The following is a 60,948-nucleotide window of genomic DNA, read 5'->3' as shown; positions in this document are numbered from 1 at the left end:
AACTGGTGCAAAAGTCATAGCCTGTTTCAGGGTTTCAAAAGCCTGAGTAGCAGACGGGCTCCATACAAAAGAATCCTTCTTTAACAAGTCAGTTAATGGAGCTGCAATTGTGGCATAAGACTTAATAAAACGTCTGTAATACCCTGTAAGTCCCAAAAACCCTCTCATCTGTTTTAAATTGGTTGGAATAGGCCACCTTTGAATAGCCTCCAACTTCATTTCATCCATAGCTATGCCCGAGCCCGACAATGTGTGTCCCAAGTAATCAATTTGTTGAAGACCGAAGCAACATTTAGAGAATCGTGCAAATAACTGGTGTTGTTTCAAGATATTCAAAACCACTTCCAGGTGCTGTAAATGATCCTTCCATGTTACACTATAAACCAGTATGTCGTCAAAGAAGACTAATATAAATTTTCGCAACAACCCAGCAAAAATATCATTCATTAAGGACTGAAAAGTTGCAGGGGCATTGGTTAAGCCAAATGGCATAACCAACCACTCATAGTGACCGTGATGTGTACGAAAAGCTGTTTTATGCCTGTCATCTGGATTCAACAATATCTGATGATAACCGGCTCTGAGGTCCAACTTAGAGAAAAATTTAGCTCCAAATAATTCATCAATTAGCTCATCTACTGTCGGAATAGGAAAAGAATCCTTAATGGTGATGGCATTAAGGGCCCTGTAATCAGTGCAAACTCTCCAAGACCCATCCTTTTTCTTGACCAAAATAATTGGAGAAGAAAAGGGACTTTTGCTAGGTTGGATTATTCCTTCAGCAAGCATGTCATTCACTAATTTTTCGATTTCCTCCTTTTGACTATGCGGATACCTGTAAGGCTTGACTTTAACAGGTTGAGATCCTTCCAACAAGGGAATTGCGTGATCATGAGATCTCTGAGGAGGTAAACTGGTGGGTGTATCAAAGACAACACTATAAGTGTGCAACAACAAAGCTAGTTCAGGCTCCATCTGTGTAGGTAAGTCTAACATGGACTTAGGTAAAGGAGTTTCATCCCTTACTTGGATGCTATAAACCTCAGCAATTGAATTTGTTGTCATCATTCTTCTAATATGATGAAGTTGAGCTTGTTGAGGAACCAAGCTAGAATCCCCCTGTAATGTGTGAAATTTTCCAGCCACTAAAAACTTCAATTGTAATGCATCATAATCTGCAATGTGTGGACCAATTGTCTTCAACCAGCTTGCTCCCAAAATAAGGTCTGCGCCTGATATGGGTAAGAGAAACACAGGTAGCTGAAATAGATTTCCTTGGGCTTGAACTCTCAATTGCTTAACCAATCCCTCGGCCTCCATGTAGTTACCATTACCCACCATAACTTTAAACATGGGAGCTGGTTCAATGGGCAACTTCAGAAATTTAGCCACTCTAGGCTGCAGAAAATTGTCTGAGCTGCCACCATCAATTAAAACTGTCACAGCCAATTTATCTATGTATGCTAAAAAACGTATCGTACCAATTCCAATACCTCCCTTGAGAGCATTCAAGGATAAATGATGATCTATATTTTGTTCAGAATCTGAAACAGTCTGCAACTGCACTTGGGACTTAGTAGAATCCTCACTTTCATCTTCTAATTGTAAGAACAATAATTGTCTATTTGGGCATTTGTGATTGAATGAAAATTTTTCGTCACAGAAATAACACAACCCTTTCTCTCTACGAAGCTGCATTTCTGCGGGACTAATGCGTTTCACATTTGTATGCTTCAATGGTGGTGCAACAGGGGTTGGTAACAGACCCGATAAGGAAGGTTTACTGGCTATCTTGGAAATAACAGCATTGGGTGTAGCTGTATTTGCAGTGACAGCAGAATAGCGATGAGTATAATTTGTATTAACAGATCTCGATGTAGGGTAATATCGGTCCTCATATAATCTAGCCAAAGCCACTGCTCTGAGCAATGTAGGAGGCACCATAGCTACCACGTCACGCTTAATTTCAGTTTTCAATCCCCCAACAAAACAGTTCAACAAAGCTTCATCTGTTAATCCAATAGATCTATTGGCGAGAGCCATAAATTGCAGATAATACTCCGAAATAGAACCTGTTTGCGTCAATTTGAACAGGTCAGCCATAGGACAATCATAAGGAGATGGGCCAAATTGAGACTCCATTGCTCTAGTCAAATCTGACCAACTATTAATCGCTGCAATCCTGTGCAACATTTGAAACCATGGAACAACCTCTTTGTCGAAGTGCATAGCAGCGATATCCACCCTAGCAGCGTCGGGAGTATTGTGATACATGAAAAATTTTTCTGCCTTGAAGATCCACTCCAAGACTGGTGTAGTTCCATCAAAGTGGGGGAAACCCAATGAAATCTCCTTAACTGACGCTACTCCACTGGAAGTTGTGATCCCCGATATTCCCGATACCCCGGAGCTCGACGGACTTCCATGCGTCTTCGCCGTATTTTGTAAGATCTGATTCAACAGTACCTGTATCTGATTCATACGTTCATTATGTTCTGAGAATTTAACATCCATCGTATTAGCGATACGACCTATCTCCTCGGAATGGGTTTTAACCGCCGCTTGAAGCTCTTTTAGGCGAGTGTTGTCTGCCATGGAAGCTCAATGAAAGCACCAATGAAACATAGGCTGATTATTTTATTGAAAAGGAAAGCACAAAGTGCAGTGGTTCAATAAAACAGTGAAATAGAATATCAACACTCAGTCTATTCTATCAGCCGTTTGCCTTCTTCCACTAATGCTCTGCAATTCACCTGTACCAATGGATATTACAGCCAGTATTAGAATGGGTAAAAGAAGAATGATCAGGGTTTCAGGAAAGGAAAAGAATAGCAGAGAGACAAAGCAGAGGGGAGCAACACCTGGACTGTCTTTCCCACGTAATCCTTTAGCCGTATATTCTCTTTTCTTGGCCTAGTGCCTTTCCTGATTTTCCTCTCACCTGGATCAGCAGCCACGTGTCCACCCTTTCTAACAGCATTTGACACTAATTTCCCTTCTTTCTTGACACCTGTTACAATGGTATAGATATACTCCTCGCGCTTTTGTATAAAAATGAATCTCACTGAATATGATATCTTCTCTCTATATCTATCTATCTCTCTCTTAATATATATATATATATATATATATATATATATATATATATATATATATATATATATAAATAATTTATGCCTATAACGTTCTCCATAATCTTTTATAATTATTGTTTTTTATTTAAGATACTTTTCACAAATAATTTTTGGAATGGGATTTGACAATGTATATATATCATAATTAGCAATAGCTAATGATGAGGATTAACGAGTTTAGATTGAACTAAGTAATTTCTATTAAGGTGATAAGTTGTGGTTTGAGTTTTTTTCTACGAGAGTTATCTACATACGTACTTATATACTAACTAAAACCATGTTAATTGGAAAATAAAACGGAAGGAAAACGAATGTCTGGATTAATAACGTGTAGTGTATTTGGATTAACCACAGCTATTATGAAAAAAAATTGTAGTCTTATTAGACAAAAATAAATAGGCAAATATAGCTCATTTCTAAAGAATGTCATATAAGAAGAGAAAGTCACTACTAGGAGAAAAAGTCGTACATTTATTATTTTTAAATTCTGGATTAAAAATGGTATCAAAGTATTTTATATGAATTTATTATTTTATTGGTAGTCTTTTTATACGAGTTTATTAACTTATTATAATGGTTAAATATGTTTTTAATCCTTCAATTTTTAGTTAAAATTAAAATTATTTTTTTTTAAAAATCGTGAACCAATTTAGTCTTTTATTTTTATAAATACGTGAATTCAGTCCTTTAAATTAAATTTCTTTTAAATTTATTTAACCGTGTAAACAAACTAAAATACTATAATAAAATGTGTTTGAAATATCAAATACATTTAATAAAATTTGGTTAGTAAGACTAAATCCATGCATTTACAGGATTGAGAAATTAGATTGGTTCAAGATTTTTAAGAGAGATTAATTCTAATTTTCACTAAAATTTGAAAAACCAAAAATATATATTAATGACATTTTATATGAATTTTTTCCTATTTTGTTAACATTGAGTCTTTATTTGAATTACATAAAATAAGAACTGTTATGGTTTATTGACACACAGGACTAGCCCACCATTTTGTCCTACAATTTCTGATTAAAGTAATTGCAAAACTCAAAACCAGAAAGAAGCATTGTTTGATCTCTGACTAGGTTGGAGTCTCCCCGGTGTCGCTAGCAGAAATGATCGCTTTCATCACTCCATCCATCTAGCATCTTTGGTACAGACAAGTCGACAATGTTTTAATTAACTTTAATTTGTTCTAAATTTCAAAAAGAAAAAAAAGATTTGATGTTAACAAAACACGACTCCATTAAAGACAAGTTTCAGTGCTCATCTGTTAACATTTGCTTAAATTAATTAGCTTTATTTATTTTTTTATCAGTTTTAACATAAAAAAAGTAAGGTCATTCTATAAAGATAGTAGTAATCTTTTGGTTGGGATCCCAAAAATACTTACATATAAGTGAAAGTTCTTGTTCTCTGTGATGATGATGATGATGATTAGAAGAGGATAACAGAGCTATAAGAACAATATCTGTGATTAGAGTGAAAAAAGTATTGGAACAAAAGCATGTGACAGGGCTAACTGAAAGGGAGATAGAAAAAAAAGCATTCTTAAAGTGAAGAACATGGTAAGAGCTTACGATGTATGGTGTCGTTGGTGTTGGTCCCCATCAAGGGTTTTATATCGGAGAAGGTTTCACACAAACGGAACAAAGAAATCAGAAAATTAAAATGATAAAGGTGTTTAGTTTATTTTTGAATATATATATAAATTTATAATATGGAAGTCATTGATGAAGATTTTAAAGAAGGTCCACATACGCAAAGTCTCCACCCGTGTAAATAATTAAAAGTCGTCCTTAGCAACGCCTTAAATTCTGAGTAACGTGTCTCTAAAAGAAAAGGGGGTGTGGCAATAATAACTCAGTAGCTCGAAGCTGTCAATAGGTTTAAAATTCTACCCCATACACTATGAAAAGACAACGGAACCACTCAATTTTCATTACTCTCTCCATAAAGACTCACAAATGATGCATCCTACAGCATTCAATTGTAGGTGATGTGAAGGGTATTCTCGTCGTCATCGTAATATACATACATGCACACTCCTCATCATCATCATCAACTTAGTTTCTTATCTCATATATATTTATGCCGCTGACCTTTCTTCTTTCTTCATTATCTCCAATTCCAATTCCTTATCTTTCTCTCTCTCTCTCTCTCTCTCTCTCTCTCTTTCACTCTTTTTCCACTGTTTCTTCTGTATAAACCACTGTTCTCACTTCTTCCAAAAATGGGACGATCACCATGCTGTGACAAGGTGGGGCTGAAGAAAGGGCCATGGACGCCGGAGGAAGATCAGAAGCTCTTGGCGTATATTGAAGAACACGGCCATGGAAGCTGGCGTGCTTTGCCAGCAAAAGCTGGTAATCTTGTGTATATGTTGATGTGTGTGTGTGTATGAATTAGAAATTACAATAAAGTTTGTGGTTCACTGTACTGGGGTGATGATACTGTGTTCAGGACTTGAGAGGTGTGGCAAGAGCTGCAGATTGAGATGGACTAATTATCTAAGGCCTGATATTAAGAGGGGAAAGTTCAGTATGCAAGAAGAACAAACCATCATTCAACTCCATGCACTCTTAGGGAACAGGTTTTGTTTTCTATCTCTATCAAACTTATTTAAATCTCTCTCAGAGTTCCTAAAACTTTTTTGAGTCAATGAGTTTGAGGAAATCAAGCAAGAGATTCTTAACACCAGTATCTCATAACCCCTAAATTTTCTTTCTCTGTCTTCAACATGTGACGAGTTTCAGGTGTTTGTGCTGGCGTTTTCATTGATGATTTTCACTATTTTAGTCGTATGATTCTTCTATGAGTACTGGATTTATGAAAACCCAAGAGGATTTTTTTTTTTTGCGAGAAACAGTGATGTATGTGCCCACACCATACAGTATTTTAATTTTTTAGTGAGAATTCTTATATCCTCCATATATGCTATTAGATAATAACTTGGTAGGAGCTATAATTTCTTTGCTTTTCCAACTTCCTTGTTGTTCAGAGTGTCTTAAATGCGAGGGTATCTCAATCTCCATAACCACATATACTATCCCACATTTGCAACACAAGTAATAACTTTAATTGTGCCCTCTGCCATCTTCATAAATTTACTCCCTGACACCCAATAGTTTATTCAATATGGTCCTTAAACGCAACAAACGGATTTTCTTCCTCACCAAGCTAAATCAATGATCCATGAATGTCATTTCTAAATTCAACGTCTCACACACCTTTTCTTTTCTTAGTCTCACAGTACATATACAACTATATAATATTAATTAAACACAAAAAATATACAACTAATGAAATATTAAAATAATTTCAGTATAGTTTATATATATAAAATTTAATATTCACAGAAACTATTCATGGAAATCTGGTGCTAATTTAAACCTAAAATCCTATAGAGCACACAATATTCTCCAATCTCACTATAGCCTCTCCATCTAATCTAATTTCTATTTCTCTCTTTATCATTTGGCTTGCTCTTTATCATAGAATATTTGAGGTATAGACAGAGAGAAAAAGATACCAGTAGAATGTTTCCACTGTCCAACATGTTGATATATTATGTAAGTTTATGGAGTATTCTAGGGCTTTCATTTATTTGTATGACATGCTAATATGTTAGTACTATGAACATGTCTCAGGTGGTCGGCAATAGCAACACATTTGCCAAAGAGAACAGATAATGAGATAAAGAACTACTGGAACACGCATCTGAAGAAAAGGTTAGACAAAATGGGTATTGATCCGGTGACTCACAAGCCCAAGAACGATGCCATTCTCTCCACCACCGAAGGCCATTCCAAGAGTGCATCCAACCTAAGCCACATGGCTCAGTGGGAGAGTGCCAGACTCGAAGCAGAAGCAAGATTGGTCAGAGAATCAAAACTACGTACCTCACATTCATCATCACCCTCATTGCAGCATTCTCTAATTGGCACTTCTGCATCATCATCGTCTTCTTCGGCTCCACTGTTACCCTCCTCAACACCTTCTCTCGATCATGCTTGGAACAATGGTTGTAGTACTAGTACGGTTGCCACCAGGGTCAGTGACCTTGAGTCCCCCACTTCTACCTTATCTGAGAACAACGCGCCACCGATTATGACTAGTGTGATTGAGTTTGTTGGTTCTTCTGAGAGAGGGACGGTGAAGGAAGAAGGAGAGCGAGAATGGAACAAAGGTTTTCATGAATACAAAGATGGTGGTATGGAAAATTCCATGCCCTTCACGTCTAGTCTGCATGAGTTGACAGTGACCATGGCAACCACGTGGGGTTCCAGCACTACCAGTGCACATGCACATGCACATGGACATGTTTCTGAGGAGGGATTCACCAACCTTTTGCTCAATTCTAACTCCGATCACCGGAGCTTGTCGCCGGAGGGTGGTGCAGAGTCTAATAATAATTGTCATGGTAATGGTAGTGATGGTCATAACAACGGTAACCATAACGAGTTATACGAAGATAACAAGATCTATTGGAACAACATTCTTAATTTGATGAACTGTTCTTCCCCTTCGGATTCACCCATGTTCTGATTGAGTTGCATTGGAACAGGAAGGTAAATAAATCCTCGGTTTACTTTGACCAAACATGTGTGTTAAACTTTTGTACCTTCTCTCTTCTCTCTTCTCTCTGTTAAATGTTATGAATATGTGGGGTCTGGTTTGAAATTTACATAGAGAGAAATTAATACAAAATTTCAACACCAATAGAGACCAAAAGGAGGGTCCATTCTAGTGTTGGAAGTGCTTCAATTGCTGCGTCCATCAAACCAAACCAAGGGCCATTGATTTTCTTCTGTGTTGGCATTAGAAGGGAACATATAAACACAAGAAGTGTTGGTTTCCAACAGTATGGTTGTATTTTTTTGTCAATGCTTTCACATAGAAAATTGTGTGGCGCTTCCCTACATCATTAAATGTTCATATTATTAAATTGTTTTGAAATATTTGACTTGTTTTTTTACGTTTTGTTTAATTCCTGGTTGAGGATACATATGTTTGATGATAATGGAAGCTAGATTAGTGTGGTTGAATTAATGACTTTTACTCTCCTTGGTTTGCTTGAAATTGTATACGAGAAATATCCAATAATAGAAGTATTTAGTATAGACTTTATCGGTGTTGGTTTTATGTCGCAATCTAACTATTCAAAAATTTTGATTCATTGTATTTACTAGGGTTCCTCTCTACTCATTTGCTTTGCTGTCATGTGCTATATCAAGGCAAAAACCACAATACTAGCTTCAATTATTTTGGTTGATTTAAATTTTGAGAACTTATTTTTATCTGAACTGTGCTCCAGAAGAAAACAAATTTTAAATTGGGTCCTGCACTTTTGTCTTAGTTATAATCGTCTACATCATCTCACAACTAACGTGAGTAATTTTTTCACTACTTTTAACAATTTTTTTTTGAGAAATCACATAAATAAATATATACTTCAAGTGGATGGTTTTAAGAGCACACTTCTGAACATGAGAAACAAATTATTATTTTACTATTGACAAGAAGTAAAAAGTTAATGCAAAATAAATAATAGAACGAAAATTAAGAGAATAGTATAAAAATAACAATAGGTATTTTCGTTCCTTTCTTTATCAAGTTGAATTAGGTTATAATTTTTTTACTTATTATTTTTCATGTGTTTTACTTGTTTTTTTCAGTCAAATCTTCAACGTATGTGTCGAAGATGGATAGATAAGATATTCATCAAAGTAAAATATAGAAATTCCATCGAAAAAAAGTATAAAAAAAATTACAATTTTTTTTTATGATATCACCTAATCCTAATTGAAAGAATGATTAAGCAAACTTCAAAAAATAGCAACATTGATAAGATTTAACTCATCTAGTGTATATAATGTGTGGGGAACAAATATTTACAATTAACTTAAAAGTTGAAATTATGAAATGTCTTAATTGAAATCCTTAACAAGTAGTCAGTTGATAAAATGGTAATGTCGGAAAGAAAAGCCAAAGTTATTGAAAAGTGTGATGGTAATAGAATTTTATTTCTAAGTTACTTTTGTGAATAATATTTTCACTATCGAGCTGTTAGAAATTAAAAAATAAAATAAAATACGTTTTCAATCTTGTAAAATGAATAAATTTTACTTTTTTAGTGTAAGTAGAAAAAACCTTTGCTCCAGATATTTTAAAATTAGAAATAACTGTTACTAATTTCTATATTATTTCACAATCAATTTTTCAACGACAGGTATAATAATAATTTAAGTGATTGAATAATTTTAATTTCTTTTAAAACAATATCTATATCATTATGAAAAGTTAGGGTTATCCAGTTGTTTCGGTTATCCACTATACCGGTTCGATAGTGTGATTTGGGCTTTTCCCTACGTTATAAGAAGGTCTTCTACTCTAAATGAATGAGGCTATTGCTTGATATACCCCATCAAATTTCTCATCCACCCCATCAAGAAGCTTTCAGGAAATTTTTTTCAAATAGAAGAGAAAGATTGTTTTCCAATAGGATTAAGCATCCAACAACCTACAAGGGAATACAGATTTAATCAAACCAAACTACACAGGATTAAGCATTTCTTGGATGTAAGGTTCCTAGAAGCAGTAAAAAACATGAAGAGGTCATAATGAAATAAACAAAATTCAGACCTGTTAAACCAAACACCAAGTTGGATTGACAAAGTTATGCTGTTATGGACAGATAACATAGCAGATGCTTAAGGAAACTTGTGGCAATGAAAAAACACATCATCATTCACACTGCCAAAACATAATCTCAAAATTCCAAATACTTTTCAAGCACTTTCAGATTGGGATTCCATAGATAAATGGCAATGGGACATCGCAAGAGTGCAAAATTGACATAAAACACATCCTATACCACCCATCTTGCGGATTTCCATGTCCATTCAACTGAAAAAAACCCTTTGAGTAAGAACCCAGACAAACACAAACATAAGCTAGAGATCAATTTTGTATTAACCTTTAAAACAGAACACATTGTTTCCCATTAATGAGTAAGAAAAAATACACTCAATTAACAAACAATAAGGCTCAACAAGCACCACATTAATTCAATTGAGACCCCCTTTAGAACTAGCATGCAACACAGGCACTGAACAAGCCACATTAATGAACAGATGAAATATTAAAAGCAGTACAGAACATATTTGGTCTAACTTCAATAAACCTATAACACCTTTGAGAATTAAAATCCAAACATGGTGCTTATGTACGGGTGATACAGGCAGCACAAACATTTGAAGTCAGTTCTGCAAAGCGGTGCCCGAAATTCTTTGTTGCACATCAATTAGGCAACTGGTGATATTAAGCCATCACAGAGCCTTAGTACCAGTGCAGTGAAGATCATAGAAAACAGAACCACAAAATTTCACAAATTCGCTAACACTGAAATCACATAAAAATAAACAAAAAACATACAAAATCAACGAAAAGAAAAGGAGAAAAAAAGTCCCAATACAACATATGCATACAGTATAATAGATTGTTGAAAACAGACATTATCGCCAACAATAAGAAATAGTATCAAATCAAAAGCTGAAACTGCATGATTTTAGTACTTCAGAAGTGAAGCACCAAGAAGTAGGTTTTTACCGCAACTAGGAGCGGCTATGAACCAAATAAACAAGTTCGTGCGGCATAACGACATGGAGTCAAGAAAGAGGGTTTCAATTTATAGGAGCGAGGGAAATTAAATTAGGGCATCGCATGGAGCCCGCCCAGGATGCATTTGGGTCCGCGAAGAAGATCAACGGTTAATAAGGTTGTGATGATGGGAGTTCACTTATCATATAATGACGACGCGACACCTGGTTTTCTTATTTTGGTGTAGAAATCAGCGGCTCAGATTGGATGTAGGGAAAATTGCACTAGAAGTTGTTTTCGTATTTGTTAATCTATCAGTTTTTATATGGTATATATTAAGAAAAATAATTTGATTATTTTTTGTATTAAAAATAATTTATTAATATGGTATTTTATAAAAAATACATAAAATAAAAATAGAGTAAAGTTTGTGTTTTAAAAATATTAAATAATTTATTCAATTATAATATTAAGATTTTTACTATATGATTCAATCACAAACTATTATTAATGTGAAGTTTTGAAGTTTATAAAAATCATGCCAATAAGAAATTATAATTGTTAGATAATTACTTTAAATACATGTCTATTAAACTCTTAAAACAGTAATAACAATTTTCAAATGATACTCTTAAAAACAAGTTTTATATAATTACTGATGACCTGTTCAATTATATATCTTGCTATTTTTGTTTTGAAAATAACAATCCGAAAAAGTGACTTCAAATATAATTATTCATTCAACTTTTTTAATTCATTAGCGTCAGTTTAGTGGAAAATTAAAATACTACGCATCAAGTTATAAATTTTAGCTTAGTACCATTGCTATACATAAAAAAAAATAAAAACACTATTTAGTCCTGAAAATTAAAGTGATTGCAAATTTTTTTAAAAAAAGGAAGAATTTGATGTGTTCCTTTTTTTTCAACAAAAAATAATAAATAAAAAAGTCCTATGGTTAGAAAACACGATTTCACATATCCACAACCAAAAATCAAATGATTACGATAAAAAGATAAAAACAAGAATAAAGAGAACATACAAAACTAATATTGATTTTATATTTCACCTTAACACACAAATATTATAACTTTTACTGTACGTATAATTAAAAAATATAGAAAAAAAAAGTATTAATAAAAACTCTTACCTACAAAAGTTTTTTCAAATTATTAATCCTAAATAAGGTTACGTATAAAAAAATACATTCATTATCATTACATTCACACTAATGTTGTATGGATATTAGAGATATGTTTATGTGTTTATTTAAACTTTTATAGTTTTTATATCTTTATGGATATTTGAGATGTACATGGGATTTCTTCAACATTTATTTATGCACGTATTATATATATATATATATATATATATATATATATATATATATATATATATATATATTATTTGTATTTGATTTTTACATGTTTGTAAAAACTAACGATAAATATATGATTTCTAAATCTTTATAGAGACTACGTGTATGTATTTATTTAGACATTTGTGGAGACTATGATACATGTGATTTTCAAATATTTGATAAGCATAAACTATGTTTTATAATTTGATTAAGTTAACTTATTTCATTTTGTGATTTTTATATTATGGTGTTTATTGTGAAAATATTTACTAAGGAAACACATTATGCTTCATATTAAAAATATTATTGTATTATATGAGTCAGTCAGTTGGATTGATCGACCGATCACGTAAGACTATTTCAAAGAAGATTTTTAAAGATATTATCAAGTGCTCAACAATATTTTACTCACTTCAACTGTCCAGCACCACTCAGACATGTTGAGTGGCCTTTCCCAATGCTTTTAATTGGACTGTCCACAATATTTCATCATGGTCCTTTATATAGATTATGTGTTAAGCCACTTAATCTATAATATGACTGAATAAGCTAATTAAGAAGTCAATATTAAAGATTAAAAATGATTGGACTGTAATTAGACATATCATAAATCTATGAAAAAAATTATAAACATATGTTAAAAGTATAATTATTAAAACTTTTTTCACATATTAGTTAAATATTTATTATTTTAATCGATATTTTATATTGAAACATCTTTTAACATGTCGATCGATTTACGAAGTGGGCACATCAAACAGAGACATAAAGAGCTTGAATTTCTTGAAATAAACATTTTACCCTTGCTACGGGAAACAATCACTTAAAAAAAGCTTACAAAATCATGAAGATCTTTTATTTTAGAATAAAACAGTTAACATGTATATGTTATGTTTTTCTCTCATGAATGCCTCACGTGTTTTTAGAAAATAATATAACGTGTAGGGTAACATCAAAATCTTTGGAGATTTAATTTTAAATAAAACATATAAATTACTCTTCAGTGGCATTCAACGCATGTTTATCACACACAATTTGAACATAAACAATCAAAACCAAATGTATATAAAATAAAACATCGAACAAGTTTACGGGTTCCTCGAACTCTGGTTCTAAAGAATCATTTACTCTCATGTCAGAGTACGATAACAAATAGCAAAAGAATATAAGGGTGAGTTAAGTATTTCAAAATAAGTTTATATTAGGTATCATTATATACGAAATTAATTATTTAATTAAACATATAATAATTAAAATCAATATATAATAACTAAGAGAATAACCTTATCAGTTTATTGATTTTATGAAATCTTATGATACTCACATTTATAATAAAAAAGAAAATGCAAACAATATTTATAATAAAAAGACTTGAAAATCTTAGATATAACAAGATAATGAAATTTTAAAAACAAATAACTAAATATTCAAAAATATTATTTGTTTGGGTTTTCAATATCTTTGAGTTAATTTAATATATATCCATAAGTATTTAGTTAACATCTTTTGAACTTTAATATTTAACATATCCACTATTCTCTTATTAGTTAAAAATCCTTACTTAATGAATTTAAAAGTAAAATGGAACTTGTTCTTGTCATGCACATTAAATCGGGTCAGCGACTAGGGGCTTGACTTCACTTAAGATATTTTTCTTCCCCCAAGAATGTATAAGAAAAAAAATTTGTATAAATTAAAATTATTTCATATATAAACTAATTTATTAAAGTTGTCTGCGTAACTTTTTCAAGATTTTACCTTTTAATTTAAATATATTAATTTTAATTTATAAAAAACTATTTTATATTTTGATGTTCTACACTTTCTGGTAAATAAATTGATTTAAAGGTTAAATAAGTTTTTGGTCCCTCAAGTTTCAGTAAATTTTGGAATTAGTCCCTCATCAAAATTTTATACCAATTTAGTCATTCATCTTTCAAAATGCGTGAATTTAGTTCTTTTAACCAAATTTTGTTAAGTTTATTTGACGTTTCAAGCGCATTTCATGATAATATTTAAGTTAACATTGAAGCAAAAATGTGTCAAACAGTGTAAATAATTTAAATACTATCATAAAGTGTGTTTGAGACGATGAAGGACTAAATTGGTCAAAATTTTTGATAAGTAACTAATTCTAAATTTTGCTGAAACTTGAGAGACCAAAAATATATTTAATCCTTGATTTAATATAATATAACTTACTTCGGAAGCACCATTGATATCCATCTCCATAATTAATCAACAGTCAACAGTCAATAGTCAAACCCCAAACCGTACTCTATAAGAATCTGAACCCAATTAGTCCAATCAAATGTTTTCACCGATGCATGGTTTTCTTTTTTTCCTTTATTACCAATTCATGGATTTTTATTTACTTTAACCAATGGGTTCAAATTATACTACACATGTAGATCCTCTTAACTTCAGAAGACAAATCCACGTTTTACCAATCTCTTCATTCTTATTCTAATTTGTATTTAAAATAACTATACTCTAATTTAAAAAGAAAAAAAAAACATGATTTATATTAAATTGATTTTGACTATACAACACCTTTCTATTGAAAACATGCATTCCTTTTCACACCAATAATTTCATTTGTATTTCTAAATATATATATAGAAACACTTAAAGCTTTTTTGTTATTTGTTTGGTCAAAACGTTTAGTTTGATAACGCGACATAAGAAAACACGATTTATTTATTTTTTTTTGAAAATAAAATAATCTCAAACAAACACATGTCATAAATTATTTATTTAAAATGAAAGTACAGGCAAAAACTTTGTATTGACAATTTTTTTATATAGTCTCACATGGTTTTGTGTTTCTTCTTCTTCTTATTTTCTAGTGAACTAAAACATTGCAAAATGTTTTTTTTTATGATTTTCTTATGTTACAACTTCTGGCTCTAAAAATTCTTTTTGTGGACGATAAAATGCATCACACCACTAAGAGATGTTTGATGCATAAAAATAGATTAATTTAGAAAAAAAAATTGATAATATATTTTTTAATCATTTGGTTTGGTGATTAGTCATTATTTCAATCTTAGTTTAATCTTATTTTGTGACGGGGCATTAGTCGACATGAATTTGGTAATTGTTTATTGACACTCCTTTAAGGGTAAGTGAATGTATTTAAAGTTTTATGTTCACTTTCAATGAGAGAAATATTAATAAGGTAACAAAAATATGTGTTGGATGATGAGTCATGACATGATTGATTTTTTGCCTATGGTCCCCTTATGTGTTATTGCTTAATAGTGAATGATGAATGTGACATGGCCAAATTCACTGGTCCCTAAAAGTTAGCGCTGCAGCCACATACATGCACATACCCTCCTTTTATACTCTGTCTTTACATGCTGTGTCCATACTCCATGTATGTTATGGTGGTCCTCGTCATCCATCATTAACACTCATTAGTTTCTACACTCTTTACCTTACTATGGTTCTTACCACTCATTTTAAATTGGTTTAATTGATCGAATGATATTCATTCTTAAATATGTCAGTTTGGTATCATTTTAAGAAAGTATCGATTAAGTTTTAACATTTGAAAAAATGTCTCAGTTAGATTATTTTTAATAAAAAATTACTAACACAGTTAATGATATTACGACAATAATATTTAACATAACTTACAAAATTAAGTATTAATATTTATATCAGATTTAGTGGTAGGAGTCATGAATTAAGTTAACGACTTTAGTAATTTTTGTCTGAAAAAAATATGATTAAGACACTTTTTTAAACATTGGGACTAGATTGGCATATTTTTAAAAGTAGATACCAAACTAACACATCTAAACAAAAGTGGGTGTCATCCAACTAATTAAAACCGTTTTAAATCTTGAGATTTTAAAACTCTAAAAAGATTCTTAAAACTAATGGAAAAAATCTGCATCCACAACCTTATTATGTTTGCAAGAAGTTTTCTTTAACAAAAACACAAATATTTAAAAGTAAAAATAGTTTTTTTAATTACTTTTGTATATGTTATTAATGGTTATGATAAGGCAACTCAACAAGAGATACTTAAATAAATTTTTTAATTGAAATTAATAGTAAAATTAATAAATATTTCGTAGCGATCTCATTCTAAAAAGAATGCTGTTAACTTATATAAGGATATGATTTCACCAAATTATTTAAAACATTACACGGCTAAACATATTTATACACTAAATAAGGTACAATTTCACTTCTTTTATGAACCAATCACTGTTTTCTAAATATTTGCTAAAAAATTACTATTTTCACACTTCAACGTGAGATTCAGAGTGAGGGTAAACTAAATACCCGCTTATACCGCAGCATCACCGGGACTTCTCCGTCAGAATCTAGGTTATGTTTCATATTTTTAGGGCAACAATATTTAGCCAGTAATGTACACAATAATTATTCTAGTTTTATTAATTACTTTCCCTATGATTTGTAAGATAATTATTATGAAAATAAGAAATTTCATTATACTGTGAAGTTTTTATATCAGCCAAATATATACAAAGAAATATTAACAAACGTGATAATTGTTTAATAATTATTTTCCTATGAAATATATATTAACAGTGCAAGGTGGTTTTACAGAAATATTCAAATATTAACAAACGTGTGATGATTGTTTAATTTGGACGGTTAAATGTTTTTGTTTCAAAAATAAAATAAAACTTGTATAATAAAAATAGAAGATCAAACCTGCGTTTAGCTAAAATATTTGTGCTGAAAAACAAACGAATTAAAATCTTTGTACTATGGGGCATATTATTTATTCTTTTGTCCCTTTTGGTTAAATTTTTTATGATTTAAAAGACCGACATTAACGTAGTAAGAGACAGATCCTCTAGTTAAATTCAACACGATTAGATCAATTTATTAGCTAATAGTGATAATAATGACGTGTTTACCTATTTACGTGTTGGTATTGAAAACTTAAAAAGTTAACATCTCAAAACAAGGAAATAACGCTCCACAACGAGCCAGGCTTGAGTGTAAGTCGAAACGGCGCATCAACCCTGATGAGTCGTATGATGAAAATCGAACGGCTGAGATCTGTAGTTCGGTGGCTGTAGGATATGCGAAATCCCTTCAGTAGTACCAATGATAAAAGGAAAAAGAAGAGGACATATGAGTGACGCGTATATAGTGTGTTATGTTTAAATGTTGAGTATTATATAAGGGCGTGAGGGGATCCATTTGCGAACGGAGAATTGAGAGATTCGTTTTGGTAGGTATAATAGATAGAGGAGAGAAAGAGGGGAGTTGGTGAAGGAGAGAACAGAAACCTATCTCAGGAACAAAACCCTTGAAACGACGACAAACATGGCCGTTTCGAGTTCACACATGCGTTTCACCTTTGAGTGCCGCTCCGATCCCGATTTCTCGCCACCGCCGTCATTCGACAACCTCCGCCGCAGGAACATTCGCTCATCCGCCGGATCCGGCGCTGCGTTACACGGCGTCTCCTCCCTCATCCTTCGCTTCCCTCCCAACTTCCAGCGCCAGCTCAGCACCAAGGCGCGACGCAACTGTAGCAACATCGGCGTCGCGCAAATCGTGGCCGCTTCGTGGTCCAATAACAACGCTAGCAATCCCGCCGCCGGGGCTCCGGCGCCGCCCGCGGTTTCGGCTGCGGACGCCGCCACGGTGCCTCTCCCTGTCGACATCGCCGCTGACGAGGACGTCGTCGTTTCCGCAAACGACGCCGTCGCCGCCGCGGCCGATGAGAACGGGGCTGTACAGTTAAATAATAGTTCTTATTCTTCGTTTTTGAAATCGGATGCAAGCAAAACGATTCATGCCGGTACGTGAAAATTGAAAATTTGTCGTTTTCTTTTTATGTCATAAATTTTTATTGTATTTACTTTCCTAGATTCGTTTACTTTTTAATTATATAATTAAATTTATGCGTGGTTTGCTCGGATAAGTATTGTTTAATTCTTTCTTTTCTATTTTTTTTTGCACTTTTTTAGATTTTTCTTCACATCGGATGTGATTTGATTCAGAAAGAGGCCTTCTCTGTTTTTTTTTGCTCGTATCGTACATACTTGATTCGTTGTTTACTGTATGCTTTCTGAGATTTGGAATTTTTATTAGTTTACGTGACGTTTGATTTGGGATTTAACTTATAAGTTTTTGTGGTTAGTTTATATGGTTTAGGATTAGACTAGTTTTAATTTCCTTGGATGTTATTATTGTTGATTATTGGCTATGGTGTTGACGAAGCTGATTGGTTTTGTATTTGAGCAATGCAGCTGAAAGACTGGGTAGAGGTATTGTGACTGATGGAATTACCACTCCTGTGGTGAACACTTCTGCTTACTTCTTTAAGAAAACCGCTGATCTCATTGATTTCAAGGTACTATTCTTTAGAGTGTTAAATTGTTTTTTTCCGCCTCATTAAATAATGAACAAATAAACGTCCGTTATTGGTGTGGCTGAGCCTTCAATAATTTCGCAGGAGAATCGCCAGGTTAGTTATGAGTACGGGCGCTATGGAAATCCAACGACTGTGGTTTTAGAGGAGAAGATAAGGTTTGTGTGTTTGGAGTTTTTGATGATCTTGTGTTTTGGGGTCATTTAATGAGGCTTGTTGTCATTATGAACCAGTGCACTGGAGGGGGCCGAATCAACTGTGATAATGGCATCTGGGATGTGTGCTAGCGTAGTCCTATTTATGTCACTGATTCCAGCTGGTGGACATCTCGTGACCACTACAGATTGTTATAGGAAGACTAGGATATTCATAGAGACATTTCTTCCAAAGATGGGGATCACGGTATATGTTCTGCTCATTTGGTGGTTTAATTGTATTTAGTTGTGTGGGCTGCTAACAGCTTATGTTTTCATGTTTATTTGCTTAAATATAAATGTTTGGATTGAAATAATGGTCATTTTCATTCCATATATATATATATATATATATATATATTATGTATGTATGTATGTATGTATACATTTTACTCAAACTATTAGTAGAAAAATAATTGGGAATTATACTTCTCTGTGAGCTTTTGTTTTCGTGAGTTTAATGGAGATGTGTGTGATCTACAGGTTAACTTGTCTATTGGAATAAAGCTTTTGATGTTTTTGCTGTGTTTCCTATTTTTGTTTTCCAAGAGTAACAAAAACTTAGCCTTTTGAAATTTAATGACGAATTGATGCACCTGATATAAGATGTCTCACTAAAAGTTTGTTAGGTTTTCAACTGGAAAATTTAAATAGATATCTTACTGTGAATCTTGTTGTCTCTTAATTAGTAAGGTGGACATTTGATGTTTGCGATGGGTTATTTTTGGTAGATTCTTACCTTTTGTCCTGGTCATGCATAACCATGTTCATAATAGATTTGTTTTAGATATGTAACAAAGTTTCTGTTTTGCTGAGCAGACCACTGTAATTGATCCAGCAGATGTTGGAGCTTTAGAAACTGCACTGGAGCAGCACAATGTTAGTGTTGGAGAGAGTTGTTGGTTTCACTTTATGGATTTCTGATATTTTTGGCGTTAATGGATTGCCTAGAGTTAATATGGTATTATATAATTGTGCAGGTTTCTCTGTTCTTTACCGAGTCTCCTACCAATCCATTCCTCAGATGTGTTGACATTAAGCTGGTTTCAGAGCTTTGCCACAAGAAGGGGACTTTACTCTGCATTGATGGTACATTTGCAACACCTTTGAACCAGAAGGCCCTTGCCCTTGGTGCTGATCTGATTCTGCACTCCTTAACAAAATACATGGGTGGACATCATGATGTAAGTCAGTCTGTTCTTCAAAACTTAGTTTAGTGGAAACACTTCAAATATTGACATTTCAGTTATTCATAATTAATCATCAAGGAGCCTTTTCCTCCCTTCAGGTCCTTGGTGGTTGCATAAGTGGTTCAACTAAGGTGATTTCGCAAATTCGGACTTTTCATCATGTTTTGGGTGGTACACTTAACCCGGTAAGTAAATTCTACTACATAGATGACCCTCCGTGAAAGGATATCCTAATTGGTTTTTGCATCTAAAATAATACCTTTTTCACAGAATGCTGCATACCTGTTAATCAGAGGCATGAAAACGCTGCATCTTCGTGTACAGCAGCAGAATTCAACTGGAATGGGGATGGCCAAAATTTTAGAGGCACATCCCAAGGTACGATGGCAATGACATGCACGCTGCCTTGCTTTCTCTTCATGTCATTGTTATATTCTGATCATTTTGTTAGTTTAAATTTTTTATATTGTCGAATGAGCTTGTGTACAATTATTGTTCAATTCCCTCCTATTATATATAAAAAATAAAATTTATGGTTAAATATGTTTTTTACTAGACTTTTTCATCAACACCATATTTATTCTGATGATGTGTATTTTTAAACCTTGCATTTCCTCCCTGTTGACATTCGTTTAGAAGTATGGTTGAATTGTGTTTGATGTAAAAAGTATTTCCTTAGGGGATGAATGAGTACTTAACTGTGCCATGTAAGAAGATGCTACTTTCTTTTGAATTTTGTATGGTTGAATTGTGTTTTATGTAAAAAGTATTTCCTTAAGGTTAAAGTATTTCCTTAGGGGATGAATGAGTACTATACTGTGACATGTGAGAAGATGCTACTTTCTTTTGAATTTTTTATGTCGTGATGCACAGAAATTCAAGTCCTCGTTCTGCTGTTATCTTGTCTATTGATGATAAGTAATTTAGTATTATTATTATTTTGATAGTAGGCTTTGTGATGGATGCTAAAGATATTTTAGGGTATAATATCTTGTAAATGAAACTGTAATTACATATGTTTTTTTTTTTTTTTCCTTTTTGAATCGTGAAGTCAGTTGTGTGCATGTATACCTGTATGTTTGTTGCATTGTCAAATACACAGTTTATTTTCTACCATTACTGTTTTACAATTCCACTATATCAATATTTTCATGATTTTCTTGTGAATCTGATGTGAACTGGCTTTAATGACATATTTCTATTGGCAGGTGAAGCGGGTCTATTATCCAGGCTTGCCGAGTCATCCCGAACATGAGCTTGCCAAGAGGCAGATGACTGGTTTCGGTGGTGTTGTCAGTTTTGAGGTGGGAATTTGCTGAGTCGCTATTCAATTATGTGGTTTGCTAATAAAATCCATTATGTGTTTGCTTTTATGAAGAATGATACTTTTGATGCCACCATATGAAAATGATTTTTTATAATTAAATTGCCAATAATGCAGATTGATGGAGACCTGCATACCACAATAAAATTTGTTGATTCCTTGAAAATCCCATATATTGCGGCCTCGTTTGGTGGCTGTGAGAGCATTGTGGATCAACCTGCTATTTTGTCTTACTGGTACGCCTTTTGAATCCTTGTTTAAGTTGTGTTGTTAATGATTTGATGCTCACGGGCACCCTGTAGTGAAAGCATGTTTGGCTGGTCCTTTTTGTACTTTATAGTATAAGGAATTATATTCTTTTGTTTATTTATTTAGAGATTGTGATTGGTTGGTGATGGTTTTTGTATATTAATTTTGATGTATTGGGCAACAGGGATCTTCCTCAGTCAGAAAGGGCTAAGTATAAGATTCATGACAACTTGGTTCGCTTCAGCTTTGGAGTTGAAGATTTTGAGGATTTGAAGGCTGATGTCCTGCAAGCTCTGGAAGCAATATAGTTCAGTTTTCCTGATTCACCTCTGTCCAAGCTTTTTATAATCGTGTTATTCTGTTCCTTTTTGTCATCACTTCTGGCGATTCAATTCAATTTTGATCGTCTAGTGTTTTGTTGGTCTTGTGTTAGATGAATTGTCTCTGATTTGGATGTTATGAACCTTATGAATTGTTGAAATTAAAACTCTATTTGATGTTAGCTTCCGCTTTTCCTGCAACGTTTGAGAAAAATAAACGCTGATTTTGATATAAAATAGTCTAGAAATGAGAAGTAGAAGTGAATTGTTATTTATAATCAATTGAAGTACTTTTTCAAAAAAAAGTTTGTTTTTGACGCCGATTATACATAATATGACATAATACAAGCAGAATGAATTCCTTGGAGGCAGAATAAGTGAATTGTATGGATCAAAAATGTGTAACGAATATTCGTAGCCGTGCGGCTTGGCCTGTTTATTTGTTGTATAATTCTGTTTTAGTAATAGCAACTTGAGTTTTATTAATATGGCTTGCCTTCATTATTAGACGGAGATTCTCATTGCTATTTCATTTTATTCAATTTGATCAAATCATTTTAAATTTAAGCACCAATTCAGCTAACAAATCAAAATAACCTACCACTATACATGTTTCCAAATACCAACATCTAAAATTCATAATTTTAAGTTAACCAAACAGGATAAGCACTATTCTGAATATTGACTGATCCAATTGCAATATGACCTTATAATTTTAAAAAGCTTAAATATGTTTTCAAAATCAGTTTTCATTTCGATTATTAGGCTTTTTCTCTCTAAAATTAAATATGATCAACTTTTATCCCAATAGTATTTCACTAGTTAACTATTCTACGATGAATAAAATTTTAAATAACATTTATAAAGAGTTACCTGCCGGTAGTTTTTTAACAATAAAATTGCAAGTAGTTAATGGGAAATTATTGATTAAGAATGATTTCCCAAATACTTTAAATACATATTTCAAGACTTTGAATTCCGGTAAACTGAATTTCATCATTTTGAAATACCACCACGAACTCTACTAGCTCCCGACCTTAGTGGTTTGAAACACCACCACGAGCTCCACCACTACTTACTGCAATAATTCCAGTTCAAGTTTCAGCCACCACCACAACACAATGTCTTCCATGGAGGACAGTCTAAAATAAAAATTAGAGGGGCAAACTGAAATTTCAAATCTTGTTGGGTGCAGGTAGAAATTGAAGGAGTGCAGGCAGTAACTGCCCACCACAATTTAAAGAGAGAAAGCAATAAACACTACTTACTGTGAAAATTTTAGTGTATATACTCTTGTTGTTGCAAGACTAATCGTGCAAAATACTTATATGTTGGTGATGTACTTAAAAGGTTCAGACTTTGCTGATGCATATGACGGAGTGCCCAAGCTCGTTCTTCTGTTGGTTGTGTCGTCTTTGCTGTGGGTAGCGGTTCTCCCTATAGTGTGCCTCCTCACCATTCTCCCTCTCCGGTGCCACTCTCCTCCTGCAGTCTTCTTTCCGTGGTTCTTCATTCCTTCGTATTTGCACCACCTTTGTTAGCGATTTGAATTCTAGGTCAGATATTTTAATTTTGTGTATTCTTTTAAATTTAACTAGTCTCTAACCCGTGCATACGCACGGGTCTTTTGTTTTTGTTTTTTTTTTTTAAAATAATATAATTAATATTATATTTATTATTTATAGAAAAATGTGTAATTAATTTTTAAATAAAATTTTTAAGAGAAAAGTAATAAAAGATATACATTTTGTTAATAGTAAACTATGCATATTTTTTTTATTTAAATATAATATAAAATTATCTCATAAAAATATGATATTATATTTTTATAAATTTAATAATAATATTTATAGTTTATGGTCATTATAATTGAAATATTTAAATAAAATAAAAAAATATCAATTTTGATTAAATAAATATTTTTAAAATCCATGTTTAAAATATTTATGATTAAAAAATATTTATTTTGCCATGTATTAAAATATTGTTGATATTATAATATTGGTAAGAAATATAATTTATAGAAATATTTTAAAAGAATATAAATTTTTTGTTAGCTAAAACTTTGAATGAAATAAAATTAAATAATAAATAATTTTCTAATAATTTTTGCATGAAAATCATATGAAAAAATTAAAATGAAAATCAGCAGAAAATTTAGTAGTTTCCTGTCGAATTTTAAGATTTATTTAACATTTTTTACTAATTTAAATTTGTAAAAACATTTGCAACAAATATAAAATTTTTATGTGAAATTTTCTAAATTACATTTTTTGACCTTTGTCAAAGTTTGTTATTTTTTTTTTGTCAATAATAATAATGAATTTATGTTAAAAAGAATATTAATATGAATATTAATACTAATTAGTGTTAAATACAATAATCTATAATTATATAAAGAGATACATCAACAACAAAACAAATAAAAAATTCAAATAATTAAATATGATCCTAGAGTAAATAAAAGTAAATTGTATGTCTAATTATAATAATAATAATAATAATAATACTCCAGATTATTATCCGGTAATGATACAAATAATAATAATAATAATAATAATAGGACAACTACATATATGAAAAGATACACATCTTTGGTGTCTTTTTTTGTTTTTACAATTTTATCATTTTAATTATTATTTTTTAAATTTATATGATTATTCATAATAAAAAAATTATTTTTTCAGTTTTATTATTTTACTAATTTTAGTAACTATTTTTTTATTTAATTACTCTGATGTAATGATAAATCAACAACAAAACGAATAAAAAAATACAAGTAAAGGATAAAATTGTAATGAATAATTATTTAAATTTAATAAATAATAATTAAGAGGATAAAATTGTAAAAACAAAAAAAATACATAAAAAATGTATATCTCTTTACATATTTAGTTAGAATATTATTATTATTATCACTACGGAATATTATTATAAAGTTATTATTATTATTATTATTATTAATATCACTATGGGATATTATTATTATAATCGTATTATTATTATTTATATTATTATTATTATTATTATTATTATTATTATTATTATTATAGTTAGACACGCATCCTAATTTTATTTACTACAAGATCATATTTCAATTAGTTGTCGTCCTTCTTAATTGTTTTGTTGCTGATGTATATATATCTTTATATATAATTATAGATTATTAGTATGTCAATATTAGCCTTGGTATTTGCATTGACATTAATAATTATAACATAAACATTATTATTATTATCATTTGTTTGTTATTATTAATATCATTATTATTTTTATTTAATGGTTAAATAAATATAATAACAATTATATTATAATTCTAAACATATTTGAAATAAATAAAAAAACGGACGCACACGCACGGGTCATATACTATTATGATTATTTTGTAAAATCAATTAACTACACTATATTGTGATATTAATTTTATTTATTATATTTAAAACTGATTTTACAACTTCATTTCATTGATAATAACATTTACAACAAAATAATCTATAATTTTCATGATATTTATTATTTTATTTTTATATTATTGTTATTATTATCAATTATAACTCTAATTATCGTTGTTATTATTATTATTATTATTATCAGCTCTAATTATAATAATAATAATTATTATGATCAGTATTATTATCAACTATAAGTATTACTATTATTATTATTATTATTATTATTATTAACTACAATTATTTTTATTATTATATTACTATTATTATTATTATTATTATTATTATTATTAATTAGAATTATAATTATTATAATATTTATTATTACTATTATTATTATTATTGTTGTTGTTATTGTTATTGTTGTTTTTATTATTATAGTTACATACACATTTTACTTTTACTTACTATTTATGAATCATGTTTCAGTTACTTGACCCTTTTATTTATTTTGTTGTTTATTTATTTTTACATTTGAATAATTATTTCAATTCAAAAAATAGTTACTAAAATTAGTAAAATAATAAAACTGAAAAATAATTTTTTTATTTTAAATAATTATTTAAGTTTAAAATATAACAATTGAAAAAACAAAAAAGGACACCAAAGATGTTTATCTTTATATATGTAGTTGTATTATTATTATTATTATTATTATTATTATTATTATTATTATTATTATTATTATTATTATTATTATTATTATTATTATTATCACTACGTGATATTATTTTAGTGTTATTATTATTATCTATTATTATTATTTTTATTATTATTATTATAGTTAAACACACAATTTAATTTATTTAATACGAGATCATATCTCAAATTACTTGCACTTTTTATTTGTTTTGTTGTTCTTTATTTTTATATTTGTGGAATTATTTGAATTTCAAAAATAGTTACTAAAATTATTAAAATGATAAAATGGACAAATAATTTTTATTCTGAATAATTATTTTAATTTAACAAATAATAATTAAGAGGATGAAATTGTATAAAAAAAAAGGACACAACAAATGTATATATCTTTATATATGTAGTTATTGTATTTTTTTTTTATCACTACAAAATATTATTATAATGGTATTATTATTATTATTATTATTATTATTATTATTATTATTATTATTATTATTATCCTACATAGTAAGTAAAAGTAAATTTTGTATCTAACAATAATAATAAAAACAACAACAACAATAATAATAGTAATATAATAATAGAAATAATTATAATTATTAATAATGATAATAATATTTATAGTTGATAGTAATAATGATTATTAATTATAGTTGATAATAATAACCCGTGACAGATCTTGACCAATAATTTTGGATGAGCCAAAATAATTTATAGTAAAAAATTTTGAACTCATCAATAATTTATTTGGAATAAAAATCTCCAATTATTCCTTTTTGAAGTTAAATAACCATATTGTATTTAACAAATTCATCTTTCATATTATTCCGAATTTTGTTTTGATAATATTCGTTATAGAAAATGAAACATTAAAAGTTAAATAAAATGAATTAGACAATCAATCAAGTAAAATATCTTTAATTTGTTTGTTTTTGTCAAAGATTGACATAATTCAATAATGGTCGACAAATCTTTCAAATTTGAATGGGCATGAACATCAACAATAAAATATGGGAGTGAAATTATAAACTAATCATATATTTATCAATATACATTTTTTTAAGTTTAAGACAAAAAAATAATTTATCATAATCTAATAAAAATTGAGATGTAATTACTAACAAAAATATATAATAGTAATAATATTATATATTACAAATAACAGTAATAACTTTACTACTAATAATGTTAATAATACTAATAGTAATAATATATAATAATAACAATTATTATTATTATAATACTAATATTTGTTACAATTTTACTATTATCACTATAAATAATATTTATAATAATAATATTATTAATAATTAGAAATACTAATACTTATAAAAATACTACAAATAGTAATATTATTTATAATTAATATTATAGTTGAAATCATAAGTAAATGAAAAAATAAAAACAAATTGACTTTTGTAGGATTTGAACCCGGATCCTTTTGTACCAGAGTTTTAAAATGATGAAAAAACTAATTTTTATGACACGTGTTAATAAAAGAAAACGGGTATTGTAGTAATTTTGATAGTATCTTCTTTTCTTGGTATTATTATTACAATAGGATCATATTTCCATTACTTGTCATTTTTATTTGTTTTGTTGTTAATGTATATCTTTATATATACTTATAAATTATTATAGTTGACATTAGTCTTAGTGTTAGCATTAATTATTATTACAACAGGATCATATTTCCATTACTTGTCATTTTTATTTGTTTTGTTGTTAATGTATATCTTTATATATAATTATAAATTATTATAGTTGATATTAGTCTTAGTGTTAGCATTAATATTAATATTTATATCATAAATATTATTATTATTATTGGTATTATTATTATTATTATTATTATTATTATTATTATTATTATTATTATTATTATTATTATTCATAATGGTGTTATTATTATAAGTGTGTTTTTTAATTATAGAAAATTTGTTATACTAAATATTTTTGCAAAAGAGAGTTTTAATCTTTTAAATTTTTATAATTTATAATTTATATTAATATTATTATTAGTATTTTTAATGGTTAAATAAATATAATAACAATTATATTATTATACTAACAAAATTTAAAATAAAAAAAACAAAAAAAAAATGTTCACATGGATCATAGACTATTATAATCATTTTGTAAATTCAATTAAATGTATTATATTATGATATCAATTCTATTTATTATATTTAAAACTGAAATTATTATTGCATCACTTAGATTTACTATTTCATTACTTTATTAACAACATTTAAAACAATATAACTTAATTTTTATAATATTTTATTACATAATACTTTCACTATTTTATTATTTTAATAATAATAAATTTTTGTAGTTTTTTGTTTTCATAATATATAAAAAGATTAATATATTATATATTGATATTATAAGTAATACTATACTAATATTTTTACTACTACTAATATTGTCAATAAATTTGATAATAGCAACAATCATTTATTAATATATAAATATGATTAATAATACTTATAATATTAATAAGAATAATAATAACAGTAATATTTTATTATTACTAATAATGTTAATAATTTTCATAATACAAAATATGATAGTAATAATACTATTAATTTTACTATTAATTTTCGTATATTATAGTTAATAATTTTTCTAATTACTTCTTTACTAATAATAATAATAATAATAATATATAATAATAATGTTAATAATACCAATAATAATAATATATAATAGTAACATATAACAATGATAATAATAATAATAATTATTATTATTATATTAATATTGATTATAATTTTACTACTATCACTATAAATAATATTTATAATAATAATATTATTAATAATTACAAATAATAATAATAATATTTATAAAAACATTACAAATAATAATATTATTAATAATTACAAATAATAATTATTATAAAAGTATTACAAATAATAATATTACTTATAATTAATATTATAGTTGAAATCATAAAAAAATGAAAAAATAAAAACAAATTGGTTTTTGTAGGATTTGAACCCGGGTCCTTTTGTTACACAGTTTGAAAATGACGAAAAAACTAAACTTTATGACACTTGTCAATAAAAGAAGATGGGTAATGTAGTAATTTTGGTGGTATCTTCTTTTCTTAATATGTAATAGATTAGCATTTCTTATTTGTAAACTAGATAATATTTAATTTTACATTGTATTTTATTTAGTGATTTAACGTGTGTTCACTTATGAGTGATGATGCACTGATACTTTAATTTGGGTCATGTATCCGTGTCCGACACATATCGTATTCGATACTTTAGGATATTTTAACAATACTTAACAATGGAGTATCTAATTTATAAAGTTGTAGTACACTATAATAAAATATTTAAATAATGATCAATTTTATTGACAAAAAATAATTAGTCACTAAATAGTGACCAAATTGACAACTAAAATAGTTCCCAAAAATTATTATTATTCTCTAAATTGATAATTAAATTAGTTTAAATTATGAATTGATTTTAAAATTGGTCACTAACATTAGCTACCAGGCTTCGACTACCAAAATAATTGATCTATAATTAGAAAATTTGGATTCACACATTAACAATCATATATTTATTATGTTTGTAAGAATTATTGTAGACTTTTCAATATTCATATATCATGTATCTATCACGTATCGTATCCTATTATTTTGAAAATAAACGTATCGACATATTGGATACGTGTCGTATTCGATATACGTATCGTATCTGTGTATCATAGCTTATGAGGATTGATCTGAAAAGAGGAAAATGATGAATTTAAGTGAATTAGAGGGTGAAGTTTGTGTTGTTATTTTGAAAGAATTTTGTGATAAAAGTTAATGAATTTAGAAATAAAGTTTGTAAAAATGTTTAAGTGATGTGATAAATTAAAAATTAAGTTTAATTAAAAAAATTAATAAATTGTCTTTGATGTTGAAAATAATCTAAAATTATATTTAGATGACTTAGATAATGAGTTTTTAAAAAATAATTATTTCAATAAAAAAATAATAAAAATACAATATATTTGTATATTTATTTTTTTTGACAAATTTTAAACATAAATTTTAAAGCTATATTTTTATATTATTATCATAGTTATGCAAGATTATTAGTGATGTTTGGCATCATATATATATATATATATATATATATATATATATATATATATATAAATTGTGAAGATAATAAGCACATTGTAATGTTTATAAAACTCAATGATAAAATAGTCATAACAATATTATGTGTGAAGCGTGTTCGAAGCACATGGATCTATTGATTGGATAACAAATGATAGATTAGAGAACATGATCCGTGATGTTGGAGCACAATCCTTTACTGAAGTGTTGTATGAAAATATGTCTAGTGATGTAGAGACTTTGTTACATTGTATTTCAACTAACTTCACACGATTATCAACAATGTTAAGGTTGATGAATTTGAAAGCATTGAATGGATGGACTAATAAAAATTTCACAAAATTGTTTTAGTTGTTAAAGGAATTGCTTGAAGTAGTAATACTCTACCTAATTGAAATTATGAGATAAAAAATATATTTTGTTTAAGGTTGTTACAACCATAGGGATAAACCCACTATAGATTCCATGGATGTTACTATTTTTGGTAGAAAGAGTGAGCTCCATTGTACATGTATACGTTTGATTTGATGGAGATTGTATCAGGTAATCAAGAGTTAAACATATTTATTGTGTAATTTGGATGATGCAAGATCAATTTTAAAATCATTTTTATTAGTTACCTTATTACACATATGTTATTAATAATGTATCAAATTTATGTCCTTGCATGGTTTGTGATTGGAGGAAGGAAAACAAGACATATATGGATTTATGGACACTCAATTCATAACAAAAAGTCAGAGACACAAATGTACATGAGCAATACCACACTGAAGCGAGGAAAAACAAATTTACTTTACTCCATATATTTATAAGTAGGTCCATCTTTATTAAATAACTTATTATAGTTTGACAATTTAAATATGTTGTAACTAATTTTCAATGTTGGTGTCATTAACAACTCCTAGTTATACCAGTGCAAGATCATAGCAGTATGATTTTGTTTCTTGCATAAAAAACTCCCAATTACTTTAAACAAATAGTAGATCTGTAAGTTTATTTTAACAAACGCCTATTTACTATATTGACCTTGAATATATAATGTCATATTTTCTAACATGAAATGTTTTTATTTTGTATCTTACAATGGATATATCATATTGAGTGGTAGATTAGGTGCACTCAAAAAAGCTCATATGTACTTGATGGTATCTGTATTGTCTCATTTATTTACTTTTGTATTATCATTTAATTGATCTAAACATCTTTAGTATGGGCATAATGTAATAAACAAAAAAGGAAGACTACAAGTGTTGACTACTATACCATGCAATGAAGGTCGACCATTATGCAAGCTGGTATTAAAAGAGGTTAGGATCAAATATATGCTATAATCCACTAATAATCTTATAAATAATTTATTACTTACACATGAACTTATTCTAATTTCATTTCATTTGTTGTAGATTTTTAACGACACACAACCTTTAGACTCAAATGCATTAGTTTATGTTATAAAAATGTGGGCTAAGTACTTAACATATATACACTACTAGAATTTTTCATATTTCATTAAATTTATTTTGCAAATTTGTTATAAAATTTTCCAAAAAACAACTTTTTTTTGCTATTTTTCTTAAGAAATTTAATTGACAGGTAATTCTTTTGTGGATAGTTATTTTTTACAAAATTATAAAATTCACAAATATTTTTCATTTATTACGATTTTTTTTTGTGCAAAATATTTTGTAAAAGAATTGAAAGTAAATTTTTGCAAACCATTATTTATAACAAAATTGGCAAGTGTTTCTTTTTTTAAATTTAAAAAAATAATTGGTAGAAAATATGTTTTTTTAATAGTGACAACTCTTTAGGGTAGTAGGCAATTAGGTCATAAAATTTAAATTTTGTGTTTAAAATATTACTACTTTGTACTATTTGTACTATTGAATTGCTATCTAATTGTAAAATGAATTTACATTTAAAAATTTGTACAAGATTGTCGCTTTCACACAAGTCAATTATCATGATAATAAAATAACTTATCATGACAAATTTGGTAATGAACTATGATCGTATGTGGACTTTAAACAACGGTAATAACCATTGTCATATTTATATTCTTTCTTTTATCCATTTTCGTGTAGTACTTATTCTAATTATCGTTGTTTTTTACTTTTAATAATGGTTCTAAAATCGTTATTAATTATTCAAACACAGAACAGTGATTGGATCGACGACAAATATAAAACTGTCATTAAATATTAATTCAACTGCCATGAAAAGTAAATCTGCTGTAGTGTTCATTATTCATAATAGAAATTAATGTATATTAAGATTGAACCACCTTTAATGCTATAAAAGATCTAGACACAGGTGAAACATAATATATTCTTGTCATGCTTGCATGAGGTCCCATTTGGTGGAAACATGTTTCTGGGTAATGTTGAGTTGGGTTAAGGCTAGGACTAGGGGCTAGGGTGTTCAATTATGGAATGAGTCTCTCACATTGTGGGAACACGATAAAGGAATCAATTCATTGCATTTTTTTTTCTTAAATAAAGCTCAGTATTTCAGCAAAATGATAACAGTACGAAGGAATGTTATTATTAAAAAATATTGTTTTCTTATCTGATTTTTAAATTTGCAGTAGATCACGTTATGAAGGGAATAGGTAAAAAAAAAACTGTAGCATTTTAAATATAAAAGTTAGATACTTAATCAACTAAGAAATAAATTCTATTTAATTTGGTAGCTTTTAGTTTGATAATTTTTAATAAATTAGCAATTTTGATTGACTAAATTTCGACAAGTAAAATGAAAAGTAAACAATTTTTTATAGGAAATAGATGAACTCAAAGCTAGGTTAGGTTAGTGCTTTTTCACATGAATTTATATATTTTAAAACTGAACTTATATATTTTAAAAATTCGCATGAATTTTTGTATACAACTTTTTCACAAATTAAATCAGCATGGAACTGAATGAGAAACACGAATTTCGCCATTTGATTACAAATTCACAAATTCAGAAAGAAAAAAAACCTTGCTTGCGGATTTAAATTTCACAGGAAACTTAACTATGGATATAAAATTGAGATAAACGTTGTAGCTTTCAAACTATACAAAAGTTAATTTGGTAGATTTAATATAACTTTATATATATATATATATATATATATATATATAACTTTTAACCTCAATAAAAAATATTAATACATAATAAATAATAAAAAGTGAGATAATGTAGACATAAAGTAGCTTTATATGTGAAACTTGTGTAAACATATTTATAAATAAATGTATATTTTAAAAGATGTTATGTTGAAATGTAAAATTTATAATTTGTATTTGATATTATGCATGAGAAGATGTGTTTTGAATTATTTATATAGATGAACTTATAAGATGCATGTAATGAGATTTACATTTATAGATGTGATAATTTGTGTTACATTTTTATCATTTAACAAATAATGTCATTTAAGAAATAATGGGTGGAATGCATTTGCCTATACGTCTTTCATTCATTCATAATTAAGAGAGTGAATAAAGTATTATATCTAGTATTATGTGTTAATAGAATAAGATAGTTATCATTAAGTATCCATATCTATAACAATATATAAAAAAAATAACCTCTTTTGTACCCACATTTCGATATTTCCATTTTATCCTTAATTATTATTTTTAAAATTAATTATTATTTTAAAACATCTTTTGTCTTTAATCGTTATGTTCAAAATTCTTTTTGTGTACATATTTTATTTTTCAAATTTTACATTTAAAAACTATTTTAATAATTAATTATATATTTTTTATTCACCTTAACTCAAATTTTTTATGAAAATTAAGAAAATGCGAACACCATATATAATACAATGATACAATGATGATCTATGGAGATATACAACATATATCATGGAGACATATAATACATAATTTGAAAACCACTTAATCCACAAAATACAAGTGTAATTGGAGCCACCACCACCACGAAACACCAAACTATCTCGAAAAACCAACAATAATGGGAGACATTATTGAGTTTTAAAAAAAACAAACATGCTTTCCATGTAAACAAAGTGTAAGTTTAGAAAGCTAACCTCAATTCACAAATGTAATTAGACATCATCATTTTTCACTAGAAACCATCCACAAAAAGCTGAAGAAAGGAGCTATTTTGGTCAACGATATGGAGCCTCCACCGTACTCAAGGTTGCCATTAGAAAAGAGAGAAGTTGCGCACATAAGTTTCAGAAAAGAAAAAAATGAGGAAGAAAGGTTGCATGCAAAATTTTAAAAACTCATTTATGTTAGACACTTTAATGTCAGATGTAAAAAGACTCATTTATGTGTGACCTCATAACATATGATGTAAATCTATGTTAGACCTTATAAGACCTCTTGTAAAAGAGACTTTTTATATTAGATCATAAGGGGTCTAACACAAAAAAGTTGCTCTTATTTACATAAATGTAATTATACTTTTTAACGTTTGAATCTTTATGTTAGACTAAAATCAACTCCACTATTGTATGAATAAAATGATTAATAGATTAAATTTTGGATTAAATATGTTTTTAGTACCTGAACTTTGACGTGAAATTAAAGTTCGTCTATGTCTTAAACATTGATGCAGTTTGGTTCCCAAAATATAAAAATGAATAAATATAAGTCTTCTAATCCAATTGTATTAGATTTTTGTGACGTGTCAAAACATGCTTCAGAATGATGTCTGAATTGTTTACGTCGTTTTAACAAGTTTAAGCTCAAATGTGAATTTGAAACGCCGTTTAACAAGTCCAAAAAAATGGCATTGTTACCTTAAAAGGGTTTATCCTTTCACTTTTAAAAATTGAGGACAAAAATCAATCAAAGTTCGAAATGCACTTATTCCAATTTTGCATTCATTCAAATATAAAGACTAAAACCATATTTATCTATCAAAAGTTTTATTATAAATCTAAATTGTCAATATAAAAATTATTTTTATTAACCCAAAAGTACTTAATTACTCTTTATTATGATAATATGATCGTGATAACTAATATAAATTTACTATGTTAATAAGTTTGTAGATTAGTCATAAAGGTCCTTAATAGAAATGATTATGTTTAATTCAATCTCACGATTTTAATTTCTAAAACAATATTGATTTCTAAAAGGAGGTTTATGTTTAATTATACTTTTATATCATGTTAAAAGGTGTGCCTGACCTATAGTATGTATGGATCTTTTTCCACTTAATAGAATTTTAGAACGATCAAATGACACGAAAATTCAAAATTGAATAAAGAGAGTCATAGAGCTATCTTTACATAGCATAAATCACTACAGATAAAAAGTGAAGAATATTTTTGGAGAATGATATTTTAATCACTAAATTTTAATAATTTTTTCTTACAATATAAGGTAACATTATAAGTGATTTTGAAATATGAAAAAAAATAGAAAATAAAAAAATGAAAGTCATTTAAAAAATATCACCTCATATCATAAAAAAGTAATCAAAATTTAATTATCAAAATATTATTTTTCAATATGTTTTTTAATCGAATAGAAGGCACTCGTTAAATAACTTAAAGTAAAATTCTTTTTGCATGCACAAAAATCATTTATGCATCATTCTTCCATAATTTACAAAAAAATCATTTTTTTAATTTCTTAACCAGTGCATTTAGCAAGAACTTTTTTTCTAAAGTAAATAAAATTACGAAGGAAATTGAAGTCCATCATGCCTTCAGAATCAAAGGCATGAGAGAGATGGGACTTTTTTTATTTTAGGGTCTCTTTCAATCCAAATTTGTAAAAATGTTTCTGACATTATAAGTGAAATCGTCCTGTCTCTTACCGATTTCTATTTTTTTTTTTAAAACAAAGTCGTCCTTATACAAGATGGTTTCCGTTCATGTAAAAAAGTGAAGTCGTCAGGACACATGATGACTTTACTTTTGAATCAAGTTTATTTTTGTTTTTGTATAATTCTCTCTTTAAAGTCAAAATAGCATATACATGTGTTACTTTTTTTTTATTCAAAATTTTAGGATGCTTTTGACGCAAAACCAATATTAATAATTGAGTGTAGGACTTTGAAAATGGAAATAAATTAGAAGTCAAATCAATCCAACAATTCAGTGATTTAATTAATGTGATTTAATTTGATGTTAAATCAAATAAAAAAGTTTTTAGATAAGATTCGAAAAATTGAAACCATACTTATGATAACAGAAAAATTAGAACCGTAAATAAAAATCAAGAAGTGAAGTCGTCATGTGTCCTGACAACTTCATTTTATATATAAACTGAAACCGTTTGATACAAGGACGACTTTGCTTCTTAAGAATAAAAAAATAGAAACCAGTAGGATACAGACGACTTCAACTTGTCCTTATATTACAAAAAAAGAAAGTCAGAGACCCAATTTTACAAATTTGAATTTAAAGAGACTCGTAACACAAAAGAGCAGTGGCAAATGAGATAACTTAATTAAGAAGAAAATCCTTCCATGTTTCACCTTCTGCAAGAAACTCAGAAGCAATGGAACCAAGTTCTTCATTCCAAAGTTCAAAGGATCCATCTTTTGCACGTGGGAAGCACGTGTCGTCGTTAACTGCAATGTTATCTTCATTCTCATCTAACAGAGTTTCCCACCAATTCTCAGAGGCTGCTGAAACAGCTTCACTAACTCCAACTTTCGAACAACTCATGAATTGCCTTTGCACCAAGGGCGATGCTTTTGGCAAAGCTCGAGGCACAGGCTTTATCACTTGGTGGTGGGGTTTCCAACTTCTTTCGGATTCTTTCACGTTGTTCTTGTTGTTGTTCTCCTCATCTTTGCTGTGAGATTGTACTTTGCGGCGCATGTTGGTGTTCCAGTAATTCTTCACATCGTTCGAAGTTCTTCCCGGAATTCTTCCTGCGATCAGAGACCACCTGCATCCAACAAACTTTTCGTTTCATGATTGCTATTCTGTTGACCTTTGTAATGTCGAATATGTGTACGAAAATTAAACATATTCTATAAATAATACTCATAATATAAAAGTATTCGTTTGTTTTATGTGTTTGAATAAATCTTATACAGCAAATATATAGAAACCTGTTTCCCAAAAGCTTATGCAATCTGATGATCAAATCGACCTCATCTTCACTAAAATCACCTCGCTTGATATTTGGTTTCAAATAGTTCAACCATCTCAGCCTACAACTCTTCCTGCATCTGTTCAACCCTACGTGTACAAAACATAACATCATATGACTCATAAAAATGTTTATGAGAATGTTATGTAAAGAAATGAAGAAAAGGAAAAAGGATAATATAAAGAAAGAGTTGAAAGAAACCTGATCTTTGAGGAACAAGGTGCCATTTTCCTTCCCCATAGAGTTGCACGCATTCTCTGAGACGCTCATCTTCAGTTTGACTCCATGCTCCTTTCCTCAATCCTGATAATCTTCCTTCCATAATCACACAAGCTACTTGCTCACAAGTGATACCCTGATAACGTGATATACTTGGAGAGAAAACGTTTTGCTCGAAGTAAATATATATATATATATATATATATATATATATATATATATATATATATATATATGATGCAGTTTTGTAGACACGTATTTAACAATTTGTGTTGAGAATGGAAAATATAATGTTAATGTTAATGGAAAATTTAATCGGTTGTCAATGTGGTTACTAAAAAGTCTAGGTTCATTTGTAGAAATATAGTCACCGATTTAATGACTAAATTGTAGCAATTATATGTTAAGATCACTATTTCAGTTGTTAAATAAATTTATGTAAACACAATAATATTTTGTTGCTATATTGATAGCAGATTGCAACAAAAATCATTCAGTGACTAATTCGGTTGCAAATAACAACTTATATTTCTTGGAGTCGTTAATACATTAATTTCTAGTCGTGTAATAAGGAATTTGGATTCTCTGCTTGATTTTTTTGTGTTATTCCTCTACTGTGTCTTCATAATGCATTGATTACTACTCATTTTGACGTTTTAAAATATATTAAAAAGATATTTAAAATATATATTTTTATTGTTCAATGTAATAAGTTACTGAATAATAAGTAATTTTTTGGAATTGAGTGTCCTTTAGAAACGATAGATGCGAATGGACCAATCTTCAAAAATTTTGAGTAACTTCCATGGACAATTGGATGTAGTGAATGTATGAACTTGAGTTACTCTTAAGAGTTTTATACTCGGTACGTAATATATAACTAAAAACACACAGTCTAATTGTTTTAAGATTTTTACTTTTGAAATTATAGTGTTTCATCTTTTACAAGGATTTGTTTATGGCCTTCGACATTAACATATGTAAAAAAATAATGTTATATTTTGATATATCATCTCAAAAAATATTTTTGATGTTGAAAGAAAAATCTAACTAATTTTAGTTATAAAAAATAACACTAGTTTCATGAAATAAAACATTAATAATAAATATTGAAACATAAACAAGTTTAACATATATTAAAAAACCTCGATTAATATTAGTTGAAAAAGAATCCTACTCAATAACACATTAATCTTCACTAAGTTAATAATATCCCAATTAAGTCAAATTTATGATATTCTAACCAAAGTCGAATTGAAGAAAAAAGTAAATAAATTTTAAAAGGAATAGGATGTTAAGTTTTTTAAACCTTATTTATTTTAAATTGAAATTTTATAATATAAAATCATATTAATTTCATGCATTTGAAAATTTTCAATTTCTTTTAATGTTTTTTAAATAATAAATTTTATCAAAAAATATTTTATAAATTAGATGTACCATCTCAATTTAAAACCTTTACATTACAAAGTTAAATTATTACAAGTTAAATATTAAAAAATAAAAAACCATATAAGCATATAATATTTCTTTACAATCCTCCATAAAAATAATAATAAATTTCTTTAGTATATAATTTTTGGCTTAAATACCTTTTTGGTTCCCATTTTTGTAGTGTTTGTTACGGATGATCATCATTTTGGCATGATGTTTAAAATGGTCCTCATTTTTACCGAATGTTTACAATGGTCCTCATTTTCGCAATTTGTGTTTTATTTGGTCCTTTTTTGTAACACCGTTTAAATCATTAACGGAGCATTGTACAGGTGACATGGTTTCTATTAGGGTGTGTTACGTGTACTGTACATATGGCTAATTAACGTTAATCTTTCAATTTATGAGAAATTTTGCAATTAGGGAAATTTCTTCCTCTTCGTCTTTCTTGAGCTCGGATTTGCAGAGGAAACAACTAATACTTGCCATTTCATCATTGGATTGTAGTTGCGCTCTTCATTTCAATTTTCCAGTTAATCATCATTAACGAGGTAAGTGGGTTTAGAGTTTTCTGGGTTCGGTGTTATAGAAAAGGACCAAATAAAACACGAATTGCGAAAATGAGGACCATTTTAAACATTAGGTAAGAATGAGGACCATTTTAAACATTCAGTCAAAATGAGGATCATCCGCAACAAATACTACAAAAATGAGGACAAAAAGATATTTAAGCCATAATTTTTTTAAACAAGTGGACGGATAAATTATTAACAAATAAAAGTAAGTTAGAGTAATTTAAGAACATACTAATATATATATATATATATATATATATATATATATATATATATATTATTGTAATCACACATTAAAATTAATAGTCCAAAATGAAATAATAACATAATTATAAAAGTTATCATAGTTGTTTCAAACATCATCTTATTGAGATGTCTCTTTCGACTTTCACAACTTATCACTAGACATAACATGCATCAAACCCTATATTGAAAATATTAGCCTTTAGGCAGACATCAGACCCTACTAATAATATTAACCTTTGTGCATTTCTTCAAATTCAATAATTCCCTGTAGAAAAATTATGATTCAAACATAGTCCAAGATAACTGATCCAGGGATGGATTCAGGATTATTGATTTGAAGTGACGAAGTGATTTGATGACAAAATGAATGAAAAGTGAGCTATTTGGTTTAAGTGAAATGACACTCGATTTCAGTAAATGTCTATTCCTACATACAATATTGACTTTGATTTAACAAATGAAACTTGAAAGGTTATTTTTTTCAGTGTGATGTTAAAATTGCTTTTAGTTTTAAAAATAATTAGTTAAATAAATGAAAATAAGTTATTCCTTAAAAATATTATTTATTAATTTCCAATAATAATTATAAAAAATAAAGTAGAGTTAAATAAATAAAATTAATATTAAATAGTTTGCAAATTGTGTGTTTCAACGCTAAATTTTCTTTTCAAATATATTTCATATGCAATTAAACTTAATTAGTTTATAATTAGTTACGTCACTCTAACATCAACTTAACGCATTTAAAATTTATTAATTTCCATCTCCAATGATATTTGTCTTTGTCATAGTGAAAAGGATATGAACAACAGACACAACAAAAGTATTAATGCAGTTATCTTTAAATATCACATTGCTTTATTGTGTTTTTTTTTCTATTATCGAATCAAATACATATTCTTTACGCATTTAAGCTGTTTTAAAATTTGTTCTCTCTCTCTCTCTCTCTCTCAATCTTTTCTCTCATTCCATTACATATTCAACATTATTACTTTTCTACTGCTTAAGTATCACTCTAAAAAAATATTTAATTAATAATCAAAAAATTAGTTCTTATAGTGATAAATTTAGATGTAAAATTATAACTTATAAATTATTGGTAACTAAAATAGTTTATAAACACACATTCAACACTATAATAAATTAGTCTCTAAATTAGTTATTACCATTAGTTATCAAAACAATAAGTCACTAAATTTATCCCATTAGTGACCAATTTAGATACAAATATAAAGATAATTTTTTTTGGTAACTAAAGACAGTAATAAATTTAGAAACCAATTCTGACCAATTTAGAAAGTATTTGAGTTACTAATAATATTTATTTAATAAATTAGTCACTATAATAATTAATTATTTTTTGTTACTAAAATTGATCATTAACATTTTCTTGTAATATATATTATTTCACTAAAATTGATCATTAATTAGACATTTTCTTATAATGTATATTATCTCACTTAAATCTTGAATATTTAATTTTTTTTTCTTTTATCACGAATGAGCTTTCTTTAATTGTTCCAACTCCTATATTTAAAAAGAGATAGAAATATTATTAAAGTAGTATCCCAAGAGAGTACATATTGAATTGGAAGGTCAAATTGTTCTTCTCTCTTATTATTCTTGCTTTATGATTTTATATTAATTGAATATAATTGTAACAATTGATTATAGTCTTTTGATATATGTTTGATTATTAGGAGTTTTATTTTGGACATGCGTCTTCATTATTTTATTTTATATATTTAGCGTGTGCTTTTAATTGTAATGAAATAATTTATATATGCTTACCATTGTAGTTAGGAGAAAAAAAGTCAATGATGATAGTTTGATGTATTCAATATGAATTCATATATAATTTGATATTTAACTATTTGTGTATATTAACTGTTCTCGTTCAAGTTTAAGAAGAATCTAATGAAGTTGAACATGTTAAGATTATTTTATTTTTTATACTACTCATAAATATCATGATTTCTGTTATTTATTTGCATGAACGTATTTGACCATTGATGAGCTTAGTTACAAGAAATATAACAAAAATAGTTTTAATTTTATGTTGGTATATATAACTCATTAGTTGAATCGATAAAAAATGCATTTGATATATGAATTATATCCAGTAAACATTCGTTTAAGTTCGCACTCATCTAAGTCCGCATCCCGCCTAAATTCACATTTGGAAAGAAAAATTCTCCATCAATTATTTGGTGACTTTATTTTTAGAGAAAAATCACATAAAGACATTTGACTTTATATTCTAATAAAATATAATAACAAGTTCCTCCTCTTGTGACATATGTCTTATATTTGTCATATATATTTTCACAATTTTAAAAAATTGTAAACACTCATAATATTTTATACTCTAATTATATTATATGACTCCAAATATTTTAAATTTTAATATGATTTTTAAAATTTTATAAGTTTGCATTCCAATTAAGTCCGCATCAAACTCTCAAGATCAAAATACGGACTTAAATGAATGTTTATACAAAGCTATACATGTAGTCTAGATGAAGGGATCATTGAACCTTTAATCTAAGATTGGTCTTGTACTTATATAATAAAATACAATTATGATTATGCTAAATTAAAAGGATTAAATAAGTTATAACTAAATCATATTAGACAATCACGCATCTAAAAGAACATGAACGCATTACAATGTGTGTTAACTAAAGAGTTATTTTATTTTTTTATGGTAAAAACTAGATAGATGATGACAACCTTACTTGATTGTAAACATGTTAGGTCTCATGTCACATTACATTCTTTATTATTCTAACATTCTATTATTAGAGAGAGAAAAAATATTCCTAAAGACAAATTTTCCCACGAAAACATTAGAAAAAAAGCTTGTGTAAAGAAAAAAAAATATGTAGCTTAAAAATTATTTTATTATTTTATTTTTGATTAAATATAATTTTATAATTTTTTTATAAATGTGTTAGAAAATGATGAACTGATATTTAATTTTCGTAGAAAAATATCGATTTGGTCATTTTTTATTTGTCCCAATTTGATCATTATATTTTTATTTTATCTAATTTAGTCGCAGTTTTTGTAAAAATTCAAACATTGATATTTTATTACATTATACTTTAATATTGTTTTTAATTTGAATTTATATTTCAAATAATTGTATATTTTTTAAATTTGCAAAGTTCAATAATTTATATACAAATGTTTTGAGTTAGTGTAAAAATAAAGTTATATAAATTCAAATGTAAAATTTTAAAATATTTTTAAACAATTTATATAAAAATTTAAAACAAACAAATTTAAAATTTGAAAACAATTTTAAATAAAGTTGAATATGAAATATAAATTTAAATAAACTTAGTTTTGTTAAAAATATGTAGTAAAAACACCATTTGAATAAAAAGTTGAAATTTAATAAAAATATTTTTATAACATTTATATAAAAATTAATTTTTGTTTCAATTTGGAGAGGAATGAAATTGCAAAATTTTTACAAAGATTGGAACCCAATTGATACAAAATAAAAATACATGGACCAAATTGAGAATAAAGAAATGACATTTGGCATAACAGTGACACGTGGCTTTGCCACTACCACATAATTGTCACAGTCATGTGGCACGAAATCAGTTTAACATGTGACAAATTTTTAATTTTTTAAAAATTAAAAAAACTAAAAAAAAACTAAAAAAGAATAAAAAGAATCACTAACTGACATGTGATATCTCTTTAACGTTCAATATTAACATAAAGGACTTGATTGCATCAAATTTTGTAATATAGGAATCCAATTGAGATAAATAAAAAAATTAACTAAATCAATATTTTCCTACCAAAATGGACCAAATGCATAATTTAACCATACTAATACAATCACTCATATGAATACAAGAAAACTTATAAATAGTGACCAATTTTAATGACCAATAATGATTAGTAACTATAGTAACTAATTTAGATAATAATTTACAAAACTAAAAATTATTAGTTATTAAAATAGTCACTATTATGAATAAAAAATTATAATTTGTCACTAAATTGGTTTTAAAATTAGCTACCACTGTTTTGGCTACTAAAGGAAAATTAGTCACTAAACATTAGCTACCTAGGTTTTTACTACAAAAAAAGACTTAGTTTCTAAATTGGTCTCTAATTAATTAGTGATAAATTTGGTGATCAATTATAATTTTTTATTTATAATAATGACTATTTTAGTAACTAATAATTTTTAATTTTATAAATTGATATCTAAATTAGTCATTACAGTGACTAACTATTTTTTATTTTTGAAATTAATTTCTAATTAGGATTTTTTATATATTCACTATCTGATTCTAAGAATAAAATAAAAAATAATAATATTAATATTAATCTAACATAAGTATCACATTAAACCCTTTTAAAAAAAATTAACAATCACATCGAATAAAAGCAATAATTAAAAAATATTAAATCATTAATACAAATATGAAAATAGAAAATATTATTAAACTTTATTCCTACAAAACGCCCATTCTAAAAGCCAACTTTGTCCGTTCTTATACGAAATTATCACTTGTGATTGCGATCCAATTATGGCGGATGATGTGTGATTATATATATATCAATCCATTTTCTCAATCATCAATTCTATGAATTGCTTAGAAATAGAACTGCAAAACCCAAAGTATTACCAGTCCCTTACAACAGCCATTACAAATGTAGGTCCATGCAAACTTAACTTTAGTATAAAATGTGGTTGGACAAGTTTATAGAAAAAAAAAAAATTAAATAAAATTTTTGACAATTGACTCATGCACAAGTTAAGAAATAAAACTTTAAAAAACATATAACAAACTATTCTCATGGTTGTTAAGGAGTTTTGCAATCATAAATTTCACCATATTTTATAATATGTATATCCAATAATATGTATTTTTTTCCCTTTCAACGTTTGGATGCGTTTTTAAAGACAAAATTGAATTCTAGTTTTAACGTTAATTGTGTGAATAAAAGGATAGGGTATAGATAGTAGCTCTCATGTATCTTATCTGCTGGATAAATATTCGTCTCGTACTCGTATCCGTTTCCATATCCGTTGGGTATCCGTGGGTATCCGTTATGTGGGTATCCACAAAATTTTTTAATATTCACGGATATTTACAAAAAAATAAAAATAAATATTTAACAATTCATTTTGATCGTAAATTCAAATAAAATACAATACATAAATTCATAAATTTTTAAAAAAATTCAAATAACTCATTTAAATAGTGTTGAATGATAGTTTACAAAGAAATGATTTGTTTTTCAAACTAATGGATAAAAAAAACTCATTCAAAATAAATATGTTAATATTGTAATCATGTTTTTTTTAATTTAAATTAGAATATAGAAGATACATGTGTTTATGGGTACGCATAATATGATACTCGTACCCACTCGTTAACTTGTAGGTATTAAAAATATTCGTACCTGTTGTCTGCGGATATTCATTTATAATATTTATTTTTTATTTGGTACAAATTTTTTTCACATCCTTAATAACATTAATAACTTTCAAGTTGTTAAATATTGATTTTCAAACTATATTTTAAAAAATCAATTTTATAGTTTGTTAATTTAAATATCTATTTTAGCTACATTTATGTTATCTTGTTGCATTTGTACGATTCCAATTACTATATTCACACAAATTTCTTCCGGAAGGTGACAACGTACGGCAAATGATATGTTTTGCCGCAGCTTGCAACTAAAAGGTTCATACAAAAGATTCGACTTTTCAATCACCACGTAGAGAGAGACTCGTGATAGAATTTTTTGTCTCTTTCTAATATTTTCTCTCTCTCTAATAATAGAATGTTTAGAATAATAAAGAATGTAATGTGACATGAGACCTAACATGTTTACAATCAAGTAAGGTTGTCCTCATCGATCTAGTTTTTACCATAAAAAAATAAAACAACTCTTTAGTTAACACACATTGTAATGCTTCATGTTCTTTTAGATACATCATTGTCTAATATGATTTAGTTATAACTTATTATTTAATCCTTTTAATTTAGTATAATCATAATTGTACTTTATTATATAATTGCAAGACCAATCTTAGATTAAAGGTTGAGTGATCCCTCCATCTAGACTATGTGTATAGCCTTATAATTATAAAATTTATCAAATGCAGTTTTTTATCGATTCTACCAATGAGTCACATATACCAACATAAAATTAAAACTATTTTTGTTATGTTTCTTGTAACTAAACTCATCAATGGTCAAATATGTTCGTGCAAATTAATAACAGAAATCATGATATTGATGAGTAGTATAAAAAATAAATCAATTTTAACATGGTCAACTTCATTAAATATACACAAATAAAACGTAAATAATAAATAAAAATCTAAGAAAAAATGATATGTAAGTATCATATGGAGGAAGGTTTGTTGGGAGGTGACAACATGAGAGGCCTCTAATAATAATAAGAAAAGGATGTTGAAGCAATTGAATGAAACATGAAGCATCAATAATTTCACAACAAATCTGACAACAGATCTACCTCTATTAATTTCCACTCTCCAATGGTGAATCCCAATGACAGTCCCCCACAAACTATGCATCAAATTAGCACACGTGTGCACTTTATTCATATCAAGAAAACAGGAATACAAATATGGAACCGTTAAGAATAGTTAAGAATTTAAGTGTGAGTTTAAGTCCGAGATCGATTAAAAATGAAAAAAGTGAAGAATTATATAAGGATAAAGATTCATAAATCTATTATTTTAAAATTTTAGGTTTAGAATAATGTCAATGTCTTATGTGATTGAGCTCAAGTCTCATTGATTTTTATTCTCTCTTATGAAACTCATATGTGTACCTAATAAGAACAAATATGGATAGAGAAAACTGCATGTATATGTATATATTAGTTAAAGTTAGGAATACAAATATGAAATAAATTTCTTGAGTTTTTTTTAACTAAGATAGTGCAATTTTGCATGAAATTACCATAATGGACTGATTTAATACAAATATTATTTTTGGCTATGTCGTGTTTTATGCATATAATTTTATACATCGTAAATCATGCATCCAATTAACGATTTCAGTTTCAATTTTAAAAAAAATAAAATCGTAGAAGTATAAGACACTGAAAATTTGTGTCAAGAAAATCATCCGCTTCCTTATTTGTTTATTTTACAATGAAACTTAGCTTCTATTTATACGGCTTATTTTGTTTATTTTAAATTGAAAGTGAAATTGTTAACTAGATACACATCTTTTATTACGAGAAGTTGTACATGTTAAACACAATTTACTTAGAAGTAGTACCTTTATTTTAAATATATCATTCTCGTAATTTTGGAACAAAATTACACAACTTTTAGAAAAAATCCAAAATTAATTAAAAATAATCAAAGTTGTGTAACATTAAGAAATGAGAAATATACAGGGTTAGGATCGAAGGCTAAAAATTATTATCGATGTAACTATTTTTATTTAAGAGCATAACAATCCAAACGTAACATTCGATCATAATTTGATTCATTTAACTGATGTCATGGAACAATTGATACCACATACAATATGATGTTACACTACACAAACACTGACTTTTAAGATTTTGATGAAAACTTATTTTATATTATCTTTATACTTAAAATGATAGTGAATCTCTCATATATCGTAATAATAATTCCAACCTTAAAATGTAAGTGATTTACACAAGGGATAAATAGAGGATATCAAAGATTTATTCTAATCTAATAATGCAATGGATTAATATTTTGCATGATATGCTTGTGTCTAAATTAAATTGTTTTATTAATAAAGTTTAATGTTATTTCGATTCCTTAACTTTGAAGTATAGTATAAAAAAAAGGTTTTGAAGATTTACCATGCAGTATGTAGATAACAAGGAAATCCAAACTGCAAATACTAACCACAGAGTTGGGAAGACGTGTTGTTTAGAATGATTTAATTTATACCACTTTTGCTACAATTTGTTTTGATTTATCAGAGCACAATAAATTAAGTAGGGTCATAACTTCCTACAGGACAAAAGACAAAACTCAAATCACAATAAATATTTACATTTTAATTATTTAATATTTTTTGGGTGACATGTTATCTGATTTCATGTTTCGCTATTTTTTTCTATTTAATATAAGATTTTGTGATTAATATAAAATAAATAAATATATAGAGACAAATAAGATAATGAAACAAAATATCAATCATTACCTAGTTAACGAAAAAATATTAAATAATAAATTTAATTAAAAAATATAAAATTTTGAGTATTTAATAATAAAAAATTTAATAGAAAATAAATTAAATATATATTATTTTGTAAGAGACTTGAAACTTAATTAAAAAAATTAAATAAATAAATAAATATGCTCACTTAGATATCAAATTTTGTTAAGTTAGCATCTTAACAAATATTTATTTTTAATAAAAAAGTAATAACCTTATTAAGCGACCTGAAATTGTTAGGAATAAGATAATAAAATGAAAGAAAAATAAACAAAAAATTATTGTGATTCAACATATAATGTGTATATGCTTAGGTGGTATTAGAGCCTATGATTAATTTTAATAACCAGCTTAGATGAGTACAATATGATTCTTTATATCAAATTTTTTTCTGACAAGGGTTTTATATGAATGTTTTCCGCTAAGAATAATAGTGGTACGAAAAGAGATACTCGTTGTTAAGAATGTTTTGGCTGGAAAGGAAGTGTATCAATATGAAAGGAACTCATCCTTGAGAGATAAATTGTTGAAAATCTAAATGTAAGTCTAAGTCTCACATTGGTTATAAATAAAAAAAAAAAAAATTAAAGCACGAGGATGAAAACCCATAAATTTATTGTCTTAATTTATTGGTTGAGAGTGGTGTTAATCCTATATTCAAGTCTCATTAATATATTGTATCTTTATGGTAAATCTCGTTACTCAAAAGAGAAAATAGTCAAACAATAATAATAGTTTGAGAAACTATAAACAATGCAGAGGAGTTAGATAATTCATTGTTATAGGAGTTAGATCACATGCCTTTATTCTATATGTTTTAAGAAAATTAGAGAAAAAACAGATGACTTGATAAAGGAGATATTGTGTGGTATTATGGGTGAATGTAATTTATGGTTTATCTTCATATTTGATATTGGTAATTTAATAAAATCTCGATGTTTTACTTATGTGTTCAATAATTATAAGAATATTGAACAATTATAATTTCAAATCCCAAAGAGAGGTTATGAGAATACTTTTTAGTATTTTTTTTATCTTTTTGTTTTTTTAAATGATTTGAAATAACCTAATTGCCTTTATTAATAAAATTTATTATTGGTGATAAAAATAATTACAGAAAGAGATTTGAAATATGATTCTTAGAATTGGATGCGATTAAAATTACTAATGTCATAATATTCTAAGGATAAATATATATTAATTATTTATAACATAGTTAATGTAAAATATTTATTAAACATATGAAGAATTGATATTTTATAAGTATTTTTAGTCTTTATTAATAAGAAATTTTTATAGAAAATATTGAAATTATATCATGAAAATATTTGTTGAAAAGTACTTTAAACGAACTTATATAGACAACTAAAAATAAATAAGTTATTTTCAATCTCATGCATCTGTACTCTTAGTTACAGTATATCTTGTTTTTGCTTCAAACATAGTTTATAATTAATAACAAAAACACACAATTAGTTAGAAATTTACAATTAATAAAATTTAATCAAGAATTTTATAATTTTCTGGGGATATGAACTTACCCGTTTTCAAAATTACAATAAAATTCTGGTATATGCTTATGTAATATAAAGATTATTTATATTAAAGTGGTCATCAAATAATATTGAAAGTATAAGTCAGTATGAAATCACAATTTTTATCCCAGTTATGAATTCACCTCAGATTAAGATGCTCCCTTGTTGCATACTTTTTACAAAAAACAACATGCAACAAACCTCATTCTCATTTTAATGAACCTATAAGTCAATAAATTTATGTGTGTGTTTGATTTCAGTTCCAACCATGCAAAATCGATTTTAAAGTATATAAAATTATTTAAATCATGTTTGGTTATTTTCAAATTTAATTTTGAAAAAGAGAGATTCAAGTCCTGAGATAAACCATTCATTTCGGTTTCTCCAACAACAAAATAGATTTGCTCACATAATTTAAAATCAAATATGTTGACGCTAAGTAAACACGTTCTACCATTATGGTGTGTGTCTCATCCAAACATTTTTGTCCCACATATCAAAATCACCAAATACACATAAATATAGAATTTGAACACATTACCAAGAAGAAAATGACGAAATATAATGACATAGGTTTACGAAAAATTAATGTGAAAATAAATTCAATAATATAATTTTAAATACTCAAATATAATGACGAAATCTCATTATATGTTTTAGGGGTGTTAAAATTTTTATAAAGATATAAAAAAAATTGGGAGGCCAAGGCCTCCCAATTTTTTATACAAGAAAAGGAAATGAAAGTTTATAAGAAATAATTTAACTACAATTAAAATTACTAACAAATAAATATTCCAATTATTAAATTACTTTTTAAATTTATAATAAAAAATTAAATTACAACACAAAGTTATTTTAATTGTGACAATTTTTTTAAATACTACAATTTTTATTTAGATATAGATAAAACATTATAAATTAAAGAAATGAATAATAAAATATCAAATACAAAAAAGAACAATAGAAAGTATACTAATTGACTGTCGAAAGATCTTTTTACTTAATTAGTTATGATTGTAACTCGTGAAACATAACTCGAAATAAAACTAGCAAAATTTTAATATAATTCAAATTTATAATAAAAAATAATTACAACAAAATTTATTTTTCACTATTATTTTTTTCTTAAAATTAAAATTTAATTAATGGTAGAGACAAACGAGTTTGAATTGAAAGAGATAAGATATATATGAAGAAGATTATCTTATACAAATAATCATAGAGAAAAGGATACAGGTTGACTTGTTTGAAAGAAATTTTGTTATAGTTAAAATTTATTAAATATAACTTCAAAGAAGAGAGAAATTATTGAAAGTGTCCAATTATGAGAGGGGAAAAGGTTTATTTATAATTTCTAATAGTTTATAAAATAATGTTTTGTGTATGTGTACAATTTAGAGAGGGTTTTGTAATATATGGCATTAGCTGTGAACACGTTAAAAATCAGAGTGGTCGTTGAAACATACGCATCTGATCCTTTTAAGAAGAAAATGAATAATCTTATTTATATATAATTACAGAAACCATGAATCTAAATAAACATATTTTATCTGACGTTATACCGTACACCTTAAATTAAGAGTCGAAATTAAAATCAGAATTCAAAATTACACGTAATTACGAAAATTAAAAATTGAAATTACTGAAAAAAAATTAAGTATCAGAATTATAAAATACATAAAATACAGGATCAAAAAATTACAACTAAATCTAATAATATGATATATGTTAGTTGGGGATATAACATTTGAATGTTTGTTGATGACAATTAGATGTTATGTTGATTATGTAAAAGAAGTCAAAAGATAGATCCTACCTAAACTAATAATATGCTAAGATCAAATGAAATTTATTCAAAATCTATTTTATTAAATTGTGCCAGGATTAGTGTGTGACGTAGGATTATGAATTGTGTTGTGATATAATTTTGTAAAAAAAAATTGTAAAAAATTACTAGAATGAGAAAATTTAGAAATTATGAACTTTAGAGTTGTTTTATCTAGAGGAAACTTGAATTCAATTTTTTTTATACAATCTTGTAGATAGATAATAAAAGGGGAAAAATATTATTGACTATTATGATATAATAAATGGAGAAATTGAAGAAAAGTATGATAATAATAGAACACATCTCTGTTGATAAAATTACATGTATATTTTATATGATATATGTTTATATTTTGAAATACTTGTCTACCATTCTGTTTTGGACGTGTGAAGACCAACCGCAGAAAATATGCACACTAACTAGTCAAAATTGATGAAAGTAATTTCCTGTTTTACAAAGGTTGAAACCAAATCTTTACATTTTCATGGTTCTGTTTCTCTTTTGCTTTTTTTGTTTTTTTTCTTTTTGGTTATAGTTATACGGTGGGTCACTCCGAACCAGGCTCTCCTATCACCGGTGGTTATATATTCTTTCATATTTTTCATATATAGGTTATAGGTTTTATTTTTATATAGTGTTTAATTCTGTCTTTTCTATCCAATATGAGGCTTTGACTCACACTTAGACTATTCCCAACATTTATGTCACAGTAATTTCTTCTTCTTCTTCGTAACTAAAAGGCAGGGGTACTGATTTGAATGCTTGGTAGTTGCCAACATTGTTTAAATGTTCATTCTCCAACCTGTTCAGTGTTCACATTAAAACCATCAATCTTATTAGCTAATTAAGTAACAATAACTAATCTTAAATTCCTAATAATCTCTCTTATGTCAGTTTTTTTTAGAGATGTCAGATAAATTTGACACTAGTGAATCATGAACAAGTTCATAACAAAATCTAAAATTTTTTTTTAACCAAATATCTTAAGATAATAAATTTGTGAATTCTTCATTCTTCTGTATCGATCATGTAATTTATTTTTTACATTACACAGAACTCATAGTAACTTTTTAACAAAATCTAATATTTTAAATTTTTAAGGTAAAGGTGATGTCAAGTTATTTATCAGGTCTTATAAGAAAAGATAATCAAGCAATTCAAGTTTGTTTTCTATGTTTTAGAAAACGCTACACTGCATTTGGAGTGTTTTTGAGGTCAAATATTTGAGTGTTTTTTGTGTGTATGGGATGAAAAGGTTGAAAATGTTTTCTATGCGTTATACAAATGTCCACATAGTAATTATAATTTTTTAATTATAATGATAATTATTTAAATAATTAATAAATTTTTATTTTGTAATTAATATTTAAATGAATTATTATTATTATTATTTTATTATTAAAATTAATTATTATTTAAGAGTGTTCTGAACGTATAAATGTACCCGTGAATTAATACGTCAAGGCAGTTGAAAAATCATTGATCACTTCAAAAACTGAATAAGAAAAATTGACTTCGAATCCATCTATCTATTCACATCTGCTGAAATTTTTTCTGTTCTTCCTTTGATGTTTGATTCATCTTTAAATCTTTAAATTTACTAGGGTTAAATATGTTTTTGGTCCCTTAAGTTTCAGCGAAATTTGGAATTAGTCCCTCATCAAAACTTTTGACCAATTTAGTCCTTTATCTCTCAAAATGTGTGAATTTAGTCCTTTTAACCAAATTTTGTTAAGTTTATCTGACGTTTCAAGCACATTTCATGATAGTATTTAAGTTAACATTGAAGCAAAAATGTATCAAAAAATTTAAATAATTTAAATACTACCATGAAATGCGCTTGAAACGTCAGATAAACTTAACAAAATTTGGTTAAAAGGACTAAATTCACACATTTTGAGAGATGAAGGACTAAATTGGTCAAAATTTTTGATGAGGGACTAATTCCAAATTTCGCTGAAACTTAAGGGACAAAAACATATTTAACCCAATTTACTATATGTGCCCATAATATATGAAACAACCGAAAAAACTAGATTTAAGGAAAGAAAACAAAATAAAAAAATCTAAAAACGAAAATCTTTAGCTTTTCCTCGACTCGTCAATAGATATTTACGGAAACCGAGAAATCTTTCGTACAAGGATTTCATGGGAGTGTTTCTCATCAAGAATAATAGTAAAAAGAGGTACTCCTTGTTAAGAATATTTTTATTGGAAGAGGAGTATACCAATAGGAAAGCAACTCAGAACTCGTCCTTGAACGTGAAATTATTAAAAATTTAAGTCTGAATCTAAATTTCATATTAGTTATAAATGAGAAATTAAAACACAAAAATAAAAACCAATAAATTTACTAACTTAAGATTTATGAGAAAACTTTTTCGTATTTTTTATCTTTTTGTTTTCTCTAATGATTTGAAATAACCTAATTGCCTTTATTAATAATAAAATTTATTATTGTTGATAAAAATAATTACAGAAAGAGATTTGAAATATGATTATTCTTAGAATTGGATGCGATTAAAATTACTAATGTCACAATATTCTAAGGATAAATATATATTAATTATTTATAACATAGTTAATGTAAAATATTTATTAAACATATGAAGAATTGATATTTTATAAGTATTTTTAGTCTTTATTAATAAGAAATTTTTATAGAAAATATTTGTTGAAAAGTACTTTAAACGAACTTATAAACAACTAAAAATAAATAAGTTATTTTCAGTCTCCTGCATCTGTACTCTTAGTTACAGTATATCTTGTTTTTGCTTCAAATATTGTTTATAATTAATAAAAAAACACACAATTAGTTAGAAATTTACAATTAATAAAATTTAATAAAAAATTTTATAATTTTCTGGGGATATGAACTTACCCGTTTTCAAAATTACAATAAAATTCTGGTATGTGCTTATGTAATATAAAAATTATTTATATTAAAGTGGTCATCAAATAATATTGAAAGTATAAGTCAATGTGAAATCACAATTTTTATCCCAGTTATGAATTCACATCAGATTAAGATGCTCCCTTGTTGCATACTTTTTACAAGAAACAACATGCAACAAACCTCATCCTCATTTTAATGAACCTATAAGTCAATACTATATCACATCAAACCAGATTAGATTATCACATAAGTAATTAATTGTGTGTTTGATTTCACGTTCCAATCATCCAAAATCGATTTTAAAATATATAAAATTATTCAAATCATGTTTGTTTATTTTCAAATTTAATTTTGAAGAAGGGAGATCCACGTCCTGAGAGAAACTATCCATTTCAGTTTTTCCATCAACAAAGATTTGCTTACATCATTTGAAATCAAGTATCTATAGACGCTAATCAAACACGCTCTAACTTCCTTTCACACCATTATGTTGTGTATCTCATCCAAACATTTTTTTCCACATATCGAAATCACCAAATACACATAAATATAGAATTTGAACACATTATCAAGAAGAAAAAAACCAATTTACATTGTTAAATGACGTAGGTTTATGAAAAATTAATGTAAAAATAAATTCAATAATATAATTTTAAATACTCAAATATAATGACGAATTCTCAATAAATGTTTTAGGGGTGTTAAAGCTTTTATAAAGATATAAAAAAAAAAAAATTGGGATGCCTAGGCCTCACTCTATCGATACTAAGTTCTGTTTTTGTTGAAATATCTCCTCTTACAATATAAGTTGTTTGAGTTGTTAAGATGAACTTTTAACTCTAACAATACTTATGGATTTTAAATGAGACATAAGTCAATTTGATAAAGAAGATTAAAACCACTTCGATTCAAAACCTTAAACAATAAATTTATGACTTGATATTTCTTCTAGACTATCGCGTTTGTGTGTGTATGTATTTTTTAAATATGCATAATATTATATTAGTAGGTGATGATAATATAATGTTATTAAGTTAATATATAAAATAAAATTATTTATTTAAAATAAAGCAAAACATACTAAAAAATATGTGAGAATAACGGTTGATAAATAAAGAAAAAAAAAGAAACAAAGATACATCATTTTATAAAAAAACTTATAAAAGTAATAGTTAATTTTCAAAAATTTAATAAATAATAATATTTTAAAGGATAAAATTGATATTTTGAAATGTAGACAAAAAAAAGAAAATATTCTGTATTGTAATAGATATAAGTCTTAAATTTACCCTTAAATTTCCAATAAATAATATAACATAACGGAAGTAAAAGGTGCACTGAACCTTTGCCCTCACTTACATTTTTCATTGTAGCCTCGCACTGCTATTGCGCTCTCATGAACTCAAGAAGTCCTGAAGTGTCGTGAAAAAGAAAAAAAAAGTTTATCTTCACAAATTGATTATATTGAGAAAATACAATAAATAAATAAATTTCTATGATTCCTATTACAATATCTAACAGCGTCTTAAATATAAAAAAAAAATGGTGGATAAGAAAAGGAAATGAAAGTTTATAAGAAATAATTTAACTACAATTAAAATTACTAACAAATAAATATTCCAATTATTAAATTACTTTTTAAATTTATAATAAAAAATTAAATTACAACACACAAAATTATTTTAATTGTGACAATTTTTTTAAATACTACAATTTTTATTTAGATATAGATAAAATATTATAAATTAAAGAAATAAATAATAAAACATCAAATATACAAAAGAACAATAGAAAGAATACTAATTGACGGTCGAAAGATCTTTTTACTTAATTAGTTATGATTGTAACTCGTGAAACATAACTCGAAATAAAACTAGCAATTCTAATATAACTCAAATTTATAATAAAAAATAATTATAACAAAATTTATTTTTCACTATTAATTTTTTCTTAAAATTAAAATTTAATTAATGGTAGAGACAAACGAGTTTGAATTGAAAGAGATAAGATATATATATATAAAGAAGATTATCTTATACAAATAATCATAGAGAAAAGGATACAGGTTGACTTGTTTGAAAGAAATTTTGTTATAGTTAAAATTTATTAAATATAAATTCAAAGAAGAGAGAAATTATTGAAAGTGTCCAATTATGAGAGGGAAGAATGTTTATTTATAATTTCTAATAGTTTATAAAATAATGTTTTGTGTATGTGTACAATTTAGAGAGGGGTTTGTAATATATGGCATTAGCTATGAACACGTTAAAAATCAGTGTGGTCGTTGAAACATATGCATCTGATCCTTTTAAGAAGAAAATGAATAATCTTATTTATATATAATTACAGAAACCATGAATCTAAATAAACATATTTTATCTGACGTTATACCGTGCACCTTAAATTAAGAGTCGAAATTAAAATCAGAATTCAAAATTACACGTAATTACAAAAATTAAAAATTGAAATTACTGAAAAAAAATTAAGTATCAGTATTATAAAATTCATAAAATACAGGATCAAAAAATTACAACTAAATATAATAATATGATATATGTTAGTTGGGGATATAACATTTGAATGTTTGTTGATGACAATTAGATGTTATGTTGATTATGTAAAAGAAGTCAAAAGATAGATCCTACCTAAACTAATAATATGCTAAGATCAAATGAAAGTTATTCAAAATCTATTTTATTAAATTGTGCGAGAATTAGTGTTATATGTAGGAGTATAAATTGTGTTGTGATATAATTTTGTATAGATTCAAGTTTTTTTCAGAAAGCAGTATAGAGCATTTAACACTGAAGTGAAATTCTAGAAATTAGTTCCTGCACAACAAGAAGTGTAGCATGTTTGGTAAGATAAAAACAGTGGCGGAGGATCACTGGGGCAGGGGTGGCCATGGCTCCTCCCCTCCCCCACAATTTTTAATTTTTTATATTATATATATATATATATATATTAATTATTTTCAATTTTTCAATTTTTTTATTATATATAACATATAAAAATTGATAAAAATTAAATGAGATATATTTTTATTTATTTTATAAGGCATAATATTTAATGTTAATAAATATTAAAATATAAAATCAAATGTAATAAATAATAAAAATATTTATTAAGATATTTTTTATTTATTTTTATTGTATTTTTCATTTTTTCACAAGTTATATTGATTTCACATTTTCACATGTTTTCTTTTTGTTTTGAGAAAAAAAAAAGTTAAATACAAACTTATTTTTTTTCTCTTTCATTTGTGAAGACAAAAGGTAACTCTCTGACATTACTTGATAGTGAAATATTTGTTTAATAGTTAATATTATTTTTTACCTCATGAGCCTTATATTTATTTTTTATGATTATAGGAAAAAAAATGATTGTACTATGTGTTTTTTCATAATCAGCTTTTAATGGGAATGGATTGTCATTGATTTTTTTCCTTTTAGTAACTTAATTTTTATTTTTTTAATTATATTATGATAAATTATTTTTTAATCTTAAACTTAAAAAAAAAAATAGGTATATTGATGAAGAATAAAAGAATAAATTTATTTCTTAAAAGTGATAAAAAGAAAGCTATTGGTGAAGATGAAATCAATACAAATTCAATATCTTAACTTTATGTATCCTGAATCATGATACAAATAATCATATTGTTCTATTAGAGAAACGTGTTTTATATTAATATTTTGGAACATGTTTATCTTTACATTGAAAAAGAAATAGTTGAAAATTTTAATTTTGACTCAATTATGGATGAGTTCAAAAATCTGAAAAACAAAGGACAATTCTTTGTATATGTGTGATTTCTTTTGTAAATACACGATTATACTAAATTATTTATACATTTGTATTGTGTTAATGACAATAATTAAATATATAAATTTTAAATTTTGAGTATATTATTTTGGCTTCCCCAATATTATTAGTCAAGATCCACTGGATAAAAATATTAGGAAAATGAACACAAAATAGAAAAAAAAAAAACCTATAATAGTCAACTGTGGATCAACCTTTCCTACCGATCAGAGTGATGCACAATGTTGGTGTCAAGAAGAAATTCTAAGACACTGCACTAAAAAAGTTTACAGTTATTTTCATATCTTGCATAGGAACAAATAAGAGGTTGAAAAATGACGAATAAACCACTCCAACCTTCAACTTTGAAAACTTGAAAAAAAGCTAAAACGGATATTTGAAGTTTGTCCAAAAGACCCACGAGGAAGGCAGTTAAAAAATGACGAAAATATTAACAAAGGGAACACGTGTCAAATAAAAAAGATGGACAGTTTGAAAAATAGATAGTTGTAAAAATTTTAAGGATGGACATTTAGGAGTTTTACCTAATACCTTCTTTTTTATATTTATAGTTGATGATTACTTTTATTAACACAAAAATACATAATTACCCTTTAATATAATGTTATGATCGAGATAATTAACATAAAATTACTATATTAATAAGTCAATGAATTAGTCAAATCAATATAAATATATATATATATATATATATATATATATATATATATATATATATATATATATATATATATATATATATATATATATATATATATATATATATATATATATATATATAAAAGGTCCTTTTAAGAGATCAAATATATATAGGAAAATTAAAAAATAAGTAGAGATTCCACCTATACAGACCATATCAACTATCAATAAAAAGTAAAGAATATTTTATTTAATCGAGTATAAATCACTGGTTAAAGAATTAAAAGTAAAATTCTTTAAAATACATTTACCTTTTGGTAAAGAATTTCAATGATTCTAAAAAATTAAAATATTTAGTAATTAAATTATTTGGAATTGAATCTTTTTTTATTTTTTAAATAATTAGTCTAGATAAAATAATTGAAATATTTTAATTTTTTTTTGGATAAAATAAGTTAATTTTTAATTTTACTTAGCTTGATCTTCGATTCTATACAACCCTTTTGACTTTTGGTTCAAGTTGACTCAAACTTTCAATCTCACTTGGTTTAACTTGGATCAATTCAAATCGATTCGACCTTAGCCGATTTAGACCTTCGGCCTAGGTCGCCCAACTTCACATTTGGTCCAGTTTGACCATTTGCACAAACAAACTCGGTTCAACCTAAAATTCGGATTGACCTTCGATCTAACTTGACTTGGCTTGTCTTGATTTTCGTGTCGGTCCGGCTTAACCTACTATCCATGCCAGCTCGACAAATCGGCTTGACTTTCCGAGCTGACTCAACTTGACTTTTTAGATTTGTAGATTTTTTTTTGTCTTAACCAATGAACAATTCTATGACTTGGAGAATTTCAATTTCATCTTTTGAATGAATATAAAATTCTACTATTTTAGTTATTTAATTTTTTTTTTTTAAAAATGACATGTTTGAATGAGTAAACTAAAATAAAATTATTTAAATCAATGAACTCTTTTAAATTTGTTTCATTCAAACACAACATTAATTATCATTCCTACATACTTTCCAATAAATTATTTCTTGTTTTTTGTTTCTTAACCATTGCGTTCAGCAAGAATTTATTTTCTAAAGCATATCAAATCCTAAGTTTGAACTTAATACAAATTGAAGTGCCTTCCTATGGAAAGAAAGGGATGAGAGAGATGGCGAATGTGGTAGGTTAATTAAGAAGAAAATCGCTCCATGTTTCACCTTCTGCAAGAAACTCAGAAGCAATGGAACCAAGTTCTTCATTCCAAAGTTCAAAGGATCCATCTTTTGCACGTGGGAAGCACGTGCTGTCGTTAACTGCAATGTTATCTTCATTCTCATCTAACAGAGTTTCCCACCAATTCTCAGAGGCTGCTGAAACAGCTTCACTAACACCAACTTTCGAACAACTCATGAATTGGCTTTGCACCAAGGGTGATGCTTTTGGTAAAGCTCGAGGCACAGGTTTTATCACTTGGTGGGGTTTCCAACTTCTTTCGGATTCTTTCACGTTGTCGTTGTTCTCCTCATCTTTGCTGTGAGATTGTACTTTGCGGCGCATGTTGGTGTTCCAGTAATTCTTCACATCGTTCGAAGTTCTTCCCGGAAGTCTTCCTGCGATCAGAGACCACCTGCATCCAACAAACTTGTCGTTTCATGATTCCTATTCTGTTGACCTTTGTATAATGTCGAATATGTGTACGAAAATTAAACACATTCTATAAATAATACTCATAATATAAAAGTATTTGTTTGTTTTATGTGTTTGAATAAATCTTATACACCAAATATAATATATAGAAACCTGTTCCCCAGAAGCTTATGCAATCTGATGATCAAATCGACCTCATCTTCACTAAAATCACCTCGCTTGATATTTGGTTTCAAATAGTTCAACCATCTCAGCCTACAACTCTTCCTGCATCTGTTCAACCCTACGTGTACAAAACATAACATCATATGACTCATAAAAATGTTTATGAGAATGTTGTGTAAAAGAAATGAAGAAGAGGAAAATGATAACATAAAGAAAGAGATGAAAGAAACCTGCTCTTTGAGGAACAAGGTGCCATTTTCCTTCCCCATAGAGTTGCACGCATTCTCTGAGACGCTCATCTTCAGTTTGACTCCATGCTCCTTTCCTCACACCTGATAATCTTCCTTCCATAATCACACAAGCTGCTTGCACAATGGTGATACCTAAGGTGATATACTTGGAGAGAAAACGTTTTTCTCAAACTATATATAATATATGTGTCTTAAAAAGATAAAGTTATGCTCAGAATGCATAACCCTGTAAAATATATACACATGGAATTGAGCAGTGTCCTTTAGGAATGATCATTTTGATGCCAATGGACCAATCTTCAAAAATTTCGAATAAGTTTTCATGGACTATTGGATGTAGTGAATATAATGCATGCTTAAGAACTTAAGTCACTGTTAAGAGTTTTATACTAGGTAACATATATAA

The 60,948-nt window shown here is 27.2% G+C and overlaps 4 protein-coding genes and 1 long non-coding RNA gene across 5 annotated transcripts; 2 read left to right on the top strand and 3 right to left on the bottom strand.

Moving 5' to 3' along the window:
• The first annotated feature begins 5,243 nt into the window (after positions 1-5,243).
• Positions 5,244-8,093, top strand: LOC114183458 (transcription factor MYB16-like). The gene is made up of 3 exons (XM_028070481.2): positions 5,244-5,500; positions 5,598-5,727; positions 6,785-8,093. The coding sequence occupies exons 1-3, from the start codon at positions 5,368-5,370 to the stop codon at positions 7,680-7,682; spliced, it is 1,161 nt and encodes a 386-aa protein (XP_027926282.1). The 5' UTR covers positions 5,244-5,367; the 3' UTR covers positions 7,683-8,093.
• Positions 8,094-9,378: 1,285 nt separating this feature from the next.
• LOC146885988 (uncharacterized) lies at positions 9,379-10,869 on the bottom strand. The gene is made up of 2 exons (XR_014995191.1): positions 10,746-10,869; positions 9,379-10,043 (listed from the first exon to the last, which is right to left on the bottom strand). It is a non-coding gene; the product is annotated as an uncharacterized LOC146885988 (long non-coding RNA).
• A 6,394-nt stretch (positions 10,870-17,263) lies between these two features.
• MTO1 (Pyridoxal phosphate (PLP)-dependent transferases superfamily protein) lies at positions 17,264-21,931 on the top strand. The gene is made up of 11 exons (XM_028072341.2): positions 17,264-17,899; positions 18,351-18,454; positions 18,557-18,630; positions 18,706-18,874; positions 19,486-19,545; positions 19,647-19,850; positions 19,955-20,041; positions 20,127-20,234; positions 21,065-21,160; positions 21,298-21,416; positions 21,614-21,931. The coding sequence occupies exons 1-11, from the start codon at positions 17,419-17,421 to the stop codon at positions 21,735-21,737; spliced, it is 1,626 nt and encodes a 541-aa protein (XP_027928142.1). The 5' UTR covers positions 17,264-17,418; the 3' UTR covers positions 21,738-21,931.
• A 14,269-nt stretch (positions 21,932-36,200) lies between these two features.
• LOC114186169 (transcription factor MYB123-like) lies at positions 36,201-37,449 on the bottom strand. Its single transcript, XM_028074195.2, has 3 exons — positions 37,259-37,449; positions 37,017-37,146; positions 36,201-36,850 (listed from the first exon to the last, which is right to left on the bottom strand). Exons 1-3 carry the CDS (start codon positions 37,377-37,379, stop codon positions 36,400-36,402), a joined length of 702 nt encoding a protein of 233 aa, XP_027929996.1. The 5' UTR covers positions 37,380-37,449; the 3' UTR covers positions 36,201-36,399.
• A 22,180-nt stretch (positions 37,450-59,629) lies between these two features.
• On the bottom strand, positions 59,630-60,689 carry LOC114186193 (transcription factor MYB123-like). The gene is made up of 3 exons (XM_028074234.2): positions 60,522-60,689; positions 60,280-60,409; positions 59,630-60,106 (listed from the first exon to the last, which is right to left on the bottom strand). The coding sequence occupies exons 1-3, from the start codon at positions 60,640-60,642 to the stop codon at positions 59,665-59,667; spliced, it is 693 nt and encodes a 230-aa protein (XP_027930035.2). The 5' UTR covers positions 60,643-60,689; the 3' UTR covers positions 59,630-59,664.
• Positions 60,690-60,948: the final 259 nt, after the last annotated feature.

Source organism: Vigna unguiculata, chromosome 5 (genome assembly GCF_037176805.1).
Source record: "Vigna unguiculata cultivar grain cowpea cultivar isolate G323 ecotype 2 chromosome 5, ASM3717680v1, whole genome shotgun sequence".
In the NCBI taxonomy this organism is placed as follows: Eukaryota; Viridiplantae; Streptophyta; class Magnoliopsida; order Fabales; family Fabaceae; genus Vigna; species Vigna unguiculata.
Note: the sequence above shows the minus strand (reverse complement) of the source record. Positions and strands in the feature narration are given on the sequence as shown.

Excerpts from the sequence above, each read along its gene's own strand:
- LOC114186193 (XM_028074234.2), bottom strand. The coding sequence starts at position 60,642 with ATGGAAGGAAGATTATCAGGTGTGAGGAAAGGAGCATGGAGTCAAACT. Across the intron at positions 60,410-60,521 it reads CCTTGTTCCTCAAAGAGCAG|GGTTGAACAGATGCAGGAAG; the intron begins GTTTCTTTCATC and ends TTGTACACGTAG. Across the intron at positions 60,107-60,279 it reads CATAAGCTTCTGGGGAACAG|GTGGTCTCTGATCGCAGGAA; the intron begins GTTTCTATATAT and ends TGTTGGATGCAG.
- MTO1 (XM_028072341.2), top strand. The coding sequence starts at position 17,419 with ATGGCCGTTTCGAGTTCACACATGCGTTTCACCTTTGAGTGCCGCTCC. Across the intron at positions 20,235-21,064 it reads TTTTAGAGGCACATCCCAAG|GTGAAGCGGGTCTATTATCC; the intron begins GTACGATGGCAA and ends TTCTATTGGCAG. Across the intron at positions 21,161-21,297 it reads GTGGTGTTGTCAGTTTTGAG|ATTGATGGAGACCTGCATAC; the intron begins GTGGGAATTTGC and ends CCAATAATGCAG.
- LOC114183458 (XM_028070481.2), top strand. The coding sequence starts at position 5,368 with ATGGGACGATCACCATGCTGTGACAAGGTGGGGCTGAAGAAAGGGCCA. Across the intron at positions 5,501-5,597 it reads TGCTTTGCCAGCAAAAGCTG|GACTTGAGAGGTGTGGCAAG; the intron begins GTAATCTTGTGT and ends TACTGTGTTCAG. Across the intron at positions 5,728-6,784 it reads CATGCACTCTTAGGGAACAG|GTGGTCGGCAATAGCAACAC; the intron begins GTTTTGTTTTCT and ends AACATGTCTCAG.
- LOC114186169 (XM_028074195.2), bottom strand. The coding sequence starts at position 37,379 with ATGGAAGGAAGATTATCAGGATTGAGGAAAGGAGCATGGAGTCAAACT. Across the intron at positions 37,147-37,258 it reads CCTTGTTCCTCAAAGATCAG|GGTTGAACAGATGCAGGAAG; the intron begins GTTTCTTTCAAC and ends TTGTACACGTAG. Across the intron at positions 36,851-37,016 it reads CATAAGCTTTTGGGAAACAG|GTGGTCTCTGATCGCAGGAA; the intron begins GTTTCTATATAT and ends TGTTGGATGCAG.